The sequence below is a fragment of the Hyperoodon ampullatus genome, assembly GCF_949752795.1.
Source record: "Hyperoodon ampullatus genome assembly, chromosome: 4".
Classification (NCBI taxonomy): Eukaryota; Metazoa; Chordata; class Mammalia; order Artiodactyla; family Ziphiidae; genus Hyperoodon; species Hyperoodon ampullatus.
In genome coordinates, this window is record NC_136917.1 from 26,188,250 (window position 1) to 26,257,037 (window position 68,788).

At 55.5% G+C, this 68,788-nt stretch overlaps 3 protein-coding genes across 5 annotated transcripts in view; 2 read left to right on the plus strand and 1 right to left on the minus strand.

The window, feature by feature from the left end:
• Positions 1 to 6,204: 6,204 nt before the first annotated feature.
• On the plus strand, positions 6,205 to 53,415 carry AP3D1 (adaptor related protein complex 3 subunit delta 1; the record flags this gene model as incomplete). 3 transcript variants are annotated; one of them, XM_079702165.1, is made up of 32 exons in its annotated part: positions 6,205 to 6,300; positions 28,343 to 28,438; positions 29,028 to 29,108; positions 30,145 to 30,225; positions 32,765 to 32,872; positions 34,517 to 34,646; positions 35,361 to 35,500; positions 35,604 to 35,677; positions 36,857 to 36,906; positions 37,856 to 37,905; positions 38,005 to 38,053; positions 39,128 to 39,273; positions 39,349 to 39,497; positions 39,574 to 39,804; positions 40,241 to 40,472; positions 41,207 to 41,352; positions 41,820 to 41,961; positions 42,542 to 42,613; positions 43,249 to 43,330; positions 43,652 to 43,851; positions 44,194 to 44,267; positions 44,419 to 44,593; positions 44,903 to 44,959; positions 45,472 to 45,591; positions 45,786 to 45,932; positions 46,152 to 46,199; positions 46,506 to 46,695; positions 46,911 to 46,999; positions 47,081 to 47,166; positions 47,719 to 47,840; positions 47,947 to 48,026; positions 52,267 to 53,415. In XM_079702165.1, the coding sequence occupies 32 exons, from the start codon at positions 6,205 to 6,207 to the stop codon at positions 52,360 to 52,362; spliced, it is 3,639 nt and encodes a 1,212-aa protein (XP_079558291.1). In that variant the 3' UTR covers positions 52,363 to 53,415. The 3 variants fall into 3 exon arrangements, with proteins under 3 accessions (XP_079558291.1, XP_079558292.1, XP_079558293.1); XM_079702166.1 differs by having other exon boundaries at positions 45,493 to 45,591; XM_079702167.1 differs by lacking the exons at positions 44,903 to 44,959; positions 45,472 to 45,591 and having other exon boundaries at positions 44,419 to 44,611; positions 45,801 to 45,932.
• Positions 53,416 to 54,977: 1,562 nt separating this feature from the next.
• On the minus strand, positions 54,978 to 57,566 carry IZUMO4 (IZUMO family member 4; the record flags this gene model as incomplete). The annotated part of the gene is given in 10 exon segments (XM_079701438.1): positions 54,978 to 55,218; positions 55,667 to 55,684; positions 56,021 to 56,035; positions 56,117 to 56,164; positions 56,310 to 56,385; positions 56,498 to 56,524; positions 57,002 to 57,073; positions 57,190 to 57,270; positions 57,353 to 57,446; positions 57,450 to 57,566. Coding segments are annotated over 10 exon segments (789 nt in total).
• Positions 57,567 to 68,741: 11,175 nt separating this feature from the next.
• The window catches only part of MOB3A (MOB kinase activator 3A), a gene marked incomplete at its 5' end in the record, with an annotated part of 6,905 nt that continues 6,858 nt past the window's right edge, over positions 68,742 to 68,788 (plus strand). The window contains one exon of the mRNA XM_079702785.1: positions 68,742 to 68,788. This exon is cut by the window's right edge and continues 374 nt beyond it. Within this exon, the coding sequence (XP_079558911.1) occupies positions 68,742 to 68,788 (47 nt within the window).

A 68,788-nucleotide genomic window follows, 5' to 3' on the forward strand; every position in this document is an offset into this window, starting at 1 on the left:
GGCCTTGGTTTCCTCATCTGGAAAGTGGGGTCGTTTCCTCCCAGCGGGGCAGTGAGGCTCAACTGTGGGCTGTTTGGTTTTTTTTCTTTTAATTGAAGTATAGTTGATTTACGATGTTGTGTTAGTTTGCAGTACAGCAAAGTGACTCAGTTATACATATATATATTCTTTTTCATGTTCTTTTCCATTGTGGTTTACCACAGAATATTGAATATAGTTCCCTGTGCTTTATAGTAGGACCTTGTTGTTTATCCATCCTATATTTAATAGTTTGCATCTGCTAACCCCAAACTCCCAATCCAACCCTCTCCCACCCCGCTGTTCCCCTTGGCAACCACAAGTCTGTTCTCTATGTCTGTGAATCTGTTTTTGTTTTGTAGATAAGTTCATTTGTGTCATATTTTAGATTCCATGTTTAAGTGATATCATATATTTGTCTTTCTTTGACTTACTTCACTTAGTATGATAATCTCTAGTTGTATCTATGTTGCTGCAAATGGCATTATTTCATTATTTTTTATGGCTGAGTAGTATTCTATTGTATATATGTACCACATGTTCTTTATCCATTCCTCTGTCGATGAACATTTAGGTTGTTTCCATGTCTTGGCTATTGTGAATAGTGATGCTAGGAATATAGGGGTTCACGTATCTCTTTGGATTAGAGTTTTGTCTGGATATACACCCAGGAGCGGGATTGCTGGAACATACGGTAACTCTATTTTTAGTTTTTTGAGGAACCTCCATACCGTTTTCCATAGTGTCTGCACCAATTTACGTTCAATTGTGGGCTGCTTTTGTATCATGCCACCTAGTCACCCATCCACACCTTTGTTTAGTCAGTCATCAAACACACACCACTCAGCCCAGCCGAGCTGTACTGGAAATTACTTTGTCATTTTCTTAAATAACAGCCTTATTGAGATACAGTTCATGTTCAATTCACTCTGTAAAGTGTACAATCCAGTGGTATTTAGTACATTCCCACAGTTGTGCCACAATCATCTCTATCCAGCTCCAGAACATTCCATCACCCCAAAAGAAGCCTGTCCCCATCAGAGTCACCCCCTATCCCCAGTCCCTGGCAACCAGGTATCCACTCTCTGTGTCTGTGGATCTGCCTGTTCTGGACGTTTTCTATCAGTGGAATCACACACTGTGTGTCCTTCTGCGTCTGGCTTCTCTCACTGAGCATCATGTTCTCAGGGTCCATCCACGTTGTAGCGAGTGTCGGGGCTTCACCCCTTTTCGTGGCTTAGTGATGCTCCCGTGTGTGGAGGGACCACATTGTGTGTATCCCTTCAGTTGCATCTGACAGGGCTGGGATTAGGAGGAGGAGAGGAGGAGATTTGGTCAAGTGCAGGTTCAGATCCTGTCTTCCTGTAAATGTTGATATACTGTTCATAGTGGATTTTTATGCATTAATTTTTTTTTTTTTTTTGCAGTACGCGGGCCTCTCTCTGTTGTGGCCTCTCCCGTTGCGGAGCACAGGCTCTGGACGCGCAGGCTCAGCGGCCGTGGCTCACGGGCCCAGCCGCTCCGCATGTGGGATCTTCCTGGACCGGGCCATGAACCCGTGTCCCCTGCATCAGCAGGCGGACTCTCAACCACTGTGCCACCAGGGAAGCCCTATGCATTAATTTTTAATTGTGGTAAAATACACATAAATATAAAATTCACCATCTTAACCTTTTTTTTTTTTTTTTTTTTTTGCCATATGCGGGCCTCTCACTGTTGTGGCCTCTCCCGTTGCGGAGCACAGGCTCCGGACGCGCAGGCTCAGCGGCCATGGCTCACGGGCCTAGCCGCTCCGCGGCATGCGGGATCTTCCTGGACCGGGACACGAACCCGTGTCCCCTGCATCGGCAGGCGGACTCTTAACCACTGCACCACCAGGGAAGCCCTATCTTAACCATTTTTAAGTGCACAGCTCAGTGGCATTAAGTACCTTCACATTTTTGGGCAACCATCCCCACCATCCATCTCCAAAACTTTCTCATCTTCCCAAACTGAAACTCTGTCCCCATGAAACACTGACTCTCCACCCCTCCCCCAGCCCCTGGCCCCCACCATTCTACTTTCTGTCTCTGAATATGACTAGGGTTAAAACATACTGTTTCACACATCATGTAAGACCCTTACAAGCTTACATTTCCATTTCCACCTCCCATTCTGTATATACTATTGTTTTACTTCAAATATGTTGTAAAATAAATCTCACAGTACATTGCTGTTAGTTTTTCTTTAAAAGGGAATTATCGGGTTTCCCTGGTGGCGCAGTGGTTGATAGTCCGCCTGCCGATGCAGGGGATACGGGTTCGTGCCCCGGTCCAGGAGGATCCCGCATGCCGCGGAGTGGCTGGGCCCGTGGGACATGGCCGCTGGGCCTGCGCGTCCGGGGCCTGTGCTCCGCGGCGGGAGGGGCCACGGCAGTGGGAGGCCCGCGTACCACAAAAAGAAAACAAAATAAAAGGGAATTATCATCTGAAGACATTAAGAAATAATTTTAGGGCTTCTCTGGTGGCACAGTGGTTAAGAATCTGCCTACCATTGTAGGGGACACAGGTTCAATCCCTGGTCCAGGAAGATCCCACATGCCGCGGGGCAACTAAGTCCATGCACCACAACTACTGAGCCTGTGCTCTAGAGCCCACAAGCCACAACTACTGAGCCCATGCGCCATAACTACTGAGCCTGTGTGCCACAACTACTGAACCTGAGCTCTAGAGCCCACGAACCACAACTATTGAAGCCCGCGCGCCTAGAGCCCATGTTCCAAAATAGAAGCCACTGCAATGAGAAGCCAGTGCACGATAACAAAGAGTAGCCCCCGCTCACCGCAACTAGAGAAAGGTGGCGCAAAGCAATGAAGACCCAACGCAGCCAAAAATAAATAAATAAATAAAATTAATTAATTTTTTAAAAACCCTGAATGCAGTAAGGAAGAGACTATTTTATTTTATTTTTATTTTATTTATTTATTTATTTTTTGCAGTACGCGGGCCTCTCACTGTTGTGGCCTCTCCCGTTGCGGAGCACAGGCTCCGGACGCGCAGGCTCAGCGGCCATGGCTCACGGGCCCAGCCGCTCCGCGGCATATGGGATCCTCCCGGACCGGGGCACGAACCCGTATCCCCTGCATCGGCAGGCGGACTCTCAACCACTGCGCCACCAGGGAGGCCCAAGGAAGAGACTATTTTAAAAAGAAAAGAAAAAGAAATAATTATATTGGGACTTCCCTGATGGTCCAGTGGATAAGGCTCTGCACTCCCAATGCAGGGGGCCTGGGTTCGATCCCTGGTTGGGGAAATAGATCCCGCATGCTGCAGCGAAGACCCTGCATGCTGTAACTAAGACCTGACATAGCCAAATTAAAAAACAAAAAAATTGCATTAACCACATTTAAAAAATTTCTTGTGTTCTTCATTCCATTGCATAGGTTCAAATCTCTGGTAACATTTCCTTCTGTCCAAAGAACTTCCTTTAACATTCCTTTCTTTTTTATTTTCTTTTTCTTTCTTTCTTTTTTTTTTTTTTTTTTTGATGCTAAAACCTAGGAATGAAAACATTTCTTTTATTGTATGTCTACTGGCCACACATTCACTCAGCTTTTATTTATCTGAAAATAGGTATTGCCTGGGACTTCCCTGGTGGTCCAGTGGTTAAGACTCGGCGCTTCCACTGAAGGGGGCCTGGGTTCAATCCCTGGTCGGGGAACTAAGATCCTGCACGCTGCGCATGGCTTGTGGGGTCTTAGTTCCCTGTGCGGAGCACAGGCTCCGGACGCGCAGGCTCAGCAGCCATGGCTCACGGGCCCAGCCGCTCCGTGGCATGTGGGATCTTCCCGGACCGGGGCACGAACCCGTGTCCCATGCATTGGCAGACAGACTCTCAACCACTGCGCCACCAGGGAGGCCCTGGTTTATTTTTTAAATCTTCATTTTTCTCTCTTCATTGTGTACATGTTTTCTTTTCAAACTTTGAGTGTATTTGTAGTAGCTATAGTATAGTCTTTGCTTATTCTTGTCTCTCTGTTATTTCAGGGTCCATTTATTTTATTTTATTTTATTTTTGGTCATGCTGAGCAGTATGTGGGATCTTAGTTCCCTGACTAGGTATCAACCCCGAACCCCCTGCAGTGGAAGAACAGAGTCTTAACCACTGGACCACCAGGGAAGTCCCAGTGATTTATTCTTTTTTGTTGCTGCATAGTAATCCGTTGTTGGATATACCACAGGAGTTACATATCCATTTTATGTCAATGGACATTTGGATCGTTTTGAGTTTTGGGCTAATATAAATACGGCTGCTGTGAACATTCTTGTCCAAGTCTTTGGTGGATGTATTTATGCATTTTTGTTGGGTACAGTAGTAGAGTTGCTGGGTCAAAGGGCATACATATATTAGCTTTAAAAGATACAGCCAGGGAACTTCCCTGGCAGTCTAGTGGTTAAGACTCTGTGCTTCCACTGCAAAGGCTTCCAGTGTAGCTGTGTAGTTTTACATTCCTACCTGAAATGTAAGACAGGGGAGTTGCAGTTGCTCCACATCCTTGCAACACTTGAAATTGGCAATCTTTCTAATTTTAGCCTTATTTTTTTTTTTCTGGTACGTGGGCCTCTCACTGTTGCAGCCTCTCCCATTGCGGAGCACAGGCTCTGGAAGCGCAGGCTCAGCGGCCATGGCTCACGGGCCCAGCTGCTCCGCGGCATGTGGGATCTTCCTGGACCGGGGCATGAACCCGTGTCCCCTGCATTGGCAGGCGGACTCTCAACCACTGCGCCACCAGGGAAGCCCTAATTTTAGCCACTTTTATGGGGGTACAGAAATATCTCAGTGTGGTTTAAATTTACTTTTCCCTCATAACTGAGATACAGCAGCCTATTGGCCATTTGGATATCTTCTTTTTTTTTTTTTTTGGCAGTATGCGGGCCTCTCACTGCTGTGGCCTCCCCCATTGCGGAGCACAGGCTCCGGACGCGCAGGCCCAGCGGCCATGGCTCACGGGCCCAGCCGCTCCTCGGCACGTGGGATCCTCCCAGACTGGGGCACGAACCCACGTCCCCTGCATCGGCAGGCGGACTCTCAACCACTGCGCCACCAGGGAAGCCCTGGATATCTTCTTTTGTGAAATGCATATTCACAATCTTTTGCCATGTTTTAACTGGTTTGTCTTTTTCTTTGCGAATTGCAGGAATTTTTGTTTGGTTCTGCTTTATTTTCTGTTTAACTGTATTGTGGATATAAGTCCTTTGTTAGATATATGTATTGCTAATATCTTACTCCAGTTTGTGGCTTGCTTTTTTATTCTCTTTATGGTGGATCCCGGTGGGCAGGAACCAAGTGTATCTCATTCACTGGTAAGGCCTGGCACATAGTAGGCTGTCAATAAAGTTCGTTGAATGAAAGACTGTGTTGAAGTCCTAGTTCTGGGCCTCAGTTTTTCCACGTGGCCATGTTAATCGCTGTCCTGCCCATATCACAGGATTTTGCGAGATGTGCAGGAGACTCAGGATCGGTTCGCCGCAGAGTCGGTTTTGGAGGTTCTCTGACACCGTCAGCTTTTAGAATCAGAAAGGGCGGAGCTGGATTCTTCTCCAGGAACCACCCTGGGAAGCTCCACGTGGGCGCCCCGCCCATAGCAGGCCCCGCCCACAGATGGGCCCGCCCACACCTGTCACTTAACTGAGGGGCGGGCCAGGGAGGGAGAGCGTAGAGGGCGTGGTTACAACCGGAACGAGGAAGTAGGTGGAGTTCCGGAGGTCACTGACCTATGAGAGGGAAGAGCCCTGAGCTGGAGGGGGCGTGGCCGAGCGTCCCGGAGGCCGTTGTCTGCGTTTCCATTGGGCTGTCTGGCGTCGTCAGGGAAACGCGGCGCCTCGGGGTGAAGGGGCGGGGTTTATAGGGAGGCGGGGCCTCTGGGGGCGGGCCGCCCGGTCCGGGTTACCGCCGTCAGCTGACCGGCCGCCATTTTGTCCGCCATTTGCAAGCGGCGCGGAGCCGGAGGGGAGGGGAGCGCGGCCTGCTGAGCGGGCCCGCTGCAGCCGCCGCCCCGCCGACCGCCGCCGACCTGGCCTGGGAGACCGCCCCGCCGCGGCGGCTGGCAGCGCAGCGCTCCGCGGGCGGCAGACGCGGCCCCCCGGGCCCCCTCAGGGCGCCTGGCCGCGGGCCTCCCGGGGTTCGGGCCCGGCGGCAGCCGCCGCGATGGCCCTCAAGATGGTCAAGGGCAGCATCGACCGCATGTTCGACAAGAATCTGCAGGACCTGGTGCGCGGCATCCGCAACCACAAGGAGGACGAGGTGAGCCCGGCGCGCCGGCCCGGGCCCGGATCCGGACCCGGACCCGGACCCTCGCGCCGACGCAGTCCGACCCCGGCCCTGACCCCGACCCCGGCTCTGCCCCTGATTCCGGCCCCCAGGCCGCCCCCGAGGCCCCGCTCCCGGCTCGAGCCCCGGCTGCCCGCGGCCTGGGCCTCCACACGCCCGCTCTGTCTCCGAGCCTCAGTTTACTGCCCGGCGTTGGGGGCCCGCCTCCTCCTCCCCGAGGGTGGCCCGGAAGAGACTTCACAGCCCACCCCCGCCCCCCCAGCGGTGGATCTCCAATCTTGTGTGTGGTTCTCGGTCTCCTGTTCAAAAGAGAGGGCCCCCGGCCCCGCCCCAGGCCTCGGACTCCTGGTTGGGGAACCCGCCTCTCCGCGGGGGAACCCCTGGTGGGATAAACGCACGTCCAGGCCTTGCCTCGTGGGCCCGTGTCCCCCGGAAGGTGGGGCCGCGCCTCTTATGGGGTGGGGCAGCGGATGTCCTAGGCCGAAATGAGGAAGCCGCTCAGGGGTCCTGGAATAGAGAAGCCGACATAAACTAGACACCGGAAAGTCGGGGAGAAAAGGTTTTCCAGAAGTAATGTTGTAATCGTGGGCACCATTTTCTTCCCTCCCGTCACCCCCCAACCTGTGACCTAGATTTAGGAGGATCGGGGACAGTTAGTGACCACCAGACCACTGACTTCCATGGATGGACGCCCAAGCCTGCACTTACACAATGGGGTGTTGGAGAAGGTCCCCTTTTCCTGGCTGGAGAGTGAGGTTGCCCGATGGAGAGCAGCTGTTAGACATCGTGCAGGTCCCACTACCAGATTACACCCCGCCGGCCCTCACAGTGGCTCCCGAGAAGCCCAGCAGTACCCGGAGTAAGGTGCAGAGAAGTAAAGGAATTTGCTGGGAGGCACCAAGGGCCCTGGGCTCTGTCCTTCAGCTGAGCCTGAGTTCCTTGCCTCTTTGTTGCACTTTCTCAGAATGGGTGTGACCTCGCTGAAATGTAATTAGGTTGTTTTGGTTCATTTCTGTCACCCCTTCTCTTTTCTGGCTACACTTGGGTTTTGCATCACGTTGGAAGTTATGGCCAGCTGCGTTGGTTGCAAGTGTAGGGAACTCTTGGTCTGATTTTCAGTTTCTCTTTGAGTTGAAAGAGTAGCTGGTTGGCCTGCATTTTATTTTATTTTATTTCAATTTTTTAAATATTTATTTTTGGCTGCGTTGGGTCTTCGTTGCTGCGCGCGGCCTTTCTCTAGTTGCGGCGAGCGGGGGCTACTCTTCGTTGTGGTGCACGGGCTTCTCATTGCGGTGGCTTCTCGTTTTGCGGAGCACGGGCTCTAGGCGCGCGGGCTTCAGTAGTTGTGGCACGCGGGCTCAGTAGTTGTGGCTCGTGGGCTTAGTTGCTCCGCGGCATGTGGGATCTTCCCGGACCAGGGATGGAACCCGTGTCCCCTGCATTGGCAGGCGGATTCTTAACCACTGACCCAACAGGGAAGCCCTGGCCTGCATTTTAGATACTAAGCATGGCTAAGCGAATTTGGAAGGTGTCTGCACCCTTAGATTTCTTTTTCTGTGCCGGTTGGCCTCCTGATTTTCCCGCCTTGGTTAGTGGATGTTACTGAGCAGTCTGTTCCAGGATTCTGAGGAGGGGCCGAGGGGTCTTACCAGTAGAGAGACGCACAATGCTGTTAGGGGGGTCTGCTTTTTACGGCGTGTGCCTGTCATCACTGGTAGTACCCTGGACCGTGCTCTATTCATTTGGAATTGGTGGGGATTATGGCACTGTCCCCACAGGCTCGGAGCCCACTAAACGGAGTTTTGGTGGTGGAGGCGCTGGTGCTGGGAGTCCTCAAGGCAAGGTTCCATGCAAATACTGCCCTTAGCCTGTTGGCGATTCCCACAGACGCGGCGTCGGGATTTGGAGGTTTCCTCATCAGAAGAGTTGTGATCTGGAGGGTCATTACTGGTTCCAGATGTTCTGGAGCACAGCAGGTGGCTGTGGGGTGACTCTTCTAGCTCCAAGATGAGTTCTTCCCTTCTACCCCGCCCCGCCCCACACATTCCAGGGAAGACTTCTGGCAGCAGTATAGTTTCCCATCAAGGTAACAGATTTTTTTTTTAAGGAGTAACTTATTTATTTTTTATCTATTTATTTAATTTATTTTTGGCTGCATCGGGTCTTAGTTGAGGTGCGTGGGATTTTCGTTGTGGTGCATGGGCTTCTCTCTAGCTGTGGCGCATGGGCTCTGTAGTTGTGGCGCGCAGGTTCCAGAGTGCGTGGGCTCTGTGGTTTGTGGCACGTGGGCTCTAGTTGAGGCTCGTGGGCTTAGTTGCCCTGCGGCATGTGAGATCTTAGTTCCCCGGCCAGGGATCGAACCCGCGTTCCCTGCATTGTAAGGCAGATTTTTTACCACTGGACCACCAGGGAAGTCCCCAAAGTAATAGATTTTAGCTTAAAACTTCTGTGCGGCACCACAGAAGTGAGGCTTAGCAGTGACTTTAAAAGCCATGTGGAAAGGCAGCGTGGTTTAGTGTGTGACGTTTGGGAGACCCGCATCCTGGTTCTTGGGTCTCTTTGGGTGACCTGGGGAGAGCCCCCTGATGTTTTGAAGTGGGGGTGACAGCCACGTCTCCACCTTGCTGAGTGCCTGTGAAGGTGCAGCAAGTAACAGAATGCAGGCTTCTGTGAGCCCCCAAAAGAAGAAACTAGAAAATCCGGATCACTGGTAGAGTAACTTGTTTTTTGAAACTTTTGTTTCAGCTTATGATAGTAAGTGTATGCAGGCCTGGGAGTTGGGTTACCATGGAAAATATATGTTTTCCAATGAGTCAAAGAAGTTTGAGAAGCAGTGGGCTAATTCACCTGTTTCTTGGATGCTTGAGTTTGTTTCAGTCCCTAAGATACAGTACAGGTAATGTTGGCAGGTAGGTGGAAATTCACTTGCCAATGTCCTTGCTTCCAAAACTTGGGTATGACTAGGAAAAAACAAATGACTTTTAAACATTTCATTCTTATGAGTACTTTCCATGTTTTGGGAAAAGGTTTTTCTTTCAGTCTTTTAAATTATACCCGTAACTTTTTGTAATGAGCTTAGCGTTTATTAAGTCAAAAGGTAACATTCTTCTCCCCAGAAATCAATTTGAGAATTTTTTCTGTGCGTAGAAATTGAGGGAGGTTCTGTTTGTTAAGATTCTGTCCTGGTCTTGCCTGTTATCCTTCCTGAGTGCTGTCCACGCGCGCCAAGTGCTCCTGAGGGCTCAGCCCTCAGGAGTGTGGGTTCCACGTGGGGGCACTGCAGTTTATGTACCCTGCCCCCCAGTGGCGTTGAGGTGGGTTCCATGTTTTCTGTTCGGTGCCACAGCTTATTCCATCGGGTGACACTCAGCAGTATCAGCCAGGGTTTGGGTGGTGTCTGAGCGTTTTCTCTTGGGTCTAAACACTTCGGACCCACTTAACCTGAAGTTTCTGAATTATTTTAAATTTATTTATTTACTTTTTTTTTTTTTTTCCCGCTGTACGTGGGCCTCCCACCGCTGTGGCCTCTCCCGTTGCGGAGCACAGGCTCCGGACGCGCAGGCCCAGCGGCCATGGCTCACGGGCCCAGCCGCTCCGCGGCATGTGGGATCTTCCCGGACCGGGGCACGAACCCGCGTCCCCTGCATCGGCAGGCGGACTCTCAACCACTGCGCCACCAGGGAAGCCCTATTTATTTACTTTTTAAATATTTATTTATTTGGTTGCACTGGGTCTTAGTTGCAGCACACAGGCTCCTTACTTGTGGCATGCGAACTCTTAGTTGCAGCATGCATGTGGGATCTGACCAGGGATTGAACCCAGACCCCCTGCGTTGGGAGCACAGAGTCCTGTCTACCGCACCACCAGGGAAGTCCCCTGAACTTTGTTTTTATTTATTTGTTTTAAAAATTTTTTAATTTTGTTTATTTTTTTGGCTGTGTCGGGTGTTCGTCGTGGTGCACGGGCTCAGTGGTTACGGCGCGTGGGCTTAGTTGCCCCATGGCATGTGGGATTTTAGTTCCCCGACCAGGGATCGAACCCACATCCCCTGTGTTGGAAGGCGAATTCTCAACCACTGGACCACCAGGGAAGTCCCGAAGTTTCTGAACTTTAAAAAATTCAGTTTTAATTGTGTATGGTCGGCTGTGTGTACCTGCAGGTTCTGTATTTGCCAATTGTGGATTGAAAGTATTTTTTAAAAAATTCCAGAAAGTTTCGGGACTTCCCCGGTGGTCCAGTGGTTAGGACTCCACGCTCCCAACGCTGGGGGCCTGGGTTCAATCCCTGGTCGGGGAACTAGGATTCCGCACGAAGCAACGAAGATCCCGCGTGTTGCAACGAACACCTGGCACAGCCAAATAAATAAGTAAGTAAATATTTTTTAAAGCATATATCATATATATGCTTTTACATACGTTAAACACATTATTTAAAAATTTCCAAAAAAAAAAATTCCAGGAAGTTTCAAAAAGCAAGGCTTGAATTTGCTGAACACAGGCAACCATTTACACAGCACTTGCATTGTATCAGGTCCTGTAAGTCATCTAGAGATGAATTAAAGTGTACCGGAGGCTGTGTGCACGTTGTATGCAAGTCTGCGCCATTTTATACAAGGGACTTGAGCATCTGAGGATTTCGGTGTCTTCAGGGGCCCTGGAACCAATCCCCCACAGATAACAAGGGGTGACTGTAGAGAGATATTTTGAAATTGGGTATAATCTGGGATTAAGAGGGAACTGTGTGAAGTGCTGATATTCTAGTGCTTCTGACCTCAAGAAGGGCAATTTCCTGGGGTTCATCCTGATGCGGAGGTGTGTGGGGCTCCTTGGGCTGTGCGGTGTGTGCGGGGCTGGCCCTCGCTCCGGGGACAGTGACTGAAGCACGTGTTATGTCTGGCACAGCTAAGCACTTGGTGCTTTTAAGCTATTTCTGTAAGATTCCTTTTATTTTAACAGCTTCTGAGAAGAGTGAAGATAGGATGTTTAGTAAATGGGTTGTTACCCTAAGTCAGGGTCTCTCCCCCTCGGCACTGCCCACATCAGGGCTGGGTCATTCCTCTGAGGGGGGCTGGCCTGGGCGCTCTGGGGTGTGGAGCAGCATCTCTGGTCCCGCCCATCTGATACCAGGCCATGCCCAGTCCTGACAACCACAGTGTCCCCAGACGTGGCCCAGTGTCCCGTGGGGGTTGGGATTGCCCAGATGAGAACCCCTGACCCAAATTGATAAAGGAAAATTTCTCAGAATTCCATAATGCTGGGCCCTTCATCCAGGCGTCCCTTGTCCCCTGTGCTGTCATTGTGTTGTTGGACCCTGTGCTATTGTGAGATGAGATGGCCTTTGTCCCTGCTCCTGTCACAGAGCTCCTGGAACTTTTGTCGTTTCCTAAGCAACAGAGGTACTAGGGGCATCCTTGTTGGGATATTCGGTCGCTGCCCCTGGTTCCTGACACTGAGCTGCTGAATCCCTTGGGGTTTCCTGGGTGATCGGAGTGTCTTTTGTTCTAATGAGATGATCCGGGGTGGGCTCCTGGGTGGGACTGGTCACCAGAAAGACCAGGCTGTGGCTTGAAGCTTCACACCCGCTCGTCTGCCAATCCTTCGGAGAGGGGAGAGGGGCTGCAGGTGGAGTTAATGATGGATCATGCCTACGTGATGAAGCCTCCATAAAAATCTAAAGTATGAGGCTCAGGGAGGTTCTCGGCTGGTGAAAGCATCCATGTGCCATGAGGACAGAAGCTCTGCCTCCTGACCCTCTGGACCCCACCCTCTCTGCCTCTTCGTCCAGCTCTTTATCTGTATCCTTTGTCGTGCCCTTCACTGTGTGGTAAACTGGAAAACACGAGTAAGTGCTTCCCTGTGGAGAAGCGGGTCACAGGAACTCTGGTTTACAGCTGGCGGGTGTGTGAGGTGGGGACAGACCTGTGGCTGAGCCCTCAGCCTGTGGGGTCTGCACTGACGCCGGGCAGAGAGGGTCAGATCCGAACTGAGTTTTGGGACACCCAGCTGGTGTCAGGGAGTCGGTCATTGTGCGGGAAGCCCACACTGGATGTCAGAGTGAAGGGAAACGGGGAGGTTTCCTAAGCAGCCCACAGGGTGAGTCTCCTAGATTTGTGTGTTTTTTTCGAACTCTTGTTAGTTGTGAAGTGTATAATGCACATTTGTACAGCTTAAGTATCATGATAATTATGTTAAGTTCTCCGAGGGTAACTTCCTTGCCTTGCTTATAGTTTTGTCCCTTAAATGTCCCTGAACGTCTCGCTTACTTCTGCTTGCAGGCTGGTGTCAGTGGCCGCCTCTCTCTCTCGCTGCTGCGGGGAAGGGCCACGGTGGCTTGTTCGCTTTGGTCGCCGGCAGGGGTCTGCTGTGGTTGATTTATCCTTCGGACTGTTGCCCGACCTCTGGGTTGTTTCCCGCCTGGGGCATTTGGTGAAGCGCCCTGCGTGGGAGGGCGGTCACCGCAGCGGCATGGGCAGGAGCAGCCTTGGCCTCCAGGGCATCGTCGCGCCCACTAGAAGCGCTCCTGTGGCTCCCGTTCCCAGCAGCAGCCGCCGGGGCCTCGCCTGCCTTTACTCTTTCCTCGGCGTAGTGCCATTTGCAGCCTTCGTGACGCTGTCTGCCTGAGCCTCCGTGCCCGAGTCTGGGCGCTGGTGCCTGACAAGACCAGAACAGAGGATTCGTGGCGGCACCTTGGTCAGGCCGAGCCTTGGGAGACAGCGAGGGGGGCGCGCCCGTCCTGCCTGTGCCCACTGCGGACCCAGGCACAGCCGGGGGGCCTGGGACTCGGCCACGGATCGGCTGTGGGGCTGCAGTCAAGCCTCAAGCTTCCCGACCTTCGACCCCCAGCCCGTCCCCCCAGCAGAGCTCCCAGCATAAGGCTCTCAGCTCTCCCTGACTTGGAGGAGTTATTCACAGGGCACAGTCCGGGCCGGGCGCAGTGGGTGGCCAGGCTGTGGGCGGTGGCAGTTGTGAGGACCAAGGCTGTAGTGGGCTGTGTCTGTGCGGGTCACCAGCCCCTGGGAATGCCCATTTGCATAACAATTCTAGGAGGTTGAAAGGCAGGAGGGGGGAATTCCCGGTGGTGCGGTGGTTAGGACTCCGCGTTTTCACTGCTGAGGGCGTGGATTCAATCCCTGGTCGGGGAACTAAGATCCCACAAGCCGTGCGGTGTGGCCAAAAGTATTAAACAAACAAAAAAAAAAACAAGGAATGGTGACCTAGGTAGGCTCGATGCTGGGGTGCCCCCTTGGCACCGTGGACTCTGGGGCCTGCTCATCCCCTGGGGAGCGGCTGTCCTGGGCGCTGGGGTGTGGAGCAGCCTCCCCGGCCCCACCCACTACCTGCCAGACCCTCCAGTCTGAGAACCGGGGACGTCCCAGGTGTGGCCCAGCGTCCCCTGGGGGCACGGCCGCAGAGCTGAGAGCCTTTGCTGGGAGCTCTGCTGGGGGTGGGGGGTGGGATTCGAAGGTCGGGAAGCCTGAGACTTGACTGCGGCCCCATGGCCAAGTCCCGGGCCCCCCGGCTGTGCCCGGGTCCGCAGTGGGCACAGGCAGGACGGGCGCACCCCCCTCGCTGTCTCCCGAGGCTCGGTCCCCCCAGCGTGCCACCATGAATCCTCCGATCTGCTCTTGTCGGCACCAGTGCTTACTTGGGCGCGGAGGCTCAGGGTGAGTCCTGGCGCCACCATCGCCGTCCACTGCCGGGGGACCCCGGCGCTGAGGGTCTCCTCCTCCTCCACTGGAGTGACTCGGGCCCTGGAGGCCACTGCTGGGCCGGGTCTCCGGGCCGCTGTCGCCCTGCAGGGAGGAGGGTTGCCACTCCGGTGTAGACTAGTGCTGTGAGCATTTGCAGAACCAGAGGCGCAGGCCCGTCGGGTCACGTGTCGTCAAATAACGTCTTTCCATTCTGGTGGCACCGAAGTGGTTTTTCTCTGTGTGGCTTTATTGAGACAGTATGGTTTATATAGCTTAGCATCCACCTGCTTGAAGTGTGAAATTCAGTGAAGGTTTTAGTGTATTTACAAAAGCGCGCAGCCGTCAGCATGATCTACCTTTACATTTTCGTCACCCCACCAGAGATGCTGTGCCCACTCTACAGTCCCCATTTCCCCTCCTGCAGCCCCCGGCCCCCACCCATCTGCTTCTGTCTCTGCCGAGGTGCGGCTCCAGTCCGAGCCGAGGGCGACTGGGTGACGAGAAGGGCCACGATTGGCCGTCAGGAGCTGCTTGACGTGCCTGCGTGGGGTCCCGGGGGCTGAGCGCGGGGACGAGGGGCTCGTGGGGTGGACTGGGTGGCAGTGGTCTGGATGGGCTGTCTGGTCTCTGTCCGTTGCACTGCTCAGCACCGTGCCCTGGCTGTGTTCGTTGCTGGGATGGTGAAGGGTCCTGACCCCAGGGTGGGCCTCAGCTCGGGCTTCTGCAGGAGGCCTGGCTCTTCAGGCTGCAGAAGTGCCGGTGCCCATGCCCGGCCAGGTGAGCACAGGACAGTGCCCTCCTTGCGGGTCCTGCTTGCATCTCGTCAGGAGAAGTTCTCTCGTCTCGACACTGACTCGCCTACGTCTCTGGGTTAAAATGTTAATATTTTCTTGTGGAAGCAATGGTCGTAGGTGGCAGCTGGGTGGTTCTTGGCAAGGTGGATGGAATAACGGGGAGAGCCCTCCCTGGTCGTGTATCATAACGACTTCTGAAATGCTTCTGGTCTGACACTGGCATGCCCTGGAAATGCTGCTGTCGTTACACCCATCTCTGGCGGCGGTGGTGGTGGTGGTCTCAACCCGTCTAAGCCCCCAAAGGTCTGAGCACTGCTAGCGCTGGTGCTTATGAGAGCAGGGTGCTGGGGCTCTGGGTCCCGAGCCAGGGCGTCTGCGAGCAGCTCTGGGTGGTGGCAGGACCGGCATGTTGGGACGATCCGGAGAGCACCTCTGGAAGACGGCAGGGGACGAGGCAGCAGAGATGATGTCGCCCAGGTTGTGGACGGAGAATCCAGACGATGCAGTGTCCCTCAGCACTAAGAAGAAAGCCATCAAGCCACGGAAGACACGCAGGAACCCTAAACGCACATGACCGAGAGGAAGAAGCCAGTCTGTAAAGGCTACACACTGTGATTCCAACTCTGGGACATTCTAGAAAAGGCAGGACTCTGGAGCCAGGGGAAGGATCAATGGTGCGAGGATTGGGGGGAGGAGGGATGAATGGGCGGGGCACAGAGGGGTTTTAGGGCAGTGAAACTACGCCGTGTGACGCCGTAACGGTGGATGCGGGTCAGTGTATGTGTGTGCAAGCCCACAAACTAGTGAACCTCTGTCAGCTGTGGCTGCTGGGTGATAACGACGTGTCCGTGTAGGTTCATCGGTTGTAACACACGTCACACTGGTGGGGGATACTGCTAGTGGGGACGCTGTGCACACGTGGGGCGGGGGGTGGGAAACCTCTGCCTCCCAGTCAGCTTTGCTGTGAACCCGGATCTCTTAAAAAGATGTCTAAAAGAAAAGTCCAGGGCTTCCCTGGTGGCGCAGTGGTTGAGAGTCCGCCTGCCGATGCAGGGGACGCGGGTTCGCGCCCCGGTCCGGGGAGATCCCACATGCCGCGGAGCGGCTGGGCCCATGAGCCATGGCCGCTGAGCCTGCGCGTCCGGAGCCTGTGCTCCGCAACGGGAGAGGCCACAACAGTGAGAGGCCCGCGTACCGCAAAAAAAAAAAGGAAAGTCCAGGGTCCAGCTGTGTGGATTTGCAGCCTGCCAGCACCTCAGGGTCAACAGCAGCTTCTCTGGGCCTCAGTCCTCGAAGTCTGACTCCACTCCTCTGGGAGGGCCTGGGGATCCTGGGGATTTTTAAGTGTCCCAGGGAACTCTGCTGAGCAGGCAGTATTGAAATGGCTGTTTTATTATAGCTGCCGGGTTCATATATGAGGGAAGGTTGTATCCTTTGTTCTCAGGTAAATTCTGAATCACACATCCCTTTCAGTACTGTTTGCTCTGTGGTGAAGTGTGACCCTGCTCAGAACAGGCCAAGGTGTTTGAAAATGTCGTCATGCTTGCATCTCCACCTTCTTCTTTTTGAAAACAGTGTCAGTGATACGTGTTAGCTATTTATACTTTAGATCTTAAAATATTTCTATTTCATGTTTTTGGTACAGACAGGCCTTATTTTTTTGCACTTCGCTTTGTTGTGCTTCGCAGATACTGCGTTTTTCACAAATGGAAGGTCTGTGGCGACCCTGCAGGGAGCACGCGTGTTGCCGCCATTTTTCCAACAGCATTTGCTCACTTCCTGTCTCTGTGTCACATTTTGGTAATTCTCACAAGTTTTCAGACTATCTCATTATTACGTGATGGTGATCTGTAGTCTGTGAAATCTGATGTTACTCTTGTGGTTGTTTTGGGATTCCATGAACCTCGCCCATGTAAGACGTGACATAATCGATTGTTGAAATGACAACAAAGCATTTAGAATATTATATAACTTAGTTGATAAAGGGTTTAAGGGCATTGACTCCAACTGTGAAGGAAGTTCTCCTGCGGGTAAAATGCCATCAAACAGTATCGGACGCCACGGAGAAACGTTCGTGAGAGGAAGAGGCCACCAATACGGCAGACTTCATTGTTGTCTTATTTTAAGAAATGGCCACGGCCGCCCTGTCCACAGCATCGGGGCAGGACCCGCCACCAGCAAAAAGATGATGACTCGCTAGGAATTCCCTGGCGGTCCAGTGGTTAGGACTACTTGGCGCCTTCACTCCTGAGGGTGCAGGTTCAATCCCTGGTCGGGGAACTCAGATCCTGCCCCCCGCGCCGCCCCCAAGAAAAAGATGGCTTGCTGAAGGCTCAGATGATGGTTAGCATTTTTTAGCAATAAAGTAATTTTAATTAAGGTGTGTATGTTGTTTTTTTTAGACATAACGCTACTGCACACCTGGCCGACTACAGAACAGTGTAAACGTAACTTTTATGTGTAACTTTTATGTAACTTTTATGTGTGACTGTGATATTCACTGTATTGAGGTGGTCTGGAACCCTCCCTACAGTATCTCTGAGGTCTGCCTGTATAATTTCCTGGATCTAGATCATGACTGTATACCTTGGCCATTTTTTTTTTCTTTTTTTGTGAAAAGGAGAGTAAATAGTTCTTTGTTAACAATGCTGTGTGTAAATAGACTGCAAAGACTAATCATTCTCTCCCACGTTCCTTACTTTAACTTCATGTGTGTAACTATGTTTTAGATAAATATTTAAATACTCCCAAGGGAATATGAAACATTATTTTATTTATTTATTTATTTAAACATCTTTGTTGAAGTATAATTGCTTTACAGTGGTGTGTTAATTTCTGCCGTACAGCAAAGTGAATCAGCTATATGTGCACGTATATCCCCATATCCCCTCGCTCTTGCGTCTCCCTCCCACCCTCCCTATCCCACCCCTCTAGGTGGTCACAAAGCACCGAGCTGATCTCCCTGTGCTATGCGGCTGCTTCCCACTAGCTAGCTATTTTACATTTGGTAGTGTATATATGTCCATGCCACTCTCTCACTTCATCCCAGCTTACCCTTCCCCCTCCCCATGTCCTCCAGTCCATTCTCTACGTCTGCATCTTTATTCCTGTCCTGGCCCTAGGTTCATGAGAACCATTTTTATTTTTAGAGTCCAAATATATGTGTTAGCATACGGTATTTGTTTTTCTCTTTCTGACTTACTTCACTCTGTATGACAGACTCTAGGTCCATCAACCTCACTACAAATAACTCAATTTCGTTTCTTTTTATGGCTGAGTAATATTCCATTGTATATATGTGCCACATCTTCTTTATCCATTCATCTGTCGATGGACACTTAGGTTGTTTCCATCTCCTGGCTATTGTAAATAGAGCTGCAATGAACATTGTGTGGTACATGACTCTTTTTGAATTATGGTTTTTTCAGGGTATGTGCCCAGTAGTGGGATTGCTGGGTCATATGGTAGTTCTGTTTTTAGTTTTTTAAGGAACCTCCACACTGTTCTCTGTAGTGGCTGTATCAATTTACATTCCCACCAATAGTGTAAGAGGATTCCCTTTTCTCCACACCCTGTCCAGCATTTACTGTTTGTAGATTTTTTGATGATGGCCGTTCTGACTGGTGTGAGGTGGTACCTAATTGTAGTTTTGATTTGCATTTCTCTAATGATTAGTGATGTTGAGCATCTTTTCATGTGTTTGTTGGCAATCTGTATATCTTCTTTGGAGAAATGTCTGTTTAGGTATTCTGCCCATTTTTTGGACTGGGTTTTTTTTTTTTTTATATTGAGCTGCATTAGCTGCATGTATATTTTGGAGATTAATCCTTTGTCAGTTGCTTCATTTGCAAATATTTTCTCCCATTCTGAGGGTTGTCTTTTTGTCTTGTTTATGGTTTCCTTTTCTGTGCAAAAGCTTTTAAGTTTCATTAGGTCCCATTTGTTTATTTTTGTTTTTATTTCCATTTTTCTAGGAGGTGGGTCTAAAAGGATCTTGCTGTGATTTATGTCATAGAGTGTTCTGTCTGTGTTTTCCTCTAAGAGTTTTAGAGTGTCTGGCCTTAAATTTAGGTCCTTAATCCATTTTGAGTTTATTTTTCTGTATGGTGTTAGGAAGTGTTCTAATTTCATTTTTTTACATGTAGCTGTCCAGTTTTCCCAGCACCACTTATTGAAGAGGCTGTCTTTTCTCCATTGTATACTCTTGCCTCCTTTATCAAAGGTAAGGTGACCATATGTGTGTGGGTTTATCTCTGGGCTTTCTATCCTGTTCCATTGATCTATATTTCTGTTTTTGTGCCATTACCATACTGTCTTGATTACTGTAGCTTTGGAGTATAGTCTGAAGTCAGGGAGCCTTATTCCTCCAGCTCCATTTTTCTTTCTCAAGATTGTTTTGGCTATTTGTGGTCTTCTCTGTTTCCATACAAATTGTGCAGTTTTTTGTTCTAGTTCTGTGAAAAATGCCATTGGTAGTTTGATAAGGATTGGACTGAATCTGTAGATTGCTTTGGGTAGTACAGTCATTTTCACAGTGTTGATTCTTCCAATCCAAGAACATGGTATATCTCTCCATCTGTTTGTATCATCTTTAATTTCTTTCATCAGTGTCTCATAGTTTTCTGCATACAGGTCTTTTGTCTCCTTAGGTAGGTTTATTCCTAGGTATTTTATTCTTTTTGTTGCATTGGTAAATGGGAGTGTTTCCTTAATTTCTCTTTCAGATTTTTCATTATTAGTATATAGGAATGCAAGAGATTGCTGTGCATTAATTTTGTATCCTGCTACTCTACCAAATTCATTGATGAGCTCTAGTAGTTTTCTGGTAGCATCTTTAGGATTTTCTATGTATAGTATCACGTCATCTGTAAACAGTGACAGTTTTACTTCGTCTTTTCCAATTTGGATTCCTTTTATTTCTTTTTCTTCTCTGCTGTGGCTAAAACTTCCAAAACTATGTTGAATAATAGTGGTGAGAGTGGGCAACCTTGTCTTGTTCCTGATCTTGGGGGAGATGGTTTCAGTTTTCCACCATTGGGAATGATGTTGGTTGTGGGTTTGTCATATATGGCCTTTATTATGTTGAGGTAGTTTCCCTCTGTGCCTACTTTCTGGAGAATTTTTACCATAAATAGATGTTGAATTTTGTCAAAAGCTTTTACTGCATCTATTGAGATTATCATATGGTTTTTATCCTTCAATTTGTTCATATGGTGTCTCACAGTGATTGATTTGGGTATATTGAAGAATCCTTGCATTCCTGGCATAAACCCCACTTGATCATGGTGTATGGTCCTTTTAATGTGCTGTTGGATTCTGTTTGGTAGTATTTTGTTGAGGATTTTTGCATCTGTGCTCATCAGTGATATTGGCCTGTAGTATTCTTTTTTTTTTTTTTTTAAACCCACATTTGTTTATTTATTTATTTTTGGCTGTGTTGGTTCTTCATTTCTGTGCGAGGGCTTTCTCTAGTTGTGGCAAGCGGGGGGTCACTCTTCATCGCGGTGCGCGGGCCTCTCACTATCGAGGCCTCTTTTGTTGCTGGAGCACAGGCTCCAGACGCGAAGGCTCAGTAGCTGTGGCTCACGGGCCCAGTTGCTCCACGGCATGTGGGATCTTCCCAGACCAGGGCTCGAACCCGTGTCCCCTGCATTAGCAGGCAGATTCTCAACCACTGTGCCACCAGGGAAGCCCCGGCCTGTAGTATTCTTTTGTGACATCTTTGTCTGGTTTTGGTATCAGGGTGATGGTGGCCTCGTAGAATGAGTTTGGAAGTGTTCCTCCCTCTGCTATATTTTGGAAGAGTTTGAGAAGAATAGGTATTAGCTCTTCTCTAAATGTTTGATAGAATTCGCCTGTGGAGCCATCTGGTCCTGGGCTTTTGTTTGTTGGAAGATTTTTAATCACAGTTTCAATTTCACTGCTTGTGATTGGTCTGTTTGTATTTTCTGTTTCTTCCTGGTTCAGTCTCAGAAGGCTGTGCTTTTCTAAGAATTTGTCCATTTCTTCCAGGTTGTCCATTTTATTGGCATATAGTTGCTTGTAGTAATCTCTAAGATCCTTTGTATTTCTGCAGTGTCAGTTGTTACTTCTTTTTCATTTCTAATTCTGTTGATTTGAGTCTTCTCCCTTTTTTTTTTGATGAGTGTGGCTAATGGTTTATCAATTTTGTTTATCTTCTCAGAGCCAGCTTTTAATTTTATTGACCTTTGCTATTGTTTCATTCATTTCTTTTTCATTGATTTCTGATCTGATCTTTATTATTTCTTTCCTTCTGCTAACTTTCGGTTTTGTTTGTTCTTCTTTCTCTAATTGCTTTAGGTGTAAGGTTAGGTTGTTTATTTGAGATTTTTCTTGTTTCTTGAGGTAGGATTGTATTGGTATAAACTTCCCTCTTAGAACTGCTTTGGCTGCGTCCCATAGGTTTTGGGTCATCGTGTTTTCGTTGTCATTTGTTTTGAGATATTTTTTGATTTCTTCAGTGATCTCTTGGTTATTTAGCAGTGTATTGTTTAGCCTCCATGTGTTTGTGTTTTTTACAGTTTTTTTCCTGTAATTGATATCTAGTCTCATAACATTGTGGTTGGAGAAGATACTTGATATGATTTCAATTTTCTTAAATTTACCAAGGCTTGATTTGTGACCCAAGATATGGTCTATCCTGGAGAATGTTCCATGAGCACTTGAGAAGAAAGTGTATTCTGTTGTTATTGGATGGAATGTCCTATAAATATCAATTAAGTCCATCTTGTTTAATGTGTCATCTAAAGCTTGTGGTTCCTTATTTATTTTCATTTTGGATTATCTGTCCATTGGTGAAAGTGAGGTGTTAAAATCCCCTACTGTGGGGCTTCCCTGGTGGCGCAGTGGTTGGGAGTCCGCCTGCCGATGCAGGGGATGCGGGTTCGTGCCCCAGTCTGGGAGGATCCCACATGCCACGGAGCGGCTGGGCCCGTGGGCCGTGGCCGCTGAGCCTGCACATCCGGAGCCTGTGCTCCGCAACGGGAGAGGCCACGGCGGGGCGAGGCCCGCGTACCACAAAAAAAAAAAAAAAAAAAATTTCCCCTACTATTATTGTGTTACTGTCGATTTCCCCTTTTATGGCTGTTAGCATTTGCCTTATGTATTGAGGTGCTCCTATGTTGAGTGCATAAATATTTACAGTTGTATTTTCTTGGATTAATCCCTTGATCATTACGTAGTGTCCTTCCTTGTCTCTTGTAATAGTCTTTATTTTAAAGTCTATGTTGTCTGATACGAGAATTGCTACTCCAGCTTTCTTTTGATTTCCGTTTGCATAGAATATCTTTTTCCATCCCCTCACTTTCAGTCTGTATGTGTCCCTAGGTCTGAAGTGGGTCTCTTGTAGACAGCATATATATGGGTCTTGTGTTTGTATCCATTCAGCCAGTCTGTGTCTTTTGGTTGGAGCATTTAATCCATTTACATTTAAGATAATTTTTTTAAATTAATTAATTAATTAATTAATTTTTGGCTGCATTGGGTCTTTGTTGCTGAGTGCAGGCTTTCTCTAGTTGCGGCAAGCAGAGGCTATTCTTCGTTGCGGTGCGTGGGCTTCTCATTGCGGTGGCTTCTCTTGTGGAGCACGGGCTGTAGGTGCGCGGACTTCAGTAGTTGTGACACGTGGGCTCAGTAGTTGTGGCTCGTGGTTTCTAGAGTGCAGGCTCAGTAGTTGTAGCACACAGGCTTAGTTGCTCTGGGGCATGTGGGATCTTCCCGGACCAGGGCTCGAACCCCTGTCCCCTGCATTGGCAAGCAGATTCTTAACCACGGCGCCACCAGGGAAGCCCTAAGGTAATTATTGATATGTATGTTCGTATTACCATTTTCTGAATTGTTTTGGGTTTGTTATTGTAGATGTTTTCCTTTTCTTGTGTTTCCTGCCTAGAGAAGTTCCTTTAGCATTTGTTGTAAAGCTGGTTTGGTGGTGCTGAATTCTCTTAACTTTTGCTTATCTGTAAATGTTTTAATTTCTCTGTCAAATCTGAATGAGATCCTTGATGGGTAGAATAACCTAGGTTGTAGGTTTTTCCCTTTCATCATTTTAAATATGTCCTGCCATTCCCTTCTGGCTTGCAGAGTTTCCGCTGAAAAATCAGTTGTTAACGTTATGGGCATTCCCTTGCATGTTGTTTGTTGCTTTTCCCTTGCTGCTTTCAATATTTTTTCTTTGTATTTAATCTTTGGTACTTTGATTAACGTGTCTCTCAGCATGTTTCTCTTTGGGGTTATCCTGTATGGTACTACTCTCTGTGCTTCCTGGACTTGATTGACTATTTCCTTTCCCATGTTAGGGAAGTTTTTGACTATAATCTCTTCAAATATTTTCTCAGATCCTTTCTTTCTCTCTTTTCTTCTGGGACCCCTGTAATTTGAATGTTGGTGCTTTAATGTTGTCCCAGAGGTCTCTGAGACTGTCTTCAATTCTTTTCATTCTTTTTTCTTTGTTCTGCTCCCTGGCAGTTATTTCCACCATTTTATCTTCTGGCTCACTTATCTGTTTTTCTGCCTCAGTTATTCTGTTATTGACTCATTCTAGAGTATTTTTATTTTTTTTTAAATTTATTTTTATTTTTATTTTTATTTTTTGCGGTATGTGGGCCTCTCACTGTTGTGGACTCTCCTGCTGCGGAGCACAGGATCCGGACGTGCAGGCCCAGCGGCCATGGCTCACGGGCCCAGCCGCTCTGCGGCATGTGGGATCTTCCCGGACAGGGGCACGAACCCGCATCCCCTGCATCGGCAGGCGGACTCCCAACCACTGCGCCACCAGGGAAGCCCTAGTGTATTTTTAATTTCAGTAATTGTGTTGTTCATCACTGTTTGTTTGCTCTTTAGTTCTTCTAGATCCTTATTAAATGTTTCTCGTATTTTCTCCATTCTGTTTCCGAGATTTTGGATCATCTTTACTATCATTACTCTGAATTCTTTTTCAGGTAGGTTGCCTGTTTTGTCTTTATTTATTTGGCCTTGTAGGTTTTTACCTTGCTCCTTTGTCTGAAACAAATTTTTTTTTTTTTTTTTGATGGTTGGTGCTGTATTCCTGTCTTACTGATTGTCCTGAGATGTCCAGCACTGGAGTTTGCAGGTAGTTGGATAAAGCTGGGTCTTGGTGCTGAGATGAGGACCTCCGGGAGGCCTCGCTCTGATTGATATTGAATATCTGATTGATATTCCTCAGAGGTCTGAGGTTTTCTGTTAGTCCAGCAGTTTGGGCTTGGAGCTCCCACCAAAGGAGCTCCGGCCCGACCTCCCACCTGGGAACCAAGATCCCGCAAGCTTTGTGGCACAGTAAGAAAAATTTTAAAAAAGAAGAAGAAAGAAAAAAAGGAGCAGTACAATATCAAAGAATAAAAAACAAAATAAAATTAGAGAGATAAAATATATATTAGGAAAAATAAAGCTATAATGGAAACAGCCGGTCGCTGGGGGTTCCTCCCGTCCCGTTAGGTGTCTGTGGTCCCCCACCGGTGCCTGGTAGGTGCTCTAGTTGTGAGGAGGTGTGAATTCCACATCCTCCTAGTATGCCTTCTTGACTCCACCCTCCTGAAACATTATTTTAATATTTTACAACCCGTTCCTCCCTTTTCCTGCCTGTAGGAACCATGAGCCTGTGCACCTGTCTTATAGCTAAAAACTAGTGTTGAGGCTGGGTCTTCCTGCAGGTCAGCCACTTCCTGTGGACTCATTTGTTGCCCCCGTGGGTGCTCTGAGGTACAGGGATGTTACTCTGCCTTCATTCCTGAGGGGTGTTCTTGGATGGAGAGCCCTGGGTCTGGGGTCCTCCCACCTCTCTCAGCCTCCTGCTCCCCTGTAGCAGCACACCCTTTTCCTCTGGCTCCTCTGAAGAATTTCCCCTTATATTCAGTTTTCAGCAGTTTGCCTGTGATATGTCTGGGTGTGATTTTCTTTTATATTTCCTGTTTTGGGGGGGCGATGCTGGGCTTCTTGAAACTGTAAATTTATGTCTTTCACCAAATTTGGGGAAGTTTGAGCTGTTAGGTTTTCACATATTTTCTCTGTCCTTCCTCTCCTGGGACCCCAGTTGTACGCTACACCTTTGGTGTACCACAGCCTTGCCTGACTTTCCTCCCTTCAGACTGGGTGGGCCCTGTTGTTCCCCTTTCTTCTCAGCTCCAGCTCCCCGCCCAGTCCACACAGTGCCTGTTCTACCTCAGAAATTGTTTTTCATTTCTAGGGTTTCCATCTGGTTGTTCTGTGTCACTTTCCTTTCTCTGCTGAGATTTCCTCCCTTTCAATTCATTAGGAGCATATTTTCTTTTTGGTCATGAGAGCATGGTTACAGTTGCTGTGTTGAAATCTCAGCAAATGAATGCGTTCATCATCACCATGGTCACCTCAGGGCCGGTCTTCATTGGCTGTCTTTTTTTCCTTCGGTATAGGTTATGTTTTCCTGTTTCTTTTTTTATTATTATTTTAATTAACTAATTAATTTTTGGCTGTGTTGGGTCTTGGTTGCTGCACGCAGGCTTTTCTCTGGTTGTGGCGAGCGGGGGCTACTCTTCATTGTGGTACATGACCTTTTCATTGCAGTGGCTTCTCTTGTTGCGGAGCACGGGCTCTAGGTGTGCGGGCTTCGGTCGTTATGGCTCGTGGGCTCTAGAGCGCAGGCTCAGTAGTTGTGGCGCACAGGCTTAGTTGCTCTGCGGCATGTGGGATCTTCCTGGACCAGGGCTCGAACCCGTGTCCCCTGCATTGGCAGGCGGATTCTTAACCACTGCACCACCAGGGAAGTCCTTCCTGTTTCTAATTTGAATAATTTTGGCTTGTGGCCCGGACATTGTGGCTGGTATGTTGTAGACACTGGATTCTGTTGTATTCTCAGTGGAGTGTTGGTTTTGCAGAGAGGGGATGTGTTTTAGGGGACAGTGAGCTTGTCTGGGCTGGAAGTTCGGCTCAGCCTGTCCTGCAGTGGGCAGGAGGCCGCTGGAGTGCTGGGCTGTGTGCAGCGTGCGGTGGGTGTAGAGTTCATGTGAGGATGTGCCACCCCCACCCCATTCCCCCCTCACTTCCCAGCAGCTGCGTTTGCCCAGGCTGTTCCCTGCTCTGCGTGGCTCTCAGGATCAAAGCCGGGGCAGGACCAGTGGTCTCGCCTGTCCTGCGCTTCCTGGACATTTGTCTCCAAACAGTGCTGGTGGGAGGCATGGTCTGACGGTAGCTGTGCAGACATTACCAGGAGTGGACTCTGCCTGGCTTCCTGAAAGCTGAGGGGTCATTGGGCCACCTAGAAAATAGATTTGTGCAGAGAGTGCACTGTGTTGGCCGTTCACCAGCGGACGGACATCTGGGCGTTGAGGGGCCAGCGTGTGTGTGTGCATGTGCGTGCACCAGTTTGCACCTGGGACCTGCAGACCATTTCCCGCAGCGCTGGGCCTGTTCTCCCACGCTTGGGATCATCTCTCTGTTCTTTCCCTTTTGAATCATTAACAGCACATTCAGGGTGCACAAAGGGGTTATCGTGCACTGGGATGGGAACTGAGGCGCCTGGGGGATTAGTAACTGGAAGCCCGTTGGAAGGATCTGGTGACCCATGTTCCAATGTCCAACTCTTGGTCATGGAATATTCATCAGACGCTCGCTGAGAGCGCTCTCAGGGTGGTGCCTTCCCCGGGAGCGTGTGCTGGGCCTACGAGTGGTCTGGGGTGATGTGGGAGGAGGGTGCAGCCACTTGGGCGAGGTCGCTGAGCTCGCCCGCCTGGCAGGTTTAGGTGATGCCACTGTTGGTGGGTGACGGGAGCATGGGGCACCACACTCCTCCCAGCCGTGAGTGACGACCGCCTCTGAGCAGGGCTGGGCTCTCCTGGGACTGCCAATGGGACTTCTGTGCGGCTCTGGGGGTGCAGCCTTGCGCCCCATGGGGCACATTCCTCGCTCTGGACCGTGTGTGTCGGTACTGACCTTCTGATCGGTGTTTTAGTACAAGTGCTGGGGTAGTGAGGAAACTGAAGGGAATCGAAAAGGTGTCCACACAGGTGCCTGTGTACACACGTCCATGGCAGCGTGCATCACGGGAGCCAGAAAGTGGGAAGGATCCAAGCCCTTGCGCTGCTGGGTGGGTGGACACGCATGATGGCAGTGCAGCCGAGCACTGACACGCCGCTGCAGCATCTGTCACAGGGAGGCCGACGGGGCGTGCACACAGACCCCTTCAGACAGGCCCTGAGAAGCCTGCAGGAGAGGCTGCCCAGAGAAGGGCCTCAGCGAAGGGGGATCCCGAGGGGAGCCTGCGGTGCCCCTGCCAGTGTGGCTGATCCTGGGAGGAGCCGGGGGTCCCGGGGGCTGGAGGTGTTCACCCTCCCACCCCTGGCGGCTCTCACCTGCGCCCACGCCATCTGGCCTGCCTAGGCCTTAGGCGCCTCGACGCTCTTCTTGGGCGGCCAGCCCCAGAGCAAACGAGAGGCCTGCGAGGGGCCCTCCCAGGGGACCCATGGGAGCTCCTGCCCACGGGGGGCAGCGCTGCACATGGGTAGTGAGCACCGGCTCTGCAGGAGCTGGAAGGCACCAGTGCGCTCACCTGGACGGGGGCACAGAGGGGGGTCAAACCAGTGGAGTTATGTGAAGCGCTGTGACAGGTGGCTGGGGGGAGGCCCCGGCGTGGCCTGTCACCTGCTGGGCCCCGGCTCCGTGATGTGCAGTATGGGGAAGGAGGATGGCTGCCCGGGCCAGTAATGAACCTGGGCCGCATGGAGGTGGACGAGAGGGGCCCAACAGGCACGGTTCCTGGGGCGGCCAGGCCCTTCTTGCTGTGGGTGCCAGTGGGGCCCCCCGCATGGGTGGCCATGCTGGGCAGGGCTCCCGGGCTCCCCGGTCACAGCAGTGTGGGACCGAGGTGGACCTGCCGCCCCCGGCCACGTGGGCTGAGGGACGGGCCTTTGGCACTGGGACATGGGATCTCTTCTGGGCTTGCACTTTCTCTCGTTCACAGCTGGTTAAAGGGTTAAACTGGAGGACTAAGAACTTTGCCGTGTCTTATGCTCTGTGTTGGAATGGTTATTCTTTTTTTTCTAAGTTTTAAAACTTTTCATCGTAGAAAATGTCAGATATACACACGAGTAGGAGAAGCAGAATTCCCACAGCTCAGTGTGCCTGCTTCAGGCTAGATCAGCCCAGGCCACTCCTGTTCCCTCGCGGCCCCCTGCCCCTTGGGAGGAGAGTTTTGGGGGATCCCAGGCAGGTTATCGCACTGACAGGGCTTTTCAGGATAACAGCCTTGTTACCATTCACATACTATTCAGCTCACCCCTTTAATATGTGTAATTCAGTGGTTTTCAGTATACTCACAGAGTTCTGTTGAATTCCAGAGCATTCCATCACCCTCCGTCTCCCCCTCCCCCAGCCCCTGACAGCCAGGACTCCCCTCTGCCTCCCTGGAGTTGCCTGTTCTGGACGTTTCATCTAAATGGAATTGCACACTGTGTGACCTCTTGTGTCTGGCTTCTTTAGGTTTTAGCCAGACACTCGCAACTTTTCAATTTTTTTTTCCTTTTAGGCAAAATATATCTCTCAGTGCATTGATGAAATCAAGCAAGAGCTGAAGCAAGACAACATTGCGGTGAAAGCAAATGCAGTCTGCAAGCTGACCTACGTGAGTGCCGGGCCGCTCGCTCTGTCAGGCCGGGTCTGGCTCCACCATCCCCCTGCTGTCTGTCCATCCATCCCACCGCCACAGATGGACACCGTCCGCTCCAGGCGCCAGCCTGGGGGCACACGCCGGGCTGACTTGGGGTGGAGGGCGAGGCATGCGTGATGATCACGTGGCACAGGGCAAGCTGGGGCCCCATCCAGTGGGCCTTTCCCACGTGGAGGGGCGGGAGCGCCCCTGCTTTCACGACTCCCCTGTGGGCTGGACCCCGAAGCCTGGTGGGTGGAGCCCTGCAGTCCCTGGTCGGGGTGTGAGCCTGGGCCAGGCACCCCATGCTGGCCTCCCCTGGTCAGAGAAGGGAGATGAACGGCCTGCCTGGTTACCGGTCCTTGTGGGGAATTTTAACCCATGTAACGCTGGTATTTCAACTGCAGGTGTTTATTTATCAGGGGCATTATTTTAGTGTGTTATTAACCTGTCACTTTGGTTTTAAACCTGAAGACTCACCTGTCAGAAAAAGAAGGAATCTCCCCAGAGTGTGGGGGTGGGGAGCTGGGGCAGCTGCGTGAGAATTGGCCTCTTTCTTCCGCAGCTGCAGATGCTAGGATATGACATCAGCTGGGCCGCCTTCAACATCATAGAAGTGATGAGCGCCTCCAAGTTCACATTCAAGGTGAAGGGAAGCAGCTCGCTCTGGGGCCTGAGCCCTGTCGTGGGGTCCTGGGGGAGGAGAGCGTCCGTCCTGTGACGCAGGCCATGCTGGGAGGGGACACAGTGACAGACACCAGCGACCCATTCCCATCACCACTTCTGTCCAGTTAGGTCTTAGCACTATTTGCATCACGTTTTTCTTTCCATTTTAAGTAGTGTCAGTGAAATTTGGGTTTGTAGGGTTGGTTATCTGTTTCGTAATACAAATTAAAGTAAATTTGTGACTTCAAAAAAATAAGCAGACACTGATCGTCTCCCCCAGAGACCACCACTTGTCACTTGTCCCGGTGTTTCTTAGGACCCTCTGAGCGTTTTTTCTTGGCGTCTCAGCGATCCTACTCGTGCGCAGTTTGAGACATTGCTTTCTTCTTACTTGATACCATAACAAATAAGCATGTCTCCTGCTTTAGTAAATGTTCTGAAAAGCGGTTTTCAGTGCCCACAGCCCATTTGGGGGTGTCCCGTGGTTTTCCTGGCTTGGCTCAGTTTTCCTTGGGAACACACACCATGCGGCGGCTGAGGCTGTGTCCTGCCGACGGGTCACTGCTGAGGGCAGGTTCCCGTCCTCCTGAAGGACACAGTTGTCCTGCCTGCCGGTTACTCTTGGTGAAGAAACGAAATGCCGTATTTGCCAAAATTGGGCCAGTGCTCTGCACGTGTGCTGAAGTATCACATGCACGTGCAGGTGCGACTTTAGGTTACACTCAGCCCGAGTTTAGGCGCTTGTGATGACTTACTCCATCAGACCGTAACAGCAGCTCCCGCTGCCAAGAAGCCAGTGAGGATGCACACGTTAGCGACAGGACGTGCTTGGCAACCCCTGAAAGACACTGTGCTCCAGAGACCATATGCCTGGGACAGGGCGAGGGGTGCCCTCCTCCTGGTTTGTGACGGGCCGGCCAGGGCTGCCTAGCGTGAAGCTCAGGAGGGCTGGGTGCTTCCCCGAGGGCACCCAGTCCCCTTGTCACCCCTGACGCTTCCATTTGTTCCACTCACAGCGAATTGGCTACCTCGCTGCTTCCCAGTGCTTTCACGAAGGGACCGACGTCATCATGCTGACCACCAACCAGATCCGCAAGGTAGGCCCCTCCTGCGGGAGCAGGTTAGCGGGCAGATGGACAGCCTTCTGCGATCCTCGGAAATGGGAAAAGGGACAGCGGGGCATGCGGGGCTTTCCTCTCGTATTCCCCCCTTGGCGACAGGGGCTGCCCCCTCGGTCACTCCTTTTTTCAGCCCCTTTCCCCTCTTTTGGGGGCGCCTGCTGAGGGCTCGCCCCTCCCAGCGTGGGGGCCTTTGTGCCCACTGGGTCTTGTGAGTCGGACCGGGTGCGTCTCTCGGCCCCGTGTGGTATTCTGTGCTCTGCAGGGAGCACTGAGTAGTCAGCTCCTCCTTGGCCTCAGGACTTTGAGTATCTCTTGTCTCCCGCCTCGCTGCAAGCGGTCAGAGGGAGTGTCCCACCCCAGACCCCGCATCGGACCCTGTGGCCCGGGGCTCTCAGACGTCCAGTGCCAGGGCCGGGGCGGAGCTGTTGTGGTCGCCCCGCAGGTGGCTGGTGTCGGGGCTCCAAGCGGGCGCTGCAGGGCAGGCAGGCTGTTGGCAGTCATCTGAGGGCCCCTCCGCTAACCTGCTGGCTGACGCCCCGGGGCAGCTCCAGAGGCGCCTGCTGCTCTTGTCGGGCTCTTTGTGAATCACGCTGAGTTGGAGGGACTGTGCCATGAGGCCCTGTCTGCTCAGCCTGGGCTGGAGTGATCTTTTTTTCTTTCCCCGCATGGGGGATCTTAGTTCCCCGACCAGGGATTGAACCTGAGCCCCCTGCAGTGGAAGTGTGGAGTCCTAACCACTGGACCACCAGGGAAGTCCCTGGAGTGAATTTTAAAAGCCTGTGTTTTCGTATTGTTATCACAGTCTGGAAGGTTAACTCTTCTTTTTTTTCAGTGACTTTTTTTTCATTTATTTTTGGCTGCGTTGGGTCTTCGTTGCTTCAGGCTTTCTCTAGTTGTGGCGAGCGGGGGCTACTCTTTGTTGAGGTGCGCACGCTTCTCATTGCAGTGGCTTCTCTTGTTGCAGAGCCTAGGCTCTAGGCGGGCGAGCTCAGTAGTTGTGGCACGTGGGCTTAGTTGTTCCGCAGCACGTGGGATCTTCACGGACCAGGGCTCAAACCCGTGTCCCCTGCATTGGAAGGCGGATTCATTTTTTTTAAAATTAATTAATTAATTTATTTTTGGCTGCGTTGGGTCTTCGTTGCTGCGTGCAGGCTTTTTCTAGTTGCGGCGAGCAGGGGCTACTCTTCGTTGCAGTACGTGGGCTTCTCATGGCGGTGGTTTCTCTTGTTGCGGAGCACGGGCTCTACGTGTGTGGGCTTCAGTAGTTGTGGCACATGGGCTCAGTAGTTGTGCCTTGCAGGCTCTAGAGTGCAGGCTCAGTTGTGGCACACGGGCTTAGTTGCTCCGCGGCATGTGGGATCTTCCCGGACCGGGGCTCGAACCCGTGTCCCCTGCATCGGCAGGTGGATTCTTTTTTTTTTTTTTTTTGCTGTATGCGGGCCTCTCACTGCTGTGGCTTCTCCCGTTGCGGAGCACAGGCTCCGGACGCGCAGTCTCAGCGGCCATGGCTCACGGGCCCAGCCTCTCCGCGGCATGTGGGATCCTCCCAGACCGGGGCACGAACCCGTGTCCTCTGCATCGGCAGGCGGACTCTCAACCACTGCGCCACCAGGGAAGCCCGGCAGGTGGATTCTTAACCACTGCACCACCTGGGAAGTCCCTGGAAGGTTAACTCTTAAAACGTCTCTCTTGGGGCTTCCCTGGTGGCGCAGTGGTTGAGAGTCCGCCTGCCGATGGAGGGGACATGGGTTTGTGCCCCGGTCCAGGAAGATCCCACATGCCGCGGAGCGGCTGGGCCCGTGAGCCATGGCCGCTGAGCCTGCGTGTCGGAGCCTGTGCTCCGCAACGGGAGAGGCCACAGCAGTGAGAGGCCCACGTACCGCAAAAAAAAAAAAAAAAGTCTCTCAGTGTATCTTTTACCACATGTGTGAAGTTTGGGGAGGTTCCTCTATGTAAACAGAGTCCTCTCTTTGTGCCGAGACGGGGCTTCCGCATCGGTTTTAGTGGGGGCACAGGCGAGTGACGTCAGAGGCTAGGGCTGATGTGCGCTTCCTGTGGCTGCTTTTCCTGCTCCCCTGAGGGGTGGAGCTCTGGTGGAAGCTTCTCTCTGCTTTGGGGAGGGGCCCAGAGGAGTCACCCCTGGCTGTAGTAGGGGAGACACCCCATTGGAAGCAGAGGTTCTCGGGTTCCACCCTGGGGGGCCCCAGCCCTGTGCCTTCGGGCGGTTGGAGCCGTCTGGCTGCACCATTTCCTCGGCCCTTGGGTTCTCCCATAGGGAAGCCGTGGGTGGCAGTGGCTCTGCCCCATTGCACCCCTGGAGCGAGGGGCGGACCTGAGACAGCCGTCCCCTTAGAACCGTCCTGGCTCTTGCTTGGTGACAGAGCTTGGAGCTGGCTGCTTCTTGTGAGTCCTCGTCCAAGCCCGTCTCCAGACCCAGAGCAGGGCTGGCGGGCACAGCTGGGACCCAGCGAGGCGCAGTGGGCGCCTGCCTCTAACCCTCTCCCTCCCTTTCCAGGACCTGAGCAGCCCCAGCCAGTACGACACTGGCGTTGCGCTGACTGGCCTGTCCTGTTTTGTTACCCCAGATCTTGCCAGAGACTTGGCCAACGACATCATGACACTGGTGAGTCTGGGAGCGTGCCCGCCCCCCTCGGCTTTTGCTCCCTGACATGCCTGGAAAACCGAGGTTGTAATGTCATGTTGAGGGCACTTGGGTGGGCGGAAACGGCCTGGGTCCCCAGGATGAGCTGGGACACCGAGTCACCATCTCCCCTTCCATCACCTGGCGGGGCCCGCCATTCACACCTCACCTCCTCTGAAATGGTCCTACTGGGGAGGGGCGGGGGGGTCTGGCTGGGGACGATGGCCTGTCGTGAGCGCATGACCCATCACCTGTGTTCTGAGGCATGGGTGGTGATGGCAGTGGTCTTGGCAGGCAGCGTGGTTAGGTGGTTCTCCGGCCAGGAAACTTTTTATTTTCATCTGAGCAAATCTGTTGTCTGGGGCCCAGTCCATCCAAAAGGCAGAAACCCCAGCCAGCCTTGATCTCCAAGGTGGGCAAGAACTTTGTTCTGAAATGTGGACGCGCTCTTAGAAATCACAATCCTCGACTCCAATAAAAATTAATTAAAAAAATAAAAACAAAACTGGAATTGACCCTAAAAAGAAAAAAAGGAAAGAAATCACGGCCCTCAGAGGGTTGCCTGCTGCACACCAGATTCTCCATGATTGGGAGGCTTTCCCCCTCCGACCACGATAAAGCAGCATGGAAGGGTGGCATGTTCCTCCCAGGAGGGTTCTGTCCGTACGTGGCCCATTCTCTGTGCAGACGGTCAGGCCTTGGCTCGTGGTCTGGAAGGCTTTGGGTACACGCAGCTTCTAGATCCCGGGCCAGCACAGCACGGTCCAGGCTGCATCCAGTCACCGCCTGTTATAAATGGTTTGTCCACACACGGCCCTGCCCCTTCGTCCACACGGTGTCCCTGGGCTTCCCAGCAGCAAGGGCAGAGTCAGACGGAGACTCTGGCCTGCAAAGCCGAGTATTGATCTTCAGGGCCTCTTCAGGAAGTGTGAGGAGCTCTCTAGGTGAAAGTGGTCACGAGCCCACAGCGGGGCGGTAGTGAGCTGTCACAATGAGTTTCGGTGCCGGGTCACGGGGGTGGGGGTGACTTCCTCAGGGCCAGGCTGCCTTGGGCCCTGACAGGTGAGGAGTGTGCCCACCTGCAGACGAGAGGCCCTCCTAGCTGGAGCACAGTCCCGGAGAAGGACAGGAGCTCCAGGGGTGCAGTGCAGAGGTGTGGAGGGGGCTGAGGCCCGGGCAAGGGGCCCTGCTCAGGGGACAGGTCTTGGTGGCCCGAAGAGTCCGAGGCCAGTGTTGACACGTGGAGGCTCTCTCCAGCGTGACCTTCCATTTGGGGCCCCCCTCCCTCATTCTGTCAGTGCGCCCCAGTAAATCCAGGAGGCCGGTCTCAGCCTCCAGAGGGCAAGCTGGGATCATGGACTCGGGGAGGCAGGTTTCGATTCAGTCCAAGACACTGTTGTGTAATCCCTGGGCTGGGGGGGCAGTGGAGTAAACGTGCAGGCCGGGCTCAGAGGCCAGAGGCCAGATGAGCTGGAGAGAGGGTTATCCTCCAGGTGATGGAGGCGAGACGCGGGCAGGTGTGGGAGGGGAGGGGAGGCGGCGGGGGGAGCAGGGGGTGCAGGAAGGACCGGGGAGGGGTGGGCGCAGTGGTGTCAGCAGGGAGACTGACACCCTCTGCCCCTGCAGATGTCGCACACCAAGCCGTACATCCGGAAGAAGGCTGTGCTGATCATGTACAAGGTGTTCCTGAAGTACCCCGAGTCTCTGCGCCCCGCCTTTCCTCGCCTGAAGGAGAAGCTGGAGGACCCCGATCCCGGTTTGTTGACTTGAGTTAAGAAGGGCCCCATGTGGGGCCGTGATGCTCTACCAGCGTCTGTGAAGGCTTGGTGGAGGGGGGTACTAGGTCCCGGGACCCCGTCCTAGCCCTCCCCCATAGGGCACCTTCTTACTTCCTGGCACCACGAGATGCCAGGTTCACTTTCTACTTCCCCGCCAGTCCTGGAATCCGCCGTTTCTTCAGACAGCTCTAGTTTTGTTAGCTGGTGTGGGATTTAGAAACCAAGACCACTGGGTGTGCTTATTTCTGCCAGCTGTAATTGCCTCCAGGCCGCAGCAGACACCACACTCGCTCACTGGGGAGGCCTCTCTGCATGTTCGCTGTCTCGTGTTTATTCTGCTGCCTCGATTGGCAGTCCCACACCACAGGGTTCACTCCTGCCTCTGCCTGTCCTTTTCTGTAACTCCATCCGGGGAGACCCTGGGCCATGCAGATGTAAAACAGCTTCTCCAAATCTTTGCTTGTCTCGGGAGAATCTGCTGTGCATTGCAGAGGATCACGGGGTGTGGAGTGTCGTGGCTAGGGTCAGGAGCCGAGGGGCAGGGGAGGCGGGCTGGGGGCATGAGCGGGGGCAGCCCTGGGGGGAGGCAGACAGAGCACCTGGAGTGACTCTGATCCTGCTGGGGACACGCCCCGAGGGTCCGGCCTGCTCTGGAGGACGCCCCCTTGCTGATGGCGTCCCTCACTTCACAGGGGTCCAGTCGGCGGCAGTCAACGTCATCTGTGAGCTGGCCAGACGTAACCCCAAGAACTACCTTTCCCTCGCTCCGCTCTTCTTCAAGCTCATGACCTCCTCCACCAACAACTGGGTCCTCATTAAGATTATCAAACTGGCAAGTGTCGCCCCTGGGGTGTCCTGGGCACGCCAGCCAGCAGAGCCCCGGGCTGCCGTCCCATCCCTGCTTCGGGTGACCACTGGCCTCTCTTGTCCCCTAGTTTGGTGCTCTGACCCCCTTGGAGCCAAGGTTGGGTAAGAAGCTGATTGAGCCTCTCACCAACCTGATCCACAGGTAGGGCTTGGGGCGGGCGTGGGAGGGGTGCCCCAAGGAGGGGCGGGCGGAGGGGCACCCAGGCCTGAGGGCCTGCCGCCGCCAGGAGCTGCGTCTCTGCGCTCTCCCTTCCTCGGTCTGCAGACAGCACAGTCAGGACAGGGTGGAGAGGGAATTCCCTGGTGGGCCAGTGGTTAGGACTCCGAGTTCTCACTGCCGAGGTCCCGGGTTCAATCCCTGCTTGGGGAACTAAAGTCTCACAAGCGTGCAGCACCGCCAGAAGTAGACAGACAGACAGATAGATAGGCAACGGGGATATATTTTAAAAATAAAAAAAGGATGGAGAAAGCTGTCCCAGCCAGTCTCTGGTTCACAAGTAGACCTCAGCAGTCTAGTTGAAGAGCCCTGGGTGAGTGTGTCACCGCCCAGTTCTGGAATGTTCTAGGAGCTTCTACATGACTTCAGGTGCCTGTGGTTGAATTGTGGGGGCCAAGCTTCAGGTGCCAGGAGATTCTGCGCCTGAGGTCCCGTGGGAAGTGGCCAAGGGCTTGGGACGTTGCTGATTTTAAACAAATCACCAGTCACCGGGTTTATAGTAGCTTGTGGTTTTCAGAGCATTGACAAGAAGCCATCAGTCCTATGACCGTTCATGTGGACTGCCTCTGGTGGCCCGTGCTCTCGGGTTTGGGGGATTTGGGCTTGAGAACATCACTGTGAGAATATCAGAGTGGAGTGGACGTGCCTGGTGCCCACCCTGGTCGTCCTGGGCTGTGCTGACTGTGGCCCTGGACGCCCCCGAGGGATGACATGGGGCACGACTCCGTGTTCTTCCTGCCTGCGCGTGGCCAGGCCTACTCCCTGTCCCAGTGGAGCCGGCCGGCAGGGTCTGGGCTGGAGGAGAGAGGCTTTTGGGGAACTTGGCTTCTCTTCATGGGGGTCGCAGAATAAGAAGGTTATCCGTGTGTGGGCTGCAGTGGCGGGAGCATTTCAGGCCGCTTTTGAGGGCTACAAGGGGTGCTTCTGTCCCTTGGAGGAACCTGATGGCCTCACTGCCCAGGGTGGGGTGTCACTGGCATGGCCTTCAGACCCGAGGCTCCCTGGGCTCCGCGTTTCCTCGGAGGTGGTGCCCCCAGGGGTCTCGGTGGGGTGAGCGGGAGGCAGGCGGCCCTGTCTTCCCAGCTCCTATGTTTCTTTCTCTAGCACGTCTGCCATGTCCCTTCTGTACGAGTGTGTCAACACCGTCATCGCAGGTGAGCACCGGGGTGACCTGTTCTGGAGCAGGGAGCTGTCGCCAGCGGGGGAGCTGGTCCCCGGGCCTCACCAGAACCTTGAGGTTCCCGGCTGGGAAGCTGTTTAGCCCGGCCCGTCTGCAGCCCCTTTGGAAGTGTCAGCTTGGACACGGTTGCAGCCAGAGTCATTGCCAACCTCGGGCTCCAGTGTTAAACACTGCACCCTGGCCTCTGCCACACCTACCAGCAAGACCGCTTTTCATGAGCATTTTAAAGCAAATCTCAGGCCGCTTCCCCTGTGGCGTCTTTAGCATAGGACCTACAACCAGGAGAATTCTCGAGAGGGAATCGGCACTTGCTCCCCAAAGGGTCTCGTGGAGTCCGTTAGTTGCAATCAGACCACCTGGTGACTTGTCCCTGCCACCCAGTTTCCTGTAGATAGGCAGAGGGAGTTGGTGGCCCAAGGGTTCAGCTTCTTGCTGTCTGCCTGTGCCTGCCCTAAACTGTCGGATGCTCCTCACAGCCCGTGGGCAGCCTTAAGTTCAGTGAAGCCCAGGAAACTGGCCTGGGGTCTATGCTCGTGACTGCTGTGTGGGCTGTGAGTGTCACTGAGGGTCAGCGACAGTGAAAGGGAGAGAAAGGGCAAGTGTGGGACTTGGGAGCAGGGCAGGCTGGCCAGAGAGTGGTCCCTGAGTCTGGAAAGGTCTATGAGGAGGACCGAGGTATGGCAGGATTGCAGATGGCCCTGGTGATGGGCAGAGGGAGTGGGGATGCAGACGGGAGGTGGGCCTGGTCCATCGTGCGTCGCGGGGCCAGCGGGTCTCAGCTGAGGGCTGACCCACGGACCTGCCCTGGACAAGGACCCCTGGTGCCCGGGGTCTGTGGTCTGCTCTCTTGGTCGCAGAGACCCAGCCTGGGGTTCTCACTGGGGCCGGTCACGCGCGACCCTCACCCCAGTCATCTGTTTCAGTGCTCATCTCGCTGTCGTCTGGCATGCCCAACCATAGTGCCAGCATCCAGGTATGTCATGGGACCAGGGGCTCCCCTCCTAGGCCCCAGGGACACCGACTCTGCCATTGGTTTAGAAGATGTGACCAGTGGCATCTCCCCTCTTTACAGCTCTGTGTTCAGAAACTGAGGATATTAATAGAAGACTCCGATCAGAACTGTGAGTTGCTCCCTCTGCAGGCCCTGCGCCCTAGACCTCCGCTAGTGAGGGCTCGTCCCTGCCCGAGAGGAGAGCGGGCCTGGCATGGCTGGCAGATTCCTCCCTGGGTACGGCTCCCTCGTCTGCACGGCGGGTTCCTTCCAGCCGGCATCTCGGTGTCGCTTGGCCGTGTCCACTGGAAAGGTCTTTAAGCTCTGGGCCCTGTGCCCACATCCACGGGGACCTGGGACCCGGTTGCAGGGGGGAGCCGGGGGGGCCGGCAGAAGTGCAGTTGAGACATAAAGGGCGAGCTCAGCCCCGGGGGGAGCAGGCTGGGCGTGGAGGAAAGTCCCCGCGGGCATGCTGCAGGCCCCCCCGGTGGTTAATCAGATGGGGTGGTGCGTGGGGCTCCTGACGAGCGAGGGGGAGCCACTGTCCGTCTTGCTCGTGTGCCAACTCGTGCACTTCCTTCAGCCGACGTGTGCTGTCGAGGGTTCCAGCCAGTCACACGCCCCTGCTGCCAGGACCACGGTGGAGAGGGCTTCTGAGGGCCTGGTCATGTGGACTGCTCATTTTTTGTTTTTCTTTTTTGGTTTTCTTTTTTTTTTTTTTTTGTCTGTGCCTTGTGGCTGCTGGGATCCTAGTTCCCCAACCAGACCAGGGATTGATCCTGGGCCCTTACAGTGGAAGTGCGGAATCCCAACCACTGGACAGCCAGGGAATTAATTCCCTGGCTGCTCATTTTGAATCCAGGTCTGTTTGTTTTGAGCAGGAGTCGTCGAACTTTTCCTGGAAAGGGCCAGATAGTAATTCTCGTCAGCTTTGCAGGCTGTGTGGTTTCTGCCACTGTAGTGTAGAAGCCTGCTGGCGGGTGTAGACCACAGGCCTGTCGTGTGCCAGTAACACTGCCCTAGAGATGGGCTGTGGCCCAGTCTAGATGACGGTGCGTTGGGCTGCTTGAGGTGGGCAACGAGGTGGGCCTGGTGCCTGTGAGACGTGGGCCGACGGGGCCCAGGTGGTTTGGGGTGGGGCTGCAGGCCCGGCCTCGCTCTCAGAACCTCGTCCATGTCTGAGAGCACTGCGCTGTGTCTGCAGTGAAGTACCTGGGGCTCCTGGCCATGTCCAAGATCCTGAGGACGCACCCCAAGTCCGTGCAGGCGCACAAGGATCTTGTCCTGCAGTGCCTGGACGACAAGGACGAGTCCATCCGGCTGCGGGCCCTTGACCTCCTGTATGGCATGGTGCGTGCCCACCCTGCCACCTGGACGCCCTGCCTGCCCACCCGGCCCCTCCCTCACCAGCCGCCGCCCCCCCAGGTGTCCAAGAAGAACCTGATGGAGATCGTCAAGAAGCTGATGACCCACGTGGACAAGGCCGAGGGCACGACCTACCGCGACGAGCTGCTCACCAAGATCATCGACATCTGCAGCCAGTCCAACTACCAGCACATCACCAACTTCGAGTGGTGCGGCCCGCAGCCCAGCGTGTGGGCGGGTGGGCGGGCAGGCGGGGGCGCTGCCCTCACGGGCTCTGTCCCGCAGGTACATCAGCATCCTGGTGGAGCTGACCCGGCTGGAGGGCACCCGCCACGGCCACCTCATCGCCGCCCAGATGCTGGATGTGGCCATCCGCGTGAAGGCCATCCGCCGTTTTGCCGTGTCACAGATGTCCGCGCTGCTCGACAGCGCCCACCTGGTGGCCAGCAGCACCCAGCGCAGCGGCATCTGCGAGGTGCTCTACGCGGCCGCCTGGATCTGCGGGGAGTTCTCCGAGTGAGTGGGGGCCAGGGGCCTCCTGCTCCCCAGGGGAAGCGGGTGTGCCCGCCAGACCCCAGCCCCGGCAGCCGCCCCGCCCACCCGCCTACCTCCTCTCTCCCGCCCTCATTGGGCAACAGCTGCTCTCGCGGTGAACGTCTCCCGTCACGGGGAGCGGTGAGAGGTCTGCCAGCCGCTGGCCCAGCCTTCCTCCCCTCCTCACCGCTGCAGCCACAGGTCATCCATTGCCAAATTCAGGCCGCTGATAGTTTTCCTTTCCTTTTTCTCGACTGCTTTGTGTGGCTGCTCTGTGACTGTCACGCCATTGCTGTGGTTTCTCCCTTCACATCCCCTCCCTCAGCACCTGGCATCGGGCAGGGACTCGCAGGGCTGGCACCAGCCCTGGCACACAGACCCGCTGGGGCGGCTGCTCACCGGCCCTCCCTATCCTCAGGCACCTACAGGAGCCCCAGCAGACCCTGGAGGCCATGCTGCGGCCCAAAGTCACCACCCTGCCGGGCCACATCCAGGCCGTGTACGTGCAGAACGTGGTCAAGCTGTACGCAGCCATCCTGCAGCAGAAGGAGCAGGCCGCGGACGCGCAGGCGGCCCAGGAGGTCACGCAGCTCCTGGTGGAGCGGCTACCCCAGTTTGTGCAGAGCGCGGACCTGGAAGCCCAGGAGCGGGTGAGCGCCACACGTCGGCACGTCCTCGGGGTCGAGTCAGCTACGGGAGAGCAGCTTGGGCAGGGGGGGTGGGCAGATCTGGAGCCACCATGCTGGGGAGGCCCTGGGTCAGGGGGCGTGGGAGACTGAGCGAACGGGAGACCGTGTGAGGGTATGTGGTCAGCCCGAGAGGGAAGCATCAGAGGTGACTGCGGTCCTGGAGGATGCTGGCCAGGAAGGTGGAGGAGAGCTGGTCGGAGGAGACCTTGGCATGGCGTCTGGGCATCGGTGGCCTAGGAGCCCACCTCTTGGCTCTATGGTGACGTGGGGCTCTCAGCTACCCAGACCCCACACCGGCGCTCGGTGGGCCCCGGCGGCCTCTGCGGTCATGGGCGGGTGTGTGCCGTGCGCCCATCTGCTGGCTGAGGGTCAGCTGCGCTCTTGGGGGCCGTGTGAAGGTGCCCTGGTGGCCGGCGCTGCTGCTCACTGGGGCGGTTGCCTTGTGGGGTGGTGCTCAATCCACCCCCAACCCCTTGTCTCGCCCGGGAGCCCGTTTGTGTCCTCGTGAAGGAGACAGCAGCTGGGCTGGCGGCCTGGCTGGCCTGGTCAGCGGCTCCTCGCAGCGTGTTCTGCAAGTCCTCAGCAGGGATCTGGCTGGGCGTCTGCACTGTTTGAGCGATGCCCTGCGGGGGCTGAGTGGCCTTCAGGGCCAGGCCTCCGTAACTCCTTCCTGACTCATCCATGGTCCCCCCCAGGCATCCTGCATCTTGCAGCTGGTCAAGCACGTCCAGAAGCTTCAGGCCAGGGATGTGCCGGTGGCAGAAGAAGTGAGTGCCCTCTTTGCTGGGGAGCTGAACCCGGTGGCTCCCAAGGCACAGAAGAAGGTTCCGGTACCCGAAGGGTGAGCCTTGTGGTCCGTCAGAGGACACAGACGCAGGGTGGCATGAGGGCCTATGGAAGCAGAACCACAGCCCGGACCTGCTGTCCAGACGGGCGAGGTGGAGGGGGCTGGGAGGAAGGCCCCCTGAGGCCCCGGCCCCCTGAGGCCCCAGCCCCCTGTGGGCGGGACAGACCCTTCTCACACAGACTGTAGGCACGGCACTCACTAGTTCTCCAGGGGCCCTGCTGTCCCCACCCCTGGTGCCACCCCTGGGAAGCAGGTTGGCTGGTAGTTGTCGCCCACAAACCTTGCGGGCAGCGTGAGAATGTGGCGGGGGGCTGCCCAGGCTCCAGGGTCCCTGGTCTGCCTTGCCCGCTGTGACCTCGGGCCACTGCCCAGCCTTCATATCCTTGTCTCCAAGGGGACGGCAGCGTCCAGGGCCAGGCATGCAGGCTGGAGCCACCGTGTGATCTCACTGTGTCCTGCAGCCTGGACCTGGATGCCTGGATCAATGAGCCGCTCTCGGACAGTGAGTCTGAGGATGAGAAGCCCAAGGCCATCTTCCATGACGAGGAGCCACGGCACGCCAAGCAGCGGCCGCCCGAGGCGGACGAGCAGGAACTGGCCCGGGTGAGGCGGGGCGGGCCAGGGCCACGCATGGTCAGGTCTGGGCTTGGGTCCACTGTCCGGTGGGCAGCGCTGAGCCCACCTTCAACTTTGGGTGGGGTTCTTGTTGAGACCAGGAGCGGCCTCTTGAGCCGGGAGCTCCCTAGGGAGACCGTGGGGCCCGAGCACGCTCAGGCCCTGGGGTGCCCCGCATGCCGTGCCCACCTGCTGCCTGCACTCCTGGATGCGGGGCCTCAGGGTGTCCTGCAGACTGGAGAAGCAAGGCGTGCTGCGTCCCCCGCTCCCCTGCCTGCCTCCCTCGCCCAGCCTGCCCCCAACCCCAGGCCCTACCCCGGAGCACACGGCCTCTCCGACCCCCACCCGTGCAGCTCCTGGGTTGTCCCTCCTGCCGCCTGCCTGTCTCCCACTTGCTCTTTCCCACCGCTAGCCTCCGTCTCCTGGTGGTCAAAGGCCAACAGTGAAAGTGGCGAGGGGTCCCGCCCCCCCCCGGGTCTGGCGCGTGAAGGTGGCCCCCACCTGGGAGGATGCGAGGGTGAGGGCTCCGCGTACCCGCTGACGTGCACGCTGCATCCTGTCCCCTCAGCGCCGCGAGGCCCGGAAGCAGGAGCAGGCCAACAACCCATTCTACATCAAGAGTTCCCCGTCCCCCCAAAAGGTGAGGCCGGCCTGCTCGTCCTTGAGACACGCTCCCACGGGGCCCGTCCGCTCTCTGTCCATGGCCTGTGCGGGGCTGTCAGCAGGTCCACGGGCAGGACCGTGAGGGGCTCCTGACACCAACACTTGGGGAGTGAGTCCTGCGTGGGCGAGGTCAGGCTCCTTTGCCTTGGTGGGAGGGGAGGGGGCGTGAGGGGACCTGGGGTCCTGCCTGGAGCCACCTCCTTCATCTATACCCTCCGTCCTGCAGACCCGTTGTCCGTGTTGGGCTCCCCTGGGGACATGTGGCTCCACGGGGCGGGTGCTGCGCGGTTTCCCTGCTCCTGAGATTTCTGCGTCACCCCTCTGAGGGGCTGCAGGGTGTCCCCCGCCAGCACCTGTGTGTCGGGCTTGCTGATTCCAGCCGTCCTGGGGGCGGGAAGCGCTATGTCACCATGGTTCCAAGCCTGCACTGTTTTTCCGACTTGGAAAGAGAAAGGATTCAGGTGCAAAAAATGGAGGTCTTGCACCCCATCCTGTACTTGTCCCCACCGGCAGCCCACCCCCGTCTTTGTGACCCCTTGCTCTGGGGCGTCGGCGCATCACGCTGGGCCTGCTGCCCTGCCCAGTGACGGGGCCTCGGTGTCTCCTCTCTAGCGGTACCAGGACGCGCCAGGTGTGGACCACATTCCCGTGGTGCAGATTGACCTCTCGGTGCCCTTGAAGGTGCCAGGCAAGTGTGTGCCCGGTGGCACGGGTGACGGGGACCTCAGGCCAGGTGCAGGCGCTGCCTCGGGCCTGCGCTCCAGCCTTGCACCCCGTGCTGCATCCTCGTCCCAGCAGGCACGGGTGCACGCCACGGCCCCCAGGTTCAGCCCCACACCCCTCACCGCCCTGGGGCCCCCCTCTGCGTCTCGGTACCCAGAGGGCATTGCCCAGCATCCCCTTCCCCCAGGCATGGGTCTCGGGGCTGTGGGTGAATCAGGTGGCAGCAGGGTGCTGGCCGGGTGGGACGTGTCCAGGGCTCTGGGCTGAGTGCCGCATGTGCACCTGTCGGCAGGGATGCCCATGTCAGACCAGTACGTGAAGCTGGAGGAAGAACGGCGCCACCGGCAGAGGCTGGAGAAGGACAAGAGGAAGAGGAAGAAGAGGGAGCGGGAGAGGCGGGGTGCCCGGCGCCACACCTCACTGCACACAGAGAGCGACGAGGACATCACCCCCGCCCAGCGTGTGGACATCGTCACCGAGGAGATGCCCGAGGTCAGCTGCGGGCCTGCGTGTCGGGCGGGCGCCCTTCCCCGAGGTGGGCTCCACCCTCGCGTGGGCCTGCCCATCGCTGCTGCCTCTATGGCACGGGGCAGCCTTGGCCAGCTGTGCCCTGTGCACCGTGAGCAGGTGGCCCCTGCACTCCTGCCCTATTACCTGTGCTGAGTTCGCTGCCCGCACCGAGAGCCAGGCTCCAGATCAGACTCCCTCGTGGGTGTGGACTTGGTGGCCTGTTTCTGAGAAGGGAGGTGGGGGCCTGTGGACCCGTAAGGCTTGGCGGGGTCGGGGGCCGGACGGGTTGATGTGGATGGACGCAGGGCTCCTCTCCCCGCTCAGAACGCCCTGCCCAGCGACGAGGATGACAAAGACCCCAACGACCCCTACAGGGCCCTGGACATCGACTTGGACAAGTGAGTGCTGGGACTGAGACCTGGGCAGCTGCCCCGCGGGGCTGGACGTGGCCTGGGCTCCCCATGGCCTGGTCCCTCCCTCTGTTCTCTGGTTACTACACAGAGGGGGAGCGGCCTTGTCACGGGCCCCGCCTCCTGTGACCACCCCCAGGCCCCTAGCCGACAGTGAGAAGCTGCCCGTCCAGAAACACAGAGACGCTGAGACCTCCAAGTCCCCGGAGAGACAGGACGTCACTGTCATGGAAAAGAAAAGCAAGAAGCCCAAGAGGAAGGAGAAGAAGCACAAGGAGAAAGAGCGAGAGAAGAAGAAGAAGGAGGCGGAGAAGGTGAGAGCCAGGCGGCGTGTGTCATGTTGGGCGGGGCGGGCCCGGGCTGCCAGCCACCCCTCTTCCATTGCGCGCGTGACACGCGTGTGGAGGGGGCTCCTACACAACCGTCAGGCATGGCTCGTGGGCCTTGCCGCGGAGCAGCGTGATTCCGCCTGGCCACGTGGTCCTGGCGGTAGCGCTGGATGTGCCCCCAGCTCCCTGCACACTCGGGCCCTGCGGGGCCGCAGTGGCCTATGCCTGGAGGAGCCACTGTGCTCTCTCGGGGCTGCTGGCTCTGGCCAAAGGCGTGTGTTCCTGTGGTTTCAGGGTGCGGACTTAGACTTCTGGTTGTCCACCACGCCGCCTACTGCCACCCCAGCCCCGGTAAGAGCCTGCTAGTGACCTGTGCTGGCCCCGAGTGCCCCTCGGCAGACACCTATGCTTTTCAGCCTTGGAGACATCAGGGCGCCACCTCGGTGCCCTGCCCTGGCGGTGGAGGAGGTGGGGGACCCTCAGGCAGAAGCTTGGTCTGGGCTGGCTCGGTTCTGTGCCTGAGGTCTCGCCCAGGCAGTGGCTGTGTGGCCAGCCCTCGGCGCAGAGCCTGGGCCCCCAGAGCCAGGCAGCGCTCCTGAGTGACCGCTTTGTGTTAGTGGCTGGGGCCTGGTGGCTCTGGGGTCTCCAGCCGTGACCCCGGTCAGTGCCAACCGGCCACAGGCCGGGCCTCCTTTCCCCTCTGCTGGCCACTGGCGCTTACTGGGGGCCACACGTCTGTCTGCGTGCTGGCGACACGCCTGGCATGCGGAGGGAGGTTCGTCACTGCGGGGTGTCCCGGACCAGGGCAGGGCAGGGCTGAGGGCACTGGCCACCCCATCCTGGGCGCCAGCTGCCTTTAGAGCCTGCCACCCGGCTCCCTGCAGGAGGAGCCCGGCGTGAATGCCGCGGTCACTGCCCCTAAGGAGGAGCCCAGGGGAGAGGAGCAGGACGCCGGCGAGGACGCGGAGCAGGACCTCGAGAAGGTGTGGGACGCGCTGTGCAGGATCCGGGCTGGGGGAGGTGCTAGCCCGCCACCAGGTCCCACCGAAGGGGCTGCTGGGGCCTCCTCACAGCGGCCTCCTGTCGCTGTGCATATGGGTTTCTGCTTCCACACGGCTCCGTGGGGCTGTGACTCGCACAGGAGCATGGGCTTGACCTGAGCCCTGTTCTGTCTCAGAAGCCTTCCGAGCAGAAGAAGAAGAAACACAAGAAGGACAAGGGGGAGCGCTCCAAAGACAAGAAGAAACCCAAGAAGAGGGCGCCTCCGAGGGAAGGGGAGGCCGAGCCCGTGCAGAACGGCGCGCTCTGTGAGGAGCCGCTCCCGGTGAGGGTGCTTCCCTAGCACGTTGGGAGTGGGCCGTGGGCGTTGCACCCTCCCTGCGGTCCTCCCGGCCCTGCCAATGTCAGGAGCCCCGGGGTGTAGACTCGTGTTGTCCAGGACCCGCGGGTGCTCCTAGTGTTTCCTGCCGGCGCACCTGGCAGCTCCCGACGTCAGTCCCAGGTCCTCACCGCCCAAAGCTGAAACGTTTCTCTTTTGTTCCAGCCCATGTCTAGCTACTCTCTCCTGGCTGAAAATTCTTACATCAAGATGGTGAGCCATGTGGGGGTTACGGGCAGTGGGACTGGGCGGGCTCAGGGCTCTTGTCTCTGGATGTGCAGGGTGTGCAGCGGAGCCGGGCGGCTGGTGAGGCCTGCTCACAGTGGGTCGGGAACAGCTGACGGTCATGGACAGAGCTGGAACTCCGGTGCTCGTGCGAGGGCTCAGGACGTTCCCTTCTTCGCACGTTCATGCAATGGGACAGCGGGTGGTGCCCACACTCTCCCAGGCCCTCGTCTAGACCCACGGGGGTCCCTGGTGGGCTCCCCTGCCCCGCCGACCCTGGGCCTTACTGTGCAGACATACGACGTGCAGGGCAGCCTGCAGAAGGACAGCCGGGTCACGGTGTCCGTGGTCCTGGAGAACCAGAGCAGCAGCTTCCTCAGGAACATGGAGCTCAACGTGCTGGACTCGCTCAACGCCCGGCTGGCCCGGCCAGACGGCTCCTCGGTCCATGACGCTGTCCCCGTGCCTTTCCAGCTGCCCCCTGGTGAGTGGCCCCCGGGGCGCCCAGGAGCCCCCGGATCCTGTCATCTGGTGCCCCCTCAGGGCTGAGCCTGGCTTCCCTGACCAGGGCAGGCAGCACTGAGGACAGACCCAGGCCAGGCTTGCGTCCCTGCCACCTGCCCAGGTGGCTGCACCCCCATCCGCCACCCCAGGCCGTGCCCCGTGCTGCTTCTCAGGTCCGTTTCTCGCCCTCTCCAGGCATCTCCAACGAAGCCCAGTTTGTGTTCACCATTCAGAGCATCGTCACCGCGCAGAAGCTCAAAGGGACCCTGTCTTTCATTGCCAAGGTACCTGATGGGGGAGGGGGGGCACCCTGAGGGTCAGGCGCGTGTCCCGCCCCCGCCCACCCTGCGCCCCTGCTCCTGCAGAATGATGAAGGTTCCACCCATGAGAAGCTGGACTTTAAGCTGCACTTCACCTGCACCTCGTACTTGGTCACCACACCGTGCTACAGGTGCGCCACCCTCCCGCCCACCCCTGGCTCTCCACTTCTGTGCCATGGGAAGCTCTCCATGCGGTCACCTTGGCAACGTCCTCTGACCTGAGACGAGGATGTGCACAGAGTGTTGGGTGACCGGCTCGTGGTTGGTGCAGAACGCCCAGTGCGTCTGCCGGGCCGGCCAGCTCGGGCGCCTGACTCTCAGCACAGGCCTGGCGGCCCTAACGCTGGACGTCCAAGCCCGGAGTGCAGGCAGGGCTGGCCCTCCCGAGGCCCCTCTTCGTGGCCCTCTCCCCGTGTCCTCACGTGCTCATCCATCCCAGCACATCTGCATCCTCATTGCATGTTCCCACAGGGACCCTGGTCACGTTAGATTAGGGCCTTGTCTCCAAGTGCAGTCGTGTCCTGGGGACACAGTTCAGCTCTTGACTTCCTACCAGCCCTTGGGGCACCCTGAGCTATAGGCCCACAAAGGACGTGCCCCACCCCCTGAGCTGGGGTCTCTGCCTGCCCTGCTGCAGGGGAGCCCCCTGTTGTCCCCCACCCTGTTCTGTGTCCTTCCCGCAGTGATGCGTTTGCCAAGTTGTTGGAGTCCGGGGACCTGAGCATGAGTTCAGTCAAGGTTGATGGCATTAGTATGTCCTTCCAGAACCTTCTGGCAAAGATCTGTTTTCACCACCATTTTTCTGGTAAGACTGGACGTGCTGACAGATGGCTTGGCCCTCTTCCCATACCTGTGACTGTCCCCTGCTGCCAGGGGCTGGCCCGGCCTCACCCCCGGGCCCTCTGTTGCAGTTGTGGAACGGGTGGACTCCTGCGCCTCCATGTACAGCCGTTCCATCCAGGGCCACCACGTCTGCCTCCTGGTGAAGAAGGTGAGTCCCATGGGAGGGCCCCAGCCAGGCCTGTCCACCCCTCACCGCTGTGCCTCCTTGAGCTGTGTTTGTGAGGGGTGTCGGCCTTTCCTTTTCTCCGTCTGACCTTGGCATCAGGGCACTAGTGCATTCCCTCCTCTCGCATTTCCCGGAAGAGATTGCGTGTAGTCAGTATTCCTTTTTGCATGTTATGTAGAATTTGCCAAGGAAATCGTTTGGGTCTGGGGGTTTCTTTTTTGAAGGATTTTTTATCTACGAGTTCAGTTTCTTTCTTTGATAGTTGCAAGACTTCTTGCTTTCTCTGTTTTTTATTGGGTGATTTTTGGTAGTTCGTAGTTTTCAAAGAATTGGTCTGTTTTATCCAAGTTATGGAACTGATAGTGTGTCAAGTTGTCCAGTTCTCTTTGTGTGCTTTTAGTGTCTGAGGGATCAGTGGGGATTATTTTTCATTCTTGATGTTGGTAATTGGTGTCTTCTCTCATTTTTCTTGGTTATCCTGGCCAGAAGTCTTACTTATCCATTTTGTTGATCTTTTGAAAGATCAATTTGATAACCAATCTTTTTAAAAAGTTAGGGACTTTCCTGGCAGTGCAGTGGTTAGGACTCCGTGCTTCCACTGCCGGGGGTCCGGGTTTGATCCCTGGCATGGTGCGGCCAAAAAAAAACAAAGTTAATGTTTCTTTAAAACAATAAATTTTATTGAGTTCTGCTGTATATCTCCTTACTTCTGCTTGCCTTGGGTTTATTTTGCTCATTTGTGGTTTCTTAAGGTGAAAACTTAGACCAAGACCTGTCTCCTCGTCTTCTTTTTTTTTTTTTTTAATATTTGTTTGTTCATTTATTTACCTACTTATTTTTGACTCGAGCCAGGTCTTTAGTTGCCGCGTGCGGACTTCTTAGTTGTGGCATGTGGACTCTTAGTTGCAGCATGTAACTCTTTAGTTGTGGCATGCGGGATCTAGTTCCCCGACCAGGGATCGAACCCGGGCCCCCTGCATTGGGAGCGCAGAGTCTTACCCACTGCACCACCAGGGAAGTCTGAGACCTGTCTCTTCTAATAAAGTTTTTAGTGTTATAAATTTTCCTCTAAGTACTGTTTTGGATGAACTGCACACATTTTTATGATTCATTTTCATTTCTATACAGTTGAAAATACTTTCTATCACTGCTTCCTCTCTGACCCATGGATTACATAGAAGTATGTTAACTTCCAAGCGTTTAGAAAGTTTCCTGTTGCTTTTTGGTTACTGATTTCTAGTTTGACTTTTCAGGCCTTTGAAATGTGCTGAGGCTTGTGCTCTGGCCCAGGATGTGGTTATTCTGGGTGGATACTCCATAGGTGCCTGGAAGCATGTTATACCTGTCACCTAGATCTTGCTGGTTGATGGCGTTTTCCTTTTCTTCTGGATCCTTGCAGATTTTCTTCTGGCCCTTGATGAGTGAGCAAGGAGTATGAGGCCAGTGGTGGTCAGTTGGTCTGCTCCCCCAGTTCGTCAGGCTTTACTCCATGTGTGGGAGCCCTGTTGTTGGCTGTGTGGACTGTTAGAATTGTGGGATCTTGGGGCTTCCCTGGTGGTGCAGTGGTTGAGAGTCCGCCTGCCAATGCAGGGGATACGGGTTCGTGCCCCGGTCCGGGAAGATCCCACATGCCGCGGAGCAGCTGGGCCCGTGAGCCATGGCCGCTGAGCCTGCGCGTCCAGAGCCTGTGCTCTGCAACGGGAGAGGCCACAGCAGTGAGAGGCCCGCGTACCGCAAAAAAAAAAAAAAAAAAAAAAAAGAATTGTGGGATCTTGGCAAGAGACCCTCATCAGTGGGTGTGCTCCTCTCTGTCCTGGGCTGTGTTCTTTTCTCTGAAGGCTACCTTGTCTGGTATCAGTACAGGCACTCCTGCTCTCATTTGATGGGTGCTTACGTGGTATGTCTTTTGCTATGAACCTGCCTTTATCTTGTTTGGATAAGAATTCCTTGTGAATGCTGTAGCGTTCGGGTCACGTGTCCTTATTCATCCTGTCAATCTGTGTCTTTCAGTTGTTGTGTTCAGACCGTTTGTGCTTAAAGTATTACTGATATATTTGGGTTTGTCCCACATTTTGTTTTTTCCCTGTGTTTATTGTTCCTCTTCTTCCCACTCCCACTTTCTGTGGCATTTGTGAGCATTACAGTATCCCGTGTTTATATGTTGGCTGTGTTATTGACGGTTTCCGTGTATCTGCTTGGGGGGCTTGAGGGATTACATTACACACTTGGTGTGCACAGTCTACTTGGAACTCAGGCGGAATGTAAAAAGTTCACACCGTCTCGGTCCCTTGACCCTCCCTTCGCACGGGCAGTTGTCTTAGGTTTTGCCTTTGCAGACGTTGAAGACACCTTACGCCACGTTACAACTTTACAGATTTCAGAGAACTCGGGGTGCAGGTGGGGGCGGGAGGGGGTGAGATTGCCTCTTGTGCTCGCCCATGTGTCTACCATTTCTGTCGCTTTCATTCCTCACGTTCCACCCTCTGGCTCATTTCCCTCTGTCTGAAGAACTTCTTTTTAGATCATGTCTATTGGATGTGTATTCTCTTAGTTTTCCTTCATCTGATTAGTCTTTATTTCAGTATTCCTCAAGGCTGTTTTTGCTGGGTATGAAATACTGGCTTTGTCGGTCTTTTCACTCAGTACCTCAAAAATAGGCCATTTCCCCCCTTTTTTTTTTCATTTTTTAAAATTAATTTTTATTGGAGTATAGTTGCTTTACAATGTTGTGTCAGTTTCTACTGTACAGAAAAGAGAATCAGCTATACGTATACATATATCCCCTCCCTTTTGGACTTCCTTCCCATTCAAGTCACCACAGTGCATTCCACCTGTTTTTTGTGTTTTTTTTAAAGAAACTAAATTGTTTTATTATTATTTTTTATTAGTTTCTGCTTTATAACAAAGTGAATCAGTCATACATATACATCTGTTCCCACATCCCTTCCCTCATGCATCTCCCCATTTCCCCCTTTTTAAAAAGAAAAAAAATGAAAATATATACTTATTTGTCTGCGCCAGGTCTTAGTTGCGGCATGCAGGATCTTTTTAGTTGCAGCATGAGGGATCTTTGGTTGCGGCATGCAGGATCTAGTTCCCTGACCAGGGATCGAACCCGGGCCCCCTTCATTGGGAGCACAGAGTCTTAGCCACTGGACCACTAGGGAAGGCCCTAGGCCATTTCCTTTTGGTGTCTGTGGTTTCTGACAAGGAACATTTTCCTTTTACTAGGGAATGCATCGTTTTCCTCTGGCTATTTTAGGTTTTTCTTTGTCTTCAGTTTTCAGCAGTTTGTGATGTGTCTGGGCATTGACTTCCTTGGGTTTATGTTAACTGTGTGGAGTCTGCCGAACTTGCTGAATCTGTGCGTTTATGTCTTTTGCACAACTTGGAAGTTTTCAGCTATGATTTAAATACCTCTTCAGCACTGCATTCTTTGTCCCCTCCTTCCGGGACCCCTGTGATGTGAATCTCAGACCTTTTGTTACTCTGCGCACCCCACTCCACCTCCGACTCCTTTCCACTCTCTGTTCAGCTTGGATTATTTCCATTAATCTCTTGTCAGGGTCATTGACTCTTCTGTCATGTCCATTCTGCTGTTGAGCCCATCCAGTGAGCTTTTCATCTTGGCTGTTGTATTCAGGTCTAGAAGTTCCACTGGGTTGATCTTGACTCTTCCATTCCTTTGCTGAGATGTTGTGTTTTCTTGTGTGCCTCAGGAGTGTATGTGGTTGGTGATGGGAGGTTCTCGTAGTAGCTACTTCAAAGCCTGTTAGGTGATTCCAACATCCACCTCTTCTCGATGAGTGTTTGTTGATTGTCTTTTCCATGTGAGCTGAGATTTCCCCGGTCTTGCGGTGCCGAGTGATTCTGGACTGTATCCTGGACACTTTGAATAGGAGGAGACCCTGGGCCTTCCTTACACCCTGTGGAGAGCGTTGACACACGTTCCAGTTGCAGGACGTCCAGTCCCATGCCCTCCGGTTTTCACAGCCTTCCTCTCTGCAGGGCTGGCATTGCTGCCTCTGCCGCGCTCTGCCAGAGCGTCCATCCTGGGCCCCTGGGAGACAGCAGGGCACGGTGCACCTGCTCCGTCTTGCCTGGAGCCCCTCCTTTTGATTATGAAAGCACCCGGGCATACGAGAGCATTTGCAAAAGTTGGAGGTACATGGGAGTCGCAGGGCGGTGTCTCAAGGCGCTGGCCGTTGTTTCCCCGTTGCAGGGTGAGAAGTCGGTGTCGGTGGACGGGAAGTGCAGCGATTCAACTCTGCTGAGCAACGTGCTGGAGGAGATGAAGGAAACGCTGGCCAAATGCTGAGCGCACCGCCCGCCATGGGGAGGGCTCGCAGGGAGGGCGGCCAAGTGCCGGGTTTCTCCTCTGTCGCAAGGACTGGGTGCAGCCGGGAGATAACCCAGTCCACCGTCATCCACTGTGTAGACACTGAGGTTTATGTTGCGTTGATCTATCCTGTCATCTTTTTTACTTTGCCCTCACCGCTCTCTCTGGAGAGAAGCCCCCTTCCACTCCCCAGGCCAGCAGGGGCTTCTGTAGCCGGAGCGGACTGTGCACGTGGCCACAGGAGCTGCCCGAGGGTGAGGGTGACCGCCATCCAGGCCGGTTCCTGGTGGGGACCAGACGCGATGGCGCATTCCGCTTCTGTCAAGCCATCCAAGTCCCATGAGTCCCCAGATGCCCTGCCCACTGGCACCTGGGGGGTGAAGAACAGGCCAGCTACTCAGGCGACATTCCTGTTCATCCCTGACGCCAAGGGTCACGTCCTCCCTGCAGGACACATGGTGGGAGAGGGTCGTGCAGGCTCTCGTCCATCACATCCCGTTCATCCCACCACCGTGTTCGTGTGTCCGCCGAGCGGGGGGTGCCCAGTGGGGATCCCGGACCTCACTGGCTTCTGTGCCCAGTCGGGTGTTGGGGTGAGTGGTGGAGAGCTGCGATTCTGGCCCCTCCGCTCATCACTGGACGCTCTGCAGGTCTGTGCCTGCACGTGCGGAAGGGCCTAGTCCTGGGCTCCGCAGCCCTGACGGCGAAGCATGTGTGTCCAGGGGCGGCTGGGCCCCTGAAATGCACCTCAGGGGCAGGGAGGGGGGACCCCAGCCCACCCCCGTGAGACTGAACTTTCCTCAGAAATGATAGTCCTCAATGACGTTTTAACTTTTCCTTTTGATGAAAACTGTCACTTTAGCATGTAGAGTAACCTATTACAGAATCCTGTGCAGTGATTCTAGAATCTCGAAATGTATGATGTGTTATATAAGAATTTATTTGCTATCGACATTCCCATATAAAGGAGAGACATATCACGCTGCTGTAATGATTCTGTGTCAAGATGATCCAATAAACTTGCAAAACAGACATTCACCTGTTGGGTCTCTGGCCCATGACAGTGTATGCCTCCCAGCCAGGGAATTCTGACCCACTGTGGGTGGGGGTCAGCACACAGCCCCTGAAATGCTCGTGGTCTGAGGGGGCCTGCAGGGCACCCTCATGGAGGTTGCAGTGTGTGGGGGAGCCCTTGCCCTCCTGCTATGCACCCCTCGGCCCCTCGGGAGGGGACGTGGTCCTCACGTCATCCAGGCCCCTGGACTCCGGTGGTAATGAGGAGCCACCTGACCCCCCCACACGGGATTCTGAGGCGTCCACCGATCTCCCTCCCTTTACTAGGGAACCCCATTCATAAGGGGTGTGCGGGGTGAGCAGAAACATTACTAAAATAAAGTTTAAGTTAGGTAAACGCTTGTACACACGCACACACACACCCTCATTTCTAATCTTTGAAGCGCCCAGTGAGAAAGGGGCAGAGTTAGGAGTCCAGACACACGTGTACAGACCCCAGAGTCCCAGGAATCGGCAGGAGCAGATGCTGGAAGGAAGGCCCTGTTGCTGTTTTGCGGTGTTTTTGTTTTGTTTTTTCTTTTTTTTAATTTTATATTTTATTTTTGGCTGTGTTGGGTCTTTGTTGCTGGGTTCAGGTTTTCCTTAGTTGTGGTGCGCAGGCTTCTCATTGCAGTGGCTTCTCTTGTTGCGGAGCACAGGCTCTAGGAACGTGGGCTTCAGTAGTTGTGGCACGCAGGCTCAGTAGTTGTGGCTTGCGGGGTCTAGAGCGCAGGCTCAGTAGTAGTTGTGGTACACGGGCTTAGTTGCTCCATGGCATGTGGGATCTTCCCAGACCAGTGCTCGAACCCATGTCCCCTGCATTGGCAGGCGGATTCTTAACCACTGTGCCACCAGGGAAATCCCCTGCTGCTGTTTTAATTCTCAACGTTGCAGATGGCTTCACTGACGCCATGTGTCCAGAGGACTGTGTCAGCAGAGCCCAATCAACTCCAACCTGAATCCAAAACGTGGGCAGGTACGGAGCCCCGCACAGAAGCCCCCTCCGGCAGCGGGTGGGGAGAGAGGCCTCGGGTGGCCCCCGGGTGGTCATTGGCCTGGCCCGCCCTGCTCCAGCTCGTGGATCCGCACAGGTCCCGGGGCGTTGGAGCATCCCTCTGGAGTTTCCCGCTCGCCGTTCCCCTGAACTCAACATCCCTGGGCAGGCAGAGGCCATTGTTCTGTCAGTGAACCCTTGGAAGGAAGGCGCCACGCCAGGCAGGGGACCCCTTAGCTGGGGGAAGGGATCGGCGGCTGACCAGGCTGGGAAGGGCCAGCCCAGGAGCCAGACAACTGCCGGGCTCACCACGGCATCCGTAGGCACAGAGGCACCTCCTGTCTGCTGGATGGATGTTGAGCCCTGGGTCACAGTTTGGGTCTGTCCCCTCATGACCCATGTTGGGTGTTTTCTCAAAACCAAGAAGCCAAGCGGTGGGCACAACAGCAGTTCCCGTGCCTCGGCTGAGATGCAGCCGATGTGGTAGGAGCCCCAAGATGCACCGATGCTGGCCCTGGCTTTCACCAAACAGCCTCCTTTCGTGTCATCAGAAGAACCACTTGCCCTGAAGGCTGGTTGCCATGCGCTCCTGGGAAGCCCCACAGCCCTGCCCTGTAGGCCAAGGTCGCACCTCGCCTGGGGCTCCAGACACCTGAAGCTTGGTGACATCAAGCTGCGAGGAGACGTGGGTGCCCCAGTCCTCCTTCCCCTCCCTCCCGCACCTTGCTCTCCTTGGTGGGGTTTGCTGGGGGCCTGGGCCCCTCGTCTCAGCTGGGCATGTGACAGGGCTGCAGACAGACCCTCAAGCTGAACTCAGAGGCCTTGCCTGTTCTCACATCCCTAGGACAGCAGTGGGGTCATGCCCTACACTCCCATGACTAGGGCTGCAAAGGCAGCAGTGGGAGGGGGCATGGGGTTCTGATCTCTGGCTTAGGCACAACTCCTGCCCCTGGAGTCCACCCATGTCCCTGCGGCCTCCCCCAACTGGGTCACTCGAAAGGCTGGAATGGTTCTGTGTGTCCAGGCGAGGGGCAGGAGGAGCTCATGTTTATTCATGGAGTGATGGCATGGGCGGGGTTGCAGAGGTGATGTCCACATGTCCCAGGTGCAGAGAGGGAGCCCTGCCCGGCTGTGCCCACCCCATCCAACACCCCTGCCCTCCCCCACTGACTGGGACAACCCCACGCCACACATCCCCGCTCCAGGAGGACGGGCCTGCGGGGTGGGGGGGCTTACCTTGTGTTGGTGTTCTCTCTGAAAGACACAACGGGGCCCCAGTTAGCTCTGAGCTTTGGGGCTGAGGCTGTGCCTGTGGCCCTGAGGCGCCTCCACTGGGGCACGCCTCCACCAGGCGGCGCCCTCCCCAGCTCCGACCACAGCCTGCCACCAGCCTGGGGCAGGGGTAGGACCAGACTCTGGGGACCCCTTAACCGGGATGTGCCCCTCGTGCCAGCCGAGCTCAGAGGTAGAGGAGGTAGAGGCTGGGCCTGCCACACTGGGGAAAGGTGCTGCCTTCTGTGGCTGCCCCCGCGCATACTCACCCATGAGGACGTACACGCACACTGCCTTTGGGGAGGGGGAACTACTTACTTGCTCCAGTTATTTCTACAACGACAGCAGGACTGGAGTCAGGGCCAAGCGGCCTTGATCAGGGTCTCCTCCCCGAGCCCAGCTGCCCTGACTCACATGTGCTGGAGGAGGCCCTGCACTGCTGTCTCCCACTCTGCCGATGACCTGCGGGGACACGGGGTGTGAGGGGGCGCGGCCCACATTCAGGGGCCAGGTGGGGGGCTTCCATCCCCTGCCCGGGTGATGAGGGGACCCTCCAGGGAGAGCCTCGGACCCCAGGGGCAGGGGGCCACCCGCGTCTGAGCCCTACTCGCAGTTGTAGCCAAAGCAGGCGACGTGTGAGTTCGCGCAGTTGGTGCAGGAGATGGTCTCGTACTGGAAGATGCCTGTAACACACCAGAGGCGGCCGCACCCTCCCCTCACTCTCAGTGTCTGGGGCCCCAAGCTGCCGCCACTGCCGCCACACCCCATAACCCCGACAGACAGAGGCTCACTCACCGCAGTGTCGCTGACAGTCGATGCGGCCTGTGGGGGGACGAGAGCACAGCCGGCGCCTTCTTAGCAGGCCTGGCCTGACCCCCGCACTCTCCCCCTCCCAGGCTGCCCAAGGCTCAGGGCCTGTCCGTTGGCCACTTAGGTGGGCCCCAGCCTGGGATGGGGCAAAGCATGGGGGAGGGCGGCCGCAAGACTCTGAGGCCTCCAGGGACCCGTTGGGGGGAGGTAGCAGGGACGGGTGGGATTTATCCTTCAAGGCCTCCTGTTGGTGCCCACTGGATGAAAAGGGCCCCCCTCAGGGTGTGGCCCTTCTCCCCCCGTTTCTGCCCTTTCTGAGTTCTGACACTTGGCTGCACCAGGCCAGACGCCCTATTCACATTACTCCAGCCTCACCACGACCTGGCCGGGACTCCAGGCCTGGAAGGAAACTGAAATACTCGCGTGGCCCTGGGTTCTCAGACCCTGGACAGCAGCACCCTCCCTCCCCACCAGGCCTCGCTTGCTCACTTTCGATGATGGCATTCTGGATGAGGTGCACCTGCTCCCGGAAGATAGCTCGCAGCTCGTTGGGAAAATACCCTGATGGCGGGAAGGCAAGAGGGGGGAGGTCACGCACAGTTGGCGGGCGGACCTGAGGTGTCCTGGGGCGGGTGGGCTCTGCCTTAGTTCCCCATGCGCGGCGGTCGCCCCCTTACCAGGGAAATACAGCTTTCCATGGTACAGATGATCCATCCTCTGGTGCACGACGTTCGCCACTTGGTTCAGCTTCTCCAGGGCTGGGGACGGCAGGAGGAGGCGAGTGAGCGGGCCGGGGCCTGGCTGGGCCGGGGGTGCTCCCGGGCGGGGCTCCGCACTCACTGATCTCCGCGGGGATGGCCAGGTGCAGCTCCTTCATTGTGTCCTGGCTCCAGTCAGTGAGCAGCGAGCCCGACACGGGGATGTCGCCCACCCATCAGGACTTGAAGTTCACGTGATGGCGGTAGAAGGAGAACTTCTCCGAGAAGTTGTCGTGGCAGTGCAAGCAGCCGCGAGCCAGCGCCGCTGTCAGGGCCAGGCACAGCAGCAGAGCCATGGCCCGCCGCCCGCCGCCCGCCAACCGACGGCGCATCCCGCGCCACGCCCCTCCGCCGCGCACCAACCAACGGTGTCTCCTGCCACGCCCCCAGCCGGGCACCAGCCAACGACGCCCTCTCGGGCCCGGGCCGCGCCCCCACCCCGCCCCGGCGTAGGCCCCGCCCCCGCAACGGACAACTGAGGGCGCCGGTTCATTTTTCAGGCCCCTCCCACGAGCCTCCACTCCTGGGGAGATTCCACCTCCCTGTTGGCCCCGCCCGCGACCTCGCTCCACGCATGCGCCATCGGCCGGCGCAAGCTTCTCCTTCCAGGCTGGCCTCTGTTCGAGGCCCCGCCCCGCTCTACGAGCAAAGCTCCGCCCGCAGGCCTCCCCGGAAGCTGGGGGAGGCCTCGGCCCGGAGCGGAAGTATATCCGGCCGGGGGGCGGGGTGGTCGTGCGCCGAGTTTTTCTGGCCTGGCGGCGAGGCTGGGTAGCGGCCCGGTTCAGCGGCGAGCTTGGCCCGACTCTTCTGGCGGCAGGCGGCAGGTGGGTACTCAGGCGACCGCGGGCGTTGGGGAGACCGAGCCCCTCAGGAGAGGAGACCGCGGGCGGCGGGGAGACCGGGCCCCTCAGAGGGGGTGAACGGTAGTGGAGGGGAGGGGAGCCGGTGGCGGCCCTTGGTGGAATTAGGGGTTACATGTGTCACTTTGGGGTCACCCCCTGGCCGTGTCAGTAACCAGGACCCCACCTCCTGGTGTGAATGGAAAGTCCACAGGATTTTACGGCTCCCAGCATACAGGGACCCCGCCCTCTGAAAGCAGGCTTCTTGGTCCGCAGAACCCCTGAGCAGTGGGAGGTGTTTGCGTGTCAGCACTGCCCACTGGCTGACTCCACCGCTCCGTCTGTGCACTGGCTGTAGGGCTTGCGTTTGCTTTAAAGGCCCATGTATTTTACAAAATGTCACTGAGGAGGGAAGGGGGTGTGTGATCGGGGTGATTCTCTTTGTGACAGAGAGTCACAAAGCAGAAAATAAATTGCCAGTGATGCTCCCACCCAGAGAGCCACTCACTGCTCATTTTGGGGTAAGAGTCTTCCAATCTTTATTCATATGTGCCTTCTGCTCCTTGCATCTTTTTTTTTTTTTTTTTTTTTTTTTTACCTTTTATAGAGGCTCAACTGACATGCAATGAACTGCACACATTCACAGCATACACTTGGATAAATTTTGGTATGTGATGCGCGAGCACTTTGCATATTTCACCCCCACTGCCTGTCCGCACTTTCGTGATTTTGGACTTGCTTCTGTTACACGTGGCCCCCGCCGGCGGCTTCTTTGTTCTTCCCTCCCCGCACATAAAGTTCAGGGGCTTTTATTAACCCATTTTACAGACTCAGCGCGGAGTGATGCCAAGAATCCTGGCCCTGGCCAGTGTCAGGACAGGGCGCTGCAGCCTCCCAAAGCCCTGAGCACCCGTCCACCCACCTCCCCCCACGCCAAGTTCATGGTAGCCTGTCAGTGTCTGTTGTACTGATTATGGAGTGGAGCAAGTGGAAGTCCTGGCTGCCCCGCCCCTGCCTGCACCCTGGGGTGCCCTGTTTCTCCCCTCCCTTCCGGAGGCGCCCTTTGTTTGTTCACCTCAAACCTCAACCTTCTCTGATCCAGAGCCTCTCCCCTCCCCGGGGTCCGAATCCAGCGCCCACCTCAGACAGCACCCATCCCATTGCTCTTGTCCTCTGATAGGTGAGTTTTCCCCTTTTAAACCGCCCCGGGGCTGGGCTGTCCAGTGCAGCAGCCAGGCTAGTGAGCACCTGAAACGTGGCTGGTCCAAAATGGGATGCGCCATTCGTGTAAGATATGCACCAGTTTCCGGAGACTCTGTGCGTTAAGGCGGGGGTGGGGCGGGGAGTGTGTGCAAATTATTTCCTTAATATTTTCTATGTTTGTTAGGTGTTGAAGTGATGTTTTGGTGCTCTTGGGTTAAATAGTATATATTATCAATATTGAAGTCACTTTTTTCATTTTTTACTTTTCAGTGTGGCTACCAAAAGGTTAAAAATTACATACGTGGTGTACATTATATTTTAATGTGTTCCATGGCATTTATTCTTTTTTTTTTTTTTTTAATTTTTGTCTGCGTTGGCGCGGGCTTTCTCTAGTTGTGGCTAGTGGGGGCTACTCTTTGTTGCGGTGCACGGGCTTCTCATTGCGGTGACTTCTCGTTGTGGAGCACGGGCTCTAGGCGCGCAGGCTTCGATAGTTGTGGCGCACGGGCTCAGTAGTTGTGGCTCGCGGACTCTAGAGTGCAGGCTCAGTAGTTGTGGCGCACAAGCTTAGTTGCTCCGCGGCATGTGGGATCTTCCCAGACCAGGGCTCGAACCCGTGTGCCCCTCATTGGCAGGCGGATTCTTAACCACTGCGCCACCAGGGAAGTCCCCTGGGTTCACTCTTGGTGTTGTATGCTCTCTGGGTTTGGACAATGTGTACTGACATGTACCCATCATCTTATCACACGGAGTAGTTTTGCTTCCCTAAAACCCCCCTGTGCCCCCCGTTCATGTGTCCCTTAGCCCCCACCCCCACTGCCTTCCACAACCACTGGTCCTTTTCTGCTCTGCCCTTTCCACAGCGTCACAGAGTTGGAATCGCAGTGTCGCCTTCTCAGATGGGCTTCGTTCACTTGGTGGTGGGTGTTTATGGTTCCTCATGTCTCTTCGTGGCTTGAAAGTTTGCTTTTTATTTGGACCTCCCTAAAGGAGAAGAGTAACTCTATCATCTTGAAAATCTGGACCGTGGCGTTCGCACACCAGGTGCCCCGAATAGCTGTGACAAGCTGAGTTCTAAGATCACCTCTGTCTCTCAGCAAAAGCATAAGTGGTTATTTTAGTCCCTGAGGGGGTTCTTGGAAGTGCTGTTTCAGTTCCAGAACTCTAGATGATTCGTATTCCTAAGAAGGTTAAGCTAGTCTGTTTCATGTGTGATGACACTCCCAAGCCAGCCAGAGTTCATGGAAAAGTCAGCCATTAACCATCATTCCGGGAGCTGCTCTCTCATCTCCAGGGCTTCTCGAAATGGAGGTTGAACAAAAATTCCCCAGGCAGCCGGCTTGGAACTCGGGTTTTTACTCTGGGAACTTTTGGACATGCCCCAGCTGGTGAGCCCTGCTCTTGACTTCCTGGAACTGCGAGGTTCAGATTGCTGCAGCAGAAGAGGCGGATCTGACTTCAGAAACTGAGTTCTGGGAAGGAGATGGTCATTCCTGCGGCTCCTGAGTCCCAAATAAGACATCCAGGGCCGGGTCACTCTCTGGGGGGGCCGTGCCGGGCGCCGTGGGGTGTGGAGCAGCCTCCCTGACCTCCACCCACTGTGCCAGGAGCATCCCCAGTCGTGACAACCACAGACGTCCCCCGTGGCCCCTGGGGGCAGGGTCGCCTCATTCGAGACCCACGGCTGCGGCTGAGCGTGGCAGGAGCTCTTGCCGGCGCCTGGAGAGAGTGCGGTCCTTGGTGGACGCCCTCCCCACAGACTGGGTCAGCGCACAGGCAAGTCCAGATCCCGAGGACCCTGATGCCGAGAGGAAGTTTGGGCAGCCAGCGAAGGGGAGCTCGCGGTGGACGGGAGATCGGGCTGCGGTTTCTTGTCCGTTACCCTTTCTGACACGCAGGACTCGGGTCAGTTAAACACGCGGTGACGGCTCTTGCAGCCTCGGACCGGGTCCTCAGAAGGAAGAGGTGTGGCTCCTACACAGACACACTGCCCACGACCTCCCCCCGCATTTCTCTCCTTTCTGTCCCCACCCCCACCCCCCGTGACACCGTTCTATTGAACAGAAAATCACATTTGCCCCCGTGGGGAACTGAGACTGAGGAAGGAGGTTCGGAGGAGAATCGTGGCGCTGGGCTGTGTGCACCCGGTAGCCCCTCTCCGTCTGGGTGGAGTGAAGGCCGTGGACGTGGGGACAGCTGGGTTTAGATCCCAGGCCAGCTCTTATCTGCTGTGGGCTCAGGGCTCTCAGAGGCCCCAGGGAGGGTCCTTCCTGCCTCTATCCCAGCTTCTGGTGCGGCCGGCCATCCTGGTCATTCCTTGGCTTGTAGGGCTTATAGATGCATCACCCGATCTCTGCTTCCATCACATGGCTGTCTCCTGGTGTCTGTGTCCAGATCTCCCTCTTTTTATAAGGACAACAGTCATTGGCCAAGGGCCCACCGTCCTCCAGTGTGACCTCATCTTAAGTTAATTACATATGCAACGACCCCACTTCCAAACAGGGTCCCTTCACAGGTTTGGGGGGTTAAGACTTCAACATGTCTTTTGGGGCCGGGGAATGTGATTTAGCCCATAAAGGGGGATAGGAAGCGACTGCTGTGGGCACGGGGTTTCTTTGTGGGGTGATGAGAATGTTCTGGAATTAGATAGTGGTGATGGTTGCATACTCCATGATTTTTCTAAAAGCCATTGAATTGTATACTTTTAAAGGGTGGAGTTTATAGCTGTGTGAATTATATCTCAATTGGCTTTTGTAAAAAAAAAAAAAAAAAAAAAGGGATTATCAGGAGGGCTGGAATATACAGAACCTGCTAAAGCACCTGGCTTTCATGTGTGTCTTGCAGGATGGCGGGCAGCCTCCCCACCCAGGCTGCAGTCGCAGTATTTAAATATAAACATTTAGTTGATGGAAGACAGCTCTGGAGCGCAGCCATCTTTTAACAGGACAGATCCTGGGCCGTGAGCATCTTCCAGCCAGACACTTAGCCTTCCAGGCCAGGGACCAGGGCTTACACGCCAACCGAAAACGTGCGGGACCTCCGAGCTTGGGGCCTGTCCCCATGGCAGCGGTAGCCGGGCAGGATGTGGAAGCACCGGAAGGAAGTGGCCGCCGGGCCAAGGTGCGGCAGTTGCTTACAGGAACTGTTTCATTTTGTTCTTAGAAGAAAACGGGGGTGCGTGTGTGCCGGGGAGGGGAGCTTTGTCATCTTAACTTTTGTCACTCTCAGAGTTTGAGTGCCACACGCATCTCGTCTGCAGGAAGAACCAGGGGAGCCCTTAGCGCTGAATTCCGAGAAGCCTGTCCTGGCTCCCCCCGGCCCTGCCGTCCTTGGAGGTGTTCTGAGAAGGACCAAGACAAAGCAGCCCCAGAGACGGTACCTGGGACGGCGGGGCGGTGGTGGGCAGCAACTCCCGGACGCCCTGGCCTGCGGCAACGCTTCTCGAGGAAAAGGCACTTTCCGGTGACCGGCCACCCCGCGGCCGCGGGAGCATGTGTTTCTGATAGAAAGCTCTTTGCTTTTGATGGGACCTTTGCCCATCCAGGAAGTTTTTCAGAAAATCATTGCTTCCACTTAGAAAAAAACCCTCCCACTTTCTGAGGAGACAGAAGGGCAGGCAGGAACCTTACAAGCCCCTTCCGCTGCCCCGCCCTGTCTTCCAGAACTGTCCTGGCATGGGTCAGCCCACGCCGGCATGATGGGCTGTGGATAGAGCCGCAGGGTCGCCCCCGCCCACTCCCCGAGGCCCTCCTCTCCACCCCGCAGCCGCACCTGTCTGAGAGGTCACGCGTCGCCAGGTGACATCGTGGGGAGTTAGACTCCCAAACCCGTCGGCAGAGAGGCCCCAGAATCAATAGAAGGCAGCAACGGGACACTAGGGGGCTGCGTTTTTCTTGACGCTGTGGTTTCCGTGAGGGTTAGAATGCTGGCTGCAGGGTGGATGAGGAACCTGGGCAGGTAGGTGCACAGAAGCAGCTGCCAGGGCTCGGCGGCTGGTCTGGCCCAGCTCTCTGCCCCCCACCCCACCCCAGCTGGACGACAGGTAGCACCCCGCCTCGTCTTCTCGTGACCAAAGTGGGGCTGCGCTCAGCCTGGGCCGAAGGGTGTTTGGAGGCTGAAATCAGTCTGTGCCGCTGGCAGGTGGTGGGCATGGGGCAGGACGGCTTGAGTCGCTGGTGGGTCCGCACAGGTTCACTGTCCCTTGACCTGCAGCCGAGTGGCCTGAGAGTGGCTGGTTTGCAGATTAATCACCTGGGCAGGTTCATGGCCCCCTGGGAAGTTTGCAGCCACAGGTGGGGCCGCAAGGTCCCCACGCGACGCGTCCAGCGCCCATGCCCTCGTGTAGAGGGGTCCCGGCTGCCCGGCGCAGGGGACACGGTCAGTCTCTGCAACAGAGGGTTGGGGCAGGTGGCCTCTTTTAATCAGTGCCTCCTGCGGGGTCTGAGGTCCTCCACTTCGGGAGAGAGGTGGGCAGGTGGGGCGTTTGTGGCTGCACCCTGTACTCAGCTGCATTCCCTTCTCGGAGGCACCACCTTCCTGCAGCATCCCTGCCCGCACCCCCAAAACCAGGGAGAGTCGGAGCCGGAAGCACCCAGCCGGCCTGCAGGCGTTGTGGAGGCGCCTGGTGCGGGAGCAGCCCCAGCGCAGAGGGCACTTGGCCCTGGGTTTGGGATGAGACGGGCAGAAGCTCTAATAGCGGAGGAGTGGGGCTGTGGAGGCAGGTGGCAGGCAGAGGAGCCACGCCTTCACCCCCACGGTCCAGGGTGCGGAGTCGACTCCTCCGGCTGCTAGCTGCGTGGCTTAGCACTGATTTACTAATCATTAACTAGTGGTACTGAGTCACCATCTTCTAACCCAGTGGTTCTCACCTAGGGTGGTCCTGCCCCCAGGGGACACTAGGCCATGTCTGGGGACATCTGTGGTCTTCAGGACTGGGGGGAGCTCCTGGCATCGAGGGGGTGGGGGCAGGGAGGCTGCTCCACCCCCCACAGCGCTCGGGACGGCCCTGATGTCAGCAGTGCTAGGTCTGGGCCTCAGTCTTCCCATCTGTAAAGTGGGGGTTCTGTTTTGTTCTGAGGGTTACTGTGATTGCCTCACTGGGTGTAAACCAAGGTGACAGGAAGTGATGATGGCTTTGGGGAAGGAAGCGAAGGCACTTCTGGTCTGTGGACGAGGCACGGGGCCTTCTTGCTCCAGAGCACAGGCGGCCTCCAGCTGCGTTACACAGCGAGTGTTCACTCTGTGACACATCAGTGACTGCACCTTTTTTTTTTTTTTTTTTTTTTTTTGCGGTACGTGGGCCTCTCACTGTTGTGGCCTCTCCCATTGCGGAGCACAGGCTCCGGACGCGCAGGCCCAGCGGCCATGGCTCACGGGCCCAGCCGCTCCACAGCACGTGGGATCTTCCCGGACCGGGGCACGAACCCGCGTCCCCTGCATCGGCAGGCGGACTCTCAACCACTGCGCCACCAGGGAAGCCCAGTGACTGCACCTTTTATCCCATGTAGTTTTCCGTGCTTGTGTTGTTACCTTTCACAGTAAACAGATTTTACAGGTAGTGCTGACCTCGGTTTGAGCTGAGAGGGAAACTGCTTTAGTTCTTTATGGTGCCTGGGGTAGCGGCTCAGCCCACACTTGCTCTGCTTGTCCCCCGTGCCCTGCTTTAAAAATGGCAGCTTTACTGACTGTCATTCACATACTGGACTTTCTGCCTGTTTCCCGGGTACATTCCAGCGTTTTCAGTACATTCACAACGTTTGCAGCCACCATCTCCAGATGTTCCAGAACATTCCATCACCTCAGAAGAAGCCCCATCGTCAACAGCAGTCACTCCCCATCCCCTGCCCCAGCCCCTGACAACCAGGAACCCACTCTCTGTGTCTGTGGATCTGCCTGTTCCGGATGTTTCCCATCAATGGAATCACACACTGTGTGTCCTTCTGTGTCTGGCTTCTCTCACTGAGCATCGTGTCCTCAGGGTCCATCCACACGGTAGCGAGTGTCAGGGCTTCACCCCTTTTCACGACTGAGTGATGTTCCCGTGTGTGGATCAGTGCACCCGTTGCTGGGCATTTGGGTGTCTCTACCTTTTGGCTGTTGTGAATCATGCTGCTGGGCACATGCACAGGTTTTTGTGTGGACATGTGTTGTCACTTGGCTGGGCACCTAGGAGAGAATCGCTGGGTGAGATTTAACCGTGTTTTGGTAACTGCCAGGCTGTTTTCAACAGCGGTGGCCCCATTTTACGTTCCCACCAGCAGTGCAGGAGGGTTCCGACTGGTCCACGTCCTCACCAGCCCTGTTGATTGTCCTTTTTGATTATGGCCGTCCTCGTGAGGGGAGGTGGGTCCCTCCGCTCTTCATTGGAGCTCCTCCCGTCCATGTGGCTCCATCCCCGGATGCTCAGCTCCTGTGTTTTGCACAGTTCATGCTGCCTTGAGTTGACCTTCCCACACCCGTAGTGTCCAGCGGGGCCCAGAAGTGTGAGCGGGCTTTGCCTGCCAGCGGGGAGAACAGAAGATCCCAGGCCCACATGTAACCAGATCCAGTTACATCAACTGCAAGTTATTTTGCCCAGCGCTCATTAGGATTATCTGCGCAGCCTCTGTCTGAGTTTCCTAAGACTGCTGTAATAAGTCACCACAGACTTTGTAGCCCAAAACCACACAGATTTATTATCTCACGGTTCTGGAGGTCAGGAGTCTGACTCGGGCCTCACGGGGCTAAATCCAGGCCTGGGCAGGGCTGGTCCTTCCAGAGGCTCCAGGGGAGCATCGGTTCCTGCCTTTTCCAGCTTCCAGAGGCGCCGCATCCCTGGCTCGCGGCCCCTCCTGCATCCTCACAGCCAGCAGCGCAGCCTCTCCCGTCTCTCTCTGCCTCCGACCCTCCCGCCTCCCTCTTATAAGGACCCTGTGATGACACTGGACCCCCCAGGGAATCCAGGGTCATAGCCGTCTCAGGGGCCTCAACTTAATTCTGTCTGCAAAGTTCCCTCTGCTGTTTGAGGTGACACGTCCTCGGGGCCCAGGACCAGGATGGGGGTGTCTCTGGGGCCATTATCCTGCTGACCACGCCCTCTCCCCTAACCAGGGCAGGGAGGCCTCCTCCATGCTTTCACATTGGATTCTTTTTGAGCCCTCTGTGAGCAGGCCTGTGGACACGCTGAGGACACAGGAGGAGGTAGGGTCAGGGTCACTCCTGCCCTGAGGGGAGAGACACTGGGGTCTCCTCTGCCCCCTTCCATCGGGCCCCACCCTCCCCACCCCTGGGGCTCCAGAAGGATCTGCTCTCAAGGCTCAGCTCGAGCACCATCTCCCTTTAGGCCAGAGCAATGTTTTTCTTTGTAAATTCTCATAACTTAGAGTCTGCATCCTCCTGGCTCTGCTGCCCTGAGGGCAGGACCGCCCTGGCTAGAACGCTGGTTTGAGCCCTAGACATCATCTATCCAGCCTCCGGAATTAACCCAGAGGCTCACATTCTAGAGGCAGCTGCTGAAGGCCAGGCCTGGAGTCCTGGGCCTGCAGGGGGTTTCCAGACCTCCGAGCTGTGGAAGGGCTGAGCCTGCAGGAGACGCTGGCCTACAAGACGTGGTGGGTCGTGCCTCAGCTCTTACTAACCATCTGCTGAGGTCCTACCAGTCCCAGTCGCTCCACCTGGACCCGTGGACACGGGTCCTCCAAGGCTGGGGTGACCAGACCTGCTGGCCTCAGGCCTGCCCACCTGGAACGGCTTCTCTGTCACTGAGGCTGTCCTGGTGGTGTTGACGTCCTCTCTGCAGGGCCGCCCTGGGCCTGGGGGGTGACAGGGTCCCTGCTCAAGGACACATGAGGCCCAGCTCAGATGTGGGACATCCAGAACTTTCTGATAATGAAGGAGGGCTGTTCGAAGCCCCTCAGTTTCTGGCAGTTTGCCACACAGTGTGGTAGTCTGGAGGGCAGGCCACCAGACAAGGCTGCTGGTCCCAGGGCCTAGAAACCAACTGCCAAGGGATTTATTAAAACGTTACAGAGAAGTGGTCATTCATCATACGGGGGTGCATGGGTGCGTGCGGTGCAGCCTGGCCTGGACAGTGCAGAGGCTCTGCTTCCGCTTCCCCTCCACGCCGACTTCCCCTTCTGCGGCTGCTCCTGGGTGAGCGCCCGGGACACCCCTGTGCCGGCCAGGTCCACACTCCTGGGAGAGCGCATCTCCCGGGCCGGAGATGGAGAGCCAGGGGCAGCGGGCCAGCGCTGTCATCGTAGCAGCAATGGGGACGGGGATGGCGCCATGCCCAGTCCCGAGCGTGATCCCGACCTGGGCTCCCTGGGCTCGATTTCATCCTTTGCTGCCCTCCGAGGTGAGGTTTGTAACAGAGGAGACGGCGCAGAGCAAAGACACGGGAGGAGCTGGAGGGGGACCAGGCATCGCGGCAGGGTCATGGCAGCTGCAGCCCCTATGTCGGGGCCTCGTCCCCCAAAACGGGCGGCGTCAGTCACGAGACCAGACAGCTCATAGAGGCATCTTTACTTAGTGCACTGGGGTGCATAGTGTCCCCCCAAATTCATATCTACCCCTTGGAAATGGAGTCTGTGCAGATGTCACAATGGAGAGATGAGGTCGCGATGGGTCTCGGCGGCCCCTAATCCAGTGACAAGGTTGGGACTCGGGACACAGGGAAGATCAGAGAGGCAGCAGGAATGTACCCCCTCCCAGTCCCGGAGGCCAGAAGCCCCAGCTTGGTGTGGGCAGGGCCGGTTCGCCCTGGGGCTCTGAGGGGGCACCTGTCCCAGGCCTCTCTCCCGACTCTAATGGTGCTGGCAGTCCTTGGTGTCCCCTAGCCTGTAGACACATAACGCCATCTCTGCGTCCGTTACCACATGGTCTTTCCCTGGGTGTCTGTCTTCTCTCATAGGGATACTCATCATTGGATTTGGGGCCCACGGGGATAATCCGGGAAGAGGGCATCCCAAGATCCTTAACCCAATCACATCTGCAAAGACTGCAAAGTCTCTTCTTCCAAATAAGGTCCATTCGCCAGTCCCAGGGCTGTGGACATCTCTTCGTGGAGATGAAGAGACCACCTCACCTATGGGGGCCGCCCTTAGCCAGCGTGTGGGAGCTAGCAGCTCTCTCCGCTTTACTGAAAGCCTCCGGGCGCGGAGAGGATGATGCAGGGCTGGCTCAGTGTCTTCTGCTCTGAGGCAGGGGGATGTGCCTGGGGCCGTGCTGTGCGCCCTTTTGGTGAAACTCAAAACCAGAAGTCCCGGGAGTGTCCCCAGTCTGCCCGCCGGTGCTTCCAGAACAGGGTTCTGAGAAGGGTGACAGTGCTTCCTCTTTGTGTGTTCCAGGTCTGGGGGAGACCCGGGGGCCTGGTGACCTTCCCATCGTGAGCGTCCCGCCCGTTCCTCCCTGTGGAGGCCTCGCGGGGGGCGTCCTGAGCGCGCGGCGGAGATGTCCAACCCCTTCCTGAAGCAGGTCTTCAACAAGGACAAGACCTT